The sequence below is a fragment of the Panthera tigris genome, chromosome E1 (genome assembly GCF_018350195.1).
Source record: "Panthera tigris isolate Pti1 chromosome E1, P.tigris_Pti1_mat1.1, whole genome shotgun sequence".
Classification (NCBI taxonomy): Eukaryota; Metazoa; Chordata; class Mammalia; order Carnivora; family Felidae; genus Panthera; species Panthera tigris.
In genome coordinates, this window is record NC_056673.1 from 4,831,177 (window position 1) to 4,896,857 (window position 65,681).

Genomic DNA, 65,681 nt, shown 5'->3' on the forward strand with positions numbered 1-65,681 from the left:
GGGCTCCCCAGTGCCCAGGAACGTCTTGAGCACAGAAGTGTTAAGCACAGTGTTGCCCTTGGAAGTCTCACAATCAACCTGGTGAAAGATGGCTTGTGTTGAAAGACAAACCACCTTCATCTGGAGCTTGTAAATTTGAGCTGGGGACACATTTGTCACATAGCAACCTTGAAATAAACAAGGTGGCTGCTCCCCCAGAAATAGGAGTTTTATTTGCTGAGGGGGTTGGATCAGATAATCTTTCTGGTCTGGTACAGCTCTAGTCCTCTGTGGCCTGTTCGCTGCCTTTTCAATACACCTGTGGTGAGGGATTTTCAATTCATCTCAGTGGTAGTATAACCCGAAGAGTTATCTTTCAGAGGGCAGTCAGGGAATTATGTATCAATAACTGGAAGTCACAAATCTGTTGGCCAAACAGTTCTACTTCTAGAAATTTAACTTGTATGCTAAGTTCCACAGGTGCACCAATGTATATACACACAAAATTCACCATAGCAATGTTTGTAAGGAAAAAAGTAGGATAAAAACCCTACATATCCATCAGTGGGAGACAAATGAATACATTATGATTACTCATTCAATGAAATACTAGTCAACATCTAAAAATATGAGATAAAGCTGTATGTGCTCATATATGTGTATTCTTATCTCCCTGAGGACATATATATTTGTCTTTTTTTTTTCCCCTCCAGCACTTAAAACAGTACCTGGAACATAATAGGTGCGAATAAATCTTTTAAGTGAGTAAAGATTCATGATGAATGAGTCTTAAAAGTGAGTTTAAAGATGCCTATTATAAATGTCCCCAAAGCAGTGTGTATTACCCAGGGCATTTCATAATTGGATCCTTGGCCATTCCCAGTTGCATTTGCAGGAGATATGAATATTTTGTACCACTCTGCCCTTAAAGGGTAGATAGTTTGTTTAGAAGTGATAAGGCTTTATCCCAAATCCAGGTGACATTCCTGGGTTATAGGGGTGGAGGTGGGGAAAACGCCACAAGCACTGTCCCCCAGTCAGAGCACTGCACAAACCAAGCTCATAGCTGCAGGCGGCTCCAACTGTGCTTGAAACCTGAATAGGAAAGAAATTGCCAGCTGCTCCATCTGAAAACATTTTCCGTGATTCCTTGTTAGTTTTTACCACAAACCCTGTAGCTCAGCAAAGTTTACTGCTTAAATGAGACGAAATATTTCAAAAGAATGTATGTTTGCAATGAGTGTGATGGAGTTAGACTTTTTCATATGAAGGAGTTTGAAGATATATACTTAGTGAGACGAGAGTAATTTTTAAAATGTTCTTTTCCTGAAATGATAATGTAAGAGACAAAAATCCTAACGTTAACCTAATGGTTACCGCCGTTTTGATAGGCTGGGATTTCAGTTCCCCTTAGCTATTTTATTTCTTTACCTCATGTTTGTTTGTTTGTTTGTGTGTTTTCCATTCTGTCCATTTCAGTAGAACACTTGGGGATGTGCTCTTAAAGGAACACGTCCTAGTCTTCGCATCCCCAGTCTTTTATAGAAGAGATCATAAAGCCTAATAAATATAACCACACCTGTTGGTTAGTGATACACGTTACAGAAAATAAAACTGCTGCTCGTTTTCCTTTTCGTGTTTACAAGATTATTTAAAGATTTGTTTCAAAAGAACTCTGCTGAAAATATGGAAACTCGACATCATCGTAAAAGTTGCTGAGATGCTGGGTGCTGGATTTACAACTCCACTCTCTCGGCACCCGCGTTTGTGGTAGATAAGCCAGGTCTTGGCAGCCTGTTTGTAGCCACTGAAACTTGTATGACTCTCGGACTGTCAGAAACTTCGTATAGCTTCTGATGGACAGCTATATGGCTTTCAGGACCATGGTATTACACGCAAGGAGTGGGGAGTTATGTCCTCCCTCCTCGAGAGCAGAGTGTCTACATCAATTACTTGGAATTCTTCTGCATGAGTAATTCACCTCTTCTCCCCCATTTATTCATTTAATTTTTTTTAACGTTTATTTATTTTTGAGACAGAGAGAGACAGAGCATGAACGGGGGAGGGGCAGAGAGAGAGGGAGACACAGAATCGGAAGCAGGCTCCAGGCTCTGAGCCATCAGCCCAGAACCCGACGTGGGGCTCGAGCTCACGGACTGTGAGATCGTGACCAGAGCCGAAGTCCGACGCTTAACCAACTGAGCCACCCAGGCGCCCCATCCCCCATTTATTCATTTAACCAACTATTGGTGTCAGTATGGATATTTATTTTATACTTTGAGTTATAATCCAATACTGCTTTATTTCCTTTTGTCTCAAATTGTTCCAGTTTTGGCCATTGGGAGCTGTTTCGATTGGCTCCTGTGTCCCTTTGACCTACTCCCATGTGTGTTTCTTGGGGGGGAGCAGTGGGGGGAGGTAGGATTTTGTTTGTTTTGGGTCAGCACTGCCTGGCACTATAAGATGCTCTGGGCTCATCTTCTATACTTCCCTCTCTAATCCTTCCTTCAGCTATTTCTTCAAGGAACTCTGCTTCCTTTTACTGGGGAATGGTATTAGAAACCAATATCTAGGCTTGAAGTGTGCTTGCTGCTAATGGGGTCATTACTTTTAGGCCTTTCCAGCTGACAGAGCAAAGAAACATAGGTGTGAATCCTAACCTGTGTATACGTACATAGCAACATATAACCATCTGTCTATTAAGCTAAACAGGAGTTAATCCTGGTGAACCTTGGTCTGTTCCACATGGATCATTCTAGCCTCCTTCCTTTGCTTATCTGTAAACTCCCACTCCCAAGAGTGAGGAACCTGGATCCCAACATTGGCCATGCGCTTAATTGTTCAATATCAGTGCATATGTATAGCAGCATCAGACTTACTACCCTATACCCCCACGGGAAACAACTTCATCAACTAGAGTACAGAGCATATGCTAGGCCTTTTGTTTTTAATGTTACAGACTCTATTCACCCCTAAAGTTATTAGGTCACCACCTCTTCTCCCTCCCCTCCCCCCTTCATCATTACTGTTTCATACCTTTGTAATATAGTTATATTCCCTTCTCATGGTCTGCATTCCTTATCGGGATCCCCTGGCCTCCATTTAGATTTTTTAAATCTAATCATTGGATTAAATTAATCATTTAGTTTTTTAAAATTTTCGTACATTAAAGTTCACCCTTTGCTCTATGGATTTTTACAAAGGCATAGTGTCATTTATCTAACCGTTGGAATATCATACAGAATGGTTTTACTGGCCTCAAAATCTGTGCGTTACCCATTCATGCTACCCCTTCTCTACAAATAAATTAGCCTAAAAACAGAACATCAGTCTCTAACTTCCTGACAATGACACCATTTAACTTTTTAAATAATAATTAATGGGGCGCCTCAGTCGGTTAAGTGTCTGACTCTTGATTTTTGGCTCAGGTCATGATCTCACAGTTGTGAGATGCAGCCCTGTGTGGGGCTCGGTGCCGGGCACGGAGTCTGCTTAAGATTCTGTCTCTCTCCCTCTCCCTCTGCCCCTCCCCTGCTTGCAATAAATGAATGAATGAATGAATGAATAAATAAATAAATGTTAGTATTGTGAAATATACCTACAAAACGGCATATCCAAGATGTATGTATGGTTTTAAAAAAATAGTAAAAATTTTCCTATCTTACAGTCATGATCTTTCAGAATGTAAAGGGACCTCATACAGTTCACACTGGGGCTACAGAGGCTTCCTGGCTGTCCAAGGTGATGCAGTGGCAGGGTCACTGGTTCTGGTAACTGGTTCTACTGATCCTTGATCTAGTGGACTTTTCATTGTTCAGTTATAAAATGCTACCATATCTTTAAAATCAAATACTTGATATTCATTTTGAACAAGGATCATCTTTTAAGTCAAACTAGATGCCTAATGATTGTTACCTCCATTCTCTATTACTTTTTGATTGATACAAACGTTATTTTTCTCTAGACCTTCAGTGGAGGAAAGGCCCAAAGATTTCTATCTCATTATATAATGAAGGAAGTGAGGGAATAGCAGTGATTTCTAAATACTAGATATTATGACCCTGTGGCTTTTAAAATAGGGACAGATTCTAACAAAGGGATACTTAGTATCCCTTACATCCTGGTGCTACTCAAAGTGGTCCACAGGCCAGCAGCATCCACATCACCTAGGAGCTTGTTAGAAATCCAGAATCACTGGTTCTGCCACAAGATGCTGAATCAGAATCTGCATTTACTGAGATTCCCAGGTCATTCATATGCGTACTTCCTAGTCCGGGCTCCAGGATGCATACATAGTTAAATGTTCACACAGCTCACATTTAGAACACAGAAAATCATTTTCCAAATTCTAGAGTCCCATAAGGAAGGAAAAATAGAGTTTTCTAGACTGTCTTTATCTCCTAACATACTATTTCTCATATACACACAATTAACGTATCCCTGAAAGCAAACAGTCAAGATATCTGTCTGTATACCCTTAACAACCTTTTATTTACCACAGGGAGCTGTCCTAAGCTAAATGCCTAAGAACAGGATCCGGTCCTGTCTCTCACCTCTGTAGGATCAGGAGGGATCAGTAGCCTATGAAATTGCAGATACCCCAAATGAGCTCAAGTCAACTTCATTCGGTGTCATTGTTAAATGACAGTTTTGAGACGCAGTGATAACATATGGAAATCTATTGAGTCAGCAATGCAAGTCTCAAAAATGAAATGCTGTAGTGTAACAAAGTATGGGTCTCAAATTAATCCCTATGTCTGGGTTTTTGATTGCCAGTTATATGTCAAACCCTGAGCTGTAAATTGCTAATTTGATGGATAATGGCCTGTCGGCAGATTGGCTTGAAGTAACAATTGAAATACATTTCAATATATTTTAAATATATTTTGAACAAGATGCCACAGCAGGATAAACAAACAGCTTTGATCTCCGTGTCCCGCACTGACAGGGTAATTCCTTGTGGTGGAAGTAAGCATCTCCATTGTGTGGTGTTTAGCAGCATCCTTGGCCTTTTCCCAATAGAGGCCAGTAGCATGTTCCCTCCCCTGAGATGTGATAATCAAAAATGCCCTGGGGTGCCTGGGGCTGAGTCGGCTAAGTGTCCAACTCTTGGTTTCCACTCAGGTCATGATCTCCTGGTTTGGGGGTTCGAGCCCCAAATGGGGCTCCCTGCTGCCTGTGCGGAGCCTGCTTGGGATTCTCTCTCTCCCTTTCTAAGTCCACCCCCGCCCCCTGTGCTCTCTCTCTTTCTCTCTCTCTCAAAATAAATAAATAAACTTTTAAAAAAAGTACCCTTAGACATTGCCAAATGTTGCCCTGAGGGGCAAAATAGCCCCCGGTTGAGAACCACTGTCCTATGCCAACATTCACACCCAGAAAAATGTGTGTTCCTTGGCAATATGCTGAGATCATAGCCACAGTGTATCAGACAATGAAGCTTCTGCACAGTGGCTGGAAATATCTAGAAGGTTGAATTTTGAGGATGAGGTCACTTAGTTAATAAGCTTGGTGTCTTCTAATGTCAGCAGTCTACCACTGACATTCAGTTACGGCTGATACAGCGGTTTCTTGCAGAAGGCCTGTGGTAGCTTCTCCTGCCTTTGGAATTAGGAAATCCTGTGAAATGCAGTCATGACCCAGGACAGAGCACTGTTTGGATACGCAGAGCAACCAGTTCTCGAGAACAAGAAGATGACTTTTTCAGAGTTTTACACTCATGGTGACTCCTTATTCTCCTTGACCATAGCCCTGGACTCCCAGGGACCCTTAAAGGATCGTCAGTTCAGGCTGCCATAACAAAATACCGTAGACAGGCAGAAAACAGAAATTTCTCACAGTGCTGGCAGCTGGGAAGTCCAAGATTAAGGCATTGGCAGGTTCAGTGTCTGGGGAGAGCCTGCTTCCTATGTCATAGACAGCCATCTTTTCGCCGTGCCCTCACGGTGGAAGAGGCAGGGAACCTCTGTGGGAGTTCTTCTGTAAGGACACTGATCTCATTTGCGAGGACTCCACCCTCATGACCTACTCACTATTCGAAGGCTCCTTCTCCAAATACCATCATGTTGTGGGTGGGTTTCAACATGAGAATCTCGGGAGACATACACGTTTTGTGTGTAGCAGGGAGAGAGAGTCAGAGAGCTAACTCCTCCCAGCTGTGTTTAAGCAAAGCCTTCCTATCACGGGCTCCAGGAAGAGGATTGTGTTCGATTAGATCCAGGCATCATTCTATAATGCTCCCGGCTCTAAGAGTTTACTTCCAATCCAAATGTCCTCTCCTCTACAGAGCTAGGGATGACTGAAAATAGCAACAGCCCCTAAAGCGACCTCTAGGAAGTTTGCCCTTCTTAAAACATGGCTCCCGTGGCCCTCAGAACTCAGGGGCATCAGCTCAGACACAGTTTCTCCCGTTGTCCTCTTACCGGCCCGGGCTTTTGCATGAGAGATAATGTCTAAGCTTCAAGTTTCTTTAAAGACACTAGTTGGATCACTAAGATCATCCCTCTAATCCCTTTGCTGCACCATAGACCCTTCCAGTCCTTCCGAGTTCACAGCTCCCCCCACTGTACTTCCCGGCTGCTGCTTCTGCTCCTGGCCCACCATCTGCCCAAGGGCAGTCCTGGTCTTCATCTGCCAGACTGCTCACCTGTTTCCATCTCAGTCCTACTCCTTCCCAAGCTCCCTGGGTGGAAGGAGACACTATGACCGCCACTGCCCTGTCCTCCCATCCTGATGGTGCAGCTATGGACACTGATGTCGTTGACCCCCTTTCCGGAGCTCTGCGCCTCAAGGGTGGGGGTGGGGCCTGCTCCTCACTGAATCTCTGCACCCCCACAGCACTTACCCATCTTACCCATCATGGCTTTCATCATTTGTGTGGAAATAGGGGGACACTGTATCTTCCAATGTCTGGGGTGTACAGTCGATCCTCGTTATTTAGAGGTTCCATATTTGCTAACTTGCCTAGTTGCTAAAATTGACTTGTAGCCCCCAAATCGGTCCTCGTGAACTTGGGTGGTCATCATGGACGTGCTCAACATATGATGAAACACTTGTGTTCCTGGCTGAGGGACAAGAAGGTGACACAACTGCCCTTTGTTTCAGCTCTCGTACTGTCAACAACGCCCTTTTCCTCCCATTAGCTGCCACTTTTTTTTTTTTTTTTTTTTTTTTTTTTTTTGCATTTTTGTGCCTTTCGTTGGTGATTTCATTGTTGCAAACCCAAGTGTGGTGCTAGCCATTGTTCAGTGTTCCAAAGTGCAAGAAGGCCAATGGTGTGCCTTACGGAGAAGACACTCGTGTTCCGTAAGTTTCGTTCAGGCAGGAGGTGTGCTTTTGGTGGGACATTCAACGCTAATGGACCAACAATATATATTAAATAAGGTGCTTTTAAACGGGATGACACATAACACAAGACTATGTGTTGATCCCCTGGTGCGATTGTTGTGACCAGAGGCTCACAGGAACTGAACCCTGTGTCTCCCCTAGTAGCAATCACTCAATATGCACTAATTTATAATTAATTATATATGATTACATATGCAGGTGCTCCCTTGAAGGGTCTACAAAAAGCCGATGACACTGCTCCAGAGAGCAAAACTAGGTGGCTGAGCGACGGGGTGGGAGGAGACTTTTTATGATACTGCCTTTTGTATTTTGTGCCATGCAAACATACCCATCAAAAAATTAAATGTAGTCATTTAAAAGCAAATCATAAAGTGAAAAAACACCATTTAGTGTTATTTCTCTTCAGTGTCAGGGAAACAAAGCAACTACTGCTAAACATCTGGTCTATCAGGTGACACTTGACTTGCTCCCTGATCTTTAATGTCCTACACCAGCTCCCCCATGCTCTCTCTGCCTTCTCAGCCCTGCTTCTCCCCACCCCTTCGTGAATGATTCGGGTATCCCTTCCTCATGAGAAACACTGCTATCCTCTATCCCTACAGTCTACTTTTCCATCAAAGTCCTGGAAAGGTTTCCTGACCACTTTTTCCTTTCTCTGTTGGAACTACTTACAGCTCACTGTCACTCAACATCCCCTCCTGATGTTGTCGGTTGGCTTTAAGTTTCAAGTCTCTCCAAACGCGTTACCAGTTCTTGAGGATGAGATGGGGGTCTTCCTCCCCTTTGAACTCCTTCAGTGCCTGGCATGTAACAGACAGTAATATTGATTGATTGATTGATTGATTGATTGTCCTTTATCATTCAGTACCAAAAGCATTTTTATTGAAGCCTTTATTTCTAAGTAAATTCCTATCCAGTTGTGTAAAACTGAAGCCTAGGTGATTATGCTTCAAGAGTAGCATGAGGATTTTGTTTGGAGCTCTGGGAATGACTTGTAACTATTCTACGAGATGGAAGTAGATTATTCCATCTATGAGCAGAGAATCTAGAAACCAGATTTTTATCTCAAATAAGTCACAAAGTGGGAAGGGGTCTGAACTTAGTTTTGCTGAGTTGTTATAGTGCTGACCACTGTCTCTGGCACCTAACGTAACTCACTGATCTACGAAAGCCTGTCAGGTAGCTATAATGAAGCCTGTTTCATCGATGAACAAATGGAAGCTTCGCTAGTAATCTAAGCATAATGTAGCTGAGAAACCAGAACTGAGCTAAGAACTCAGGTCTGAAAGTCTACCACACTGGCTTGCCCCCATACAGAACAAACAATAAGCATTTTGAACAGATAGGAGTGAAAGTACCATTTTGGCTGTAAATTCACAGTCTTGTGCCTTTGGGTAAAACACAGGGCAAGAACATTTGAGATGGTCCCAGGCAAGGCACTGGATAACTATGATATGTGCTCTAAGCGAGGAAATAGAATGAGGGACTTTGCCCTCCTTCAAAGTGCTGGTATCAGCCGGCAAAAGTTCTCAATCCTGGATGAACTACAATAGACACACCTGGGGACTTTAAAAAATACAAGTAAGAAAAAAATAAAATAAAAATATGAAGTACAGATAGGGAAGGCATTCTGACCTAATTATTTTGGGAGGGACTCAGGCCCCCGTTATTTCATAAAGCTCTCTCCAGAGGATTCCACTGTGCAGCCAGGATTGAGAACCACCGGGATGGAACAATAGAGAGGTGCAAGGACCAAGGCATTTCTCTAGTGTAGTGGCTTTAAAATCTGGTCCCCAGACCAGCAGCATTTGCATCACCTGGGACCATGTCAGAAATGCACTTTCACATTCAATCACTGAATCAGAAACTCTGGGGTGGGGGGTTGGGGGGCTGCAATTGTATTTTAGGTTTTAGAATCATTTTAGGATGATTCTGATGTGTGGTAACGTGTAAGAAGCCCAGCTCTTCAAGCAGGCAATTCACTGAAAAGGGAATACAGATAGTCAGTAAACATGTGGAAAAATGTCCAGGAAAATACAAATGACAATAACAAGGAAGTACACTTTTAGTCTTTCAGATTGGTAAAAATGTGAAGGATTGATAGTATGTAGTGTGGCAATCGGATACAGGAAACACATACTCTCAGATAGGACTAGTGGCGGGGAAACCAATGCAACATCTCCGGAGCAGAGTTTGGCAGATTAATTTAAAATTTTAAATAAGCTTATCTCATGACCAGGCCATTTCCTTTCTTAGCCTCTCTGCTACAGAAACCCTTGCCCCAGCGCATAAACACACGCATACGAAGATATTCATCGTGCTGTCATTGGCGATGAGGGGAAACTGGAAACAACCTAAATACTCACGGATAGACAGACGGCTAGATAACCTGAGAGCACAGCCTTCCTATGGGATACTAGGCAGCAGAGGAAAAAGGAAGATGTGGCTCTAAGTGTGGAACTCTCCCTGAGACAATGTGGCATGCAGAGGCAGGTTGCAGAAATAGATATAAAATATGGCACCATTTAAGCTAGGAAAATCACACCCAAGTGCTCTAAATGTTCTCCGTGAGTGCAAACTTATGAAAATGCATAGACCAGCTCTCACCTCTGTAGGGGACAACAGTAAGGGGAACAGATAGAATGCAGGTGTGAAAGAGACTTCAGACTTACCTATAATTTTTAAGTTTCTTGTAACGTTTATGTAATGACGTATTTCTTGAGCAATGAAAAACAATTTTTGAGAACACAAAAAACACCCATGGAAATTCTACTAACTTGATGATTCTTAATCACTTTTTGGTCATGACTTCTGGGAATTTGATGAAAATTCCACACACACACACACATACCCTCCCTCAGCCCCAAATTCCACAAAGGCATGAAACTTTTTGTTTAATTTCAGGGAGTTTCTAGATACCCTGATGCCTCTTAGGGCTTCTGGGTCCTGGGTCGAGAGTTGCTGGCCTGCCTGATCTTTGAGGATCCTGAACAGCTTTGCTTTTCCACCTTGGGTTCTATGACCCCGTCTTCACCGTATGTGTCCCGGAGGAGTCATAATGTCTGACAGCTATTTTTATGAGCGTCAGCAGCTCTTCTCCAGCAGATTAAATTTCCCCAGAAGGTAGATTTTCGCTGACATCTTAATACTTGGAAAGGAGCGGATGATCCTTGAGGAGTGAGTGAATATAGCATATGGTTTGCCGAGCCGCAAACAGAAGCTGATCTGTGTCAAGGAAGCTCCAAGTGTTATGCATTTGCTTTGAGACATCATCAGGTTCTTTTTTTAAGTTTTGCAGTGTCATTCTGCCTTCACATGCGCACGGACCCCTTTCCAGACCCTTTGGCTGTAAGAAGAGATTTTTTTTTCTTTTATGTTTTCAAAGAAGAAAGGGGGCAGGAAGACAGTATCTTTTCACTTGTAAAAATTTTAATCAGTTTCCCTTTTGCTATCCCCAAATGGTCTTATGAAATGAAGGCTTTTATGTGTCCTCTTTCAGTCTACTTTAAACCGTCTTGAAGGGCAAAGTTGGTCCTCATAAAAGTGAAGCTCCTTGGTAACCTACTTCTTACTAAGTTCCTGAGCTGCCGGTGGATTTATGGCCCTCAAGCACTGAGTCTCATCTTCAGTGTGCGTGAGTGCCTTCCATCCAGTCTCCCGGGGAAGCACTTTCAACCCTCTTACTGTGCCCACCTCAGTTCCTCGTTGCTTTTCACACCATGGCAGGTTTGGGAGAGCCCTGGAGAGGTTGGTTATGAATGGATCTATTTATCCTTCTTCTGGCTTCTCCTTGACTTGGTTACATTCTGAGTAGGAGACGAGAGGTCAGAGTACTGGATGGGATCAAACTGGTGCAGCCACTGTGGAAAACAGTATGGAGGCTCCTCAAAAAGGTTAAAAATAGAACTACCTTATGACCCAGCAATCACACTGCTGGGTATTTACCCAAAGGATACAAGAATACTAATTCTAAAGGGATACATGCACCCCAATGTTTATTGCAGCTTTATCTACAAGAGCCGAGATATGAAACAGCCCAAGTGTACATCAGCTGATGAATGGATGATGAAGTTGCAAATATAATGGAATATCATTCAGCCACAAAAAAAAAGAAGAAAATCTTATCATTTGCAGCAGGATGGATGGAGCTAGGGGGTATTATGCTGAGATAAGTCAGAGAAAGACAAATACCATATGATTTCACTCTTGTGGAATTTAAGAAATTAAAGAAGTAAAGGAAAAAAAATAGACGGACAAAGCAAGACACAGACTCTTAATTATAAGACAAAACTGATGGTTACCAGAGGGGAGGGGGTGGAGGGATGGGGATGAAGGGGTGCACTTGTGGATTTGAGAATAGGATGATGTATGGAAGTGTTGAATCACTAGGTTGTACACCTGAAACTCCTGTAACACTGTCTGTTGACTAACAGGAATTAAAATAAAAACTTGAAAGAAACACCGTATGGCATTTTCTAAGAAATGTGGATGGTCATACCTTCAAAACAACAACAAACTCTGGCCTTTATTCAGTAAGGATGAAAATGAGTATTCCTGAGTCCCTTCTCCTCTTGGAGAATATTTTCTGCCCTGGGCATTGAAGCCTGTCTGTGGGCCGGTCCAGCCTGCTTTTTCAGGCTCGCTGCTTGCTTCCGTGAACTCTTGGTTTCAGCCACTCTAAAGACCCCTTCCTGCTTCCAAGTCCTTTGCCCATGCCCTTCTGGCCCACCCTGTCATGGCCCCAGCCACATTCATATTTTCTTTGTTCATCATGATCTAGATTCCAGTATAAAATTTTCAGATAGCATTTGCTGATCAACGCAGTTGACCATACTCATTTTGCTTTGAGTGTTTACAAAACTTTATCTCTTCTACTCATAAGGTACTCCTCACCTTTACCTCAACAAATGTGGTTGAACACTCACTGTATTCTGGGTGCTCTTTGGGTTCTGGGGATACAAATGAGATTCTGTTCCCATGGAGCTATGTTCAAGTGTGTGAAATAGAATGAACAGGCACACAGATAAATGCACTAATTTCAGAGTGAAGAAAAGAAAGCAATGATATAATAAAGTGAACAAGAAAGATAACATTAGATAAGATGCTCAGGGAAGGTTTCTGTGAGGAGAAACCATTTGAGTTGAAATCTCTACGGTCAGAAAAAGAGCATTAGGCAGATGGAAAGGGCACATACAAAGGCCCTGAGGCAGGAAGGAGCTTGGCATGTGGGTGGCCATGGGTTTCCTTGAAATAAAGAGATTTTATAAGATGACTGTATTTCCTTTGCAGCATCTAGCCCATAATAAGGCAATCAGCTCCTAGACTGTTCTCTCCATGAAGGTGGATTCCATGTCTATCCCACTTCCCATGACTAGTAGCACAGTGACTGTCACATACTAGACATTCAAATTGATGAATGAATGAAGGATGAATGCTCATTGAGTAACTGATGCCTTCCATCTGGTCTGATAGAAACTTTGCAGCAGAGCCAGAATGGACAAAAGAACTCCTTCTTTTCCTAAATGTTAGTCCTTGCTTAGCCAGCTCTCTTCGAATCTCCCTTACTATTCACTCAATGAAGTCAGACAAGGCACTGAACTCCCTTTTCGGAGGAACACTGTACTCATGAGAGATCTCATATATGAAATGTTTGGAACTTTTGGAAGCTGCTCAATGAATTCAGGCAATTCCTACAGCATGGCTTAGCAGGTGGAAAGCCGGAAGTCACTGTATATTAAATTTTACTCAAGCAGCAGTAGGAGTGCAGTGTGACCAGTCCCTGCCCTTACTGCTGTAGGATTCCAAAGCTGGCACCGCTTTTAAGCTTTCGGAATGTGGATAAAGCATTCCATCATGTTAGCAGGACACTATTTTACCTTCCCCGCTGCTGAGCTGATTGTTGTAGTAATCCCAGGGCACCCGTCTGGCCCTTCTCTTGCATTCTCTCATGGAGAAGGCTGTGCTACAGTCATTCAAAAGTGATCCCTAGTGGAGTGGTGTCTTTAGCGAATCGAGGAGCCTGTCCATTCACAGTAGAAGCAATAATGTAGTAAGATCAGTTTTCAGGAGCATCAAGTCCAGTAAAGAATGTAATCAAGAGCTCTGTTAAAATAATGAACTTGCATTCAATAATGAACCTTCACACAGCACTAGTTGAAACCAGACTCACTGCGGCTTTCGGTGGAAGTAGAAGCAGCATAAATGACTGTGAACATCTTTGAAATGGCTGAGAATAATTTACTCTTTCAGTGTCCTACCTCTGTCCAGTATTCCTAGTTAGGATTACAAAATGGTAGAGACAGTGGCTATTGGCTCAGATGGGGAAGTGGATGAGACACTTTGATGCCCTTCCTCCCGTGAAGCTAAGAGACACCCCAGTTCACTCCATCAAGGGGTCCATTTTTTCCCCAAACAACAAAAAGCAAGTGCTTTCGCAGTGATATTTCCTAGAAAGAATTCTCAGCCCACACCTATTTCCAAACCCACTCTGCTGCTATTACCACTGCTGACGGCAGTCCGGACCTGAGCACAGGTGCAGAGAACACCCATATGCTAACAATCTCTCGTGTGACTCCTGAGCCAAGCTGACCTCATAGCTAAGCTTTAGTGTTGCATAGCAAGATGAGAACCTGGGCTGAGTATTTCTTTTTTTTTCTTCTTTTTTAGAAATTTTATTTTTTTTAATTGGCATCCAAGTTAGTTAGTGCAACAATGATTTCAGGAGTAGATTCCTTAATGCCCCTTCCCCATTTAGCCCATCCCCCCTCCCACAATCCCTCCAGTCACCCTCTGCTTTTCTCCATATTTAAGAGTCTCTTATTTTTGCCCCTCTCCCTGTTTTTATATTATTTTTGCTTCCCTTCCCTTGTGTTCATCTTTTCTGTGTCTTAAAGTCCTCATATGAGTGAAGTCATATGATATTTGTCTTTTTCTGACTAATTTCACTTAGCATAATACCCTCCGGTTCCATCCACGTAGTTGCAAATGGCAAGATTTGCTTCTTTTAGATTGACAAGGAATACTCCATTGTATATATAGACCACATCTTCTTTATCCACTCATCCATCAATGGATATTTGGACTCTTTCCATACTTTGGCTATTGTTGACAGTGCTGCTATAAACATTGGGGTGCATGTGCCCCTTTGAAAGAGAACACCTGTATCCCTTGGATAAATACCTAGTAGTGCAATTGCTGGGTCGTAGGGTATTTCTATTTTTAATTTTTTGAGGAACCTCCATACTGTTTTCCAGAGTGGCCACACCAGTTTGCATTCCCACCAGCAGTGCAAAAGAGAGTCTCTTTCTCTGCATCCTTGCCAACATCTGTTGTTGCCTGAGTTGTTAATGCTAGCCATTCTGACAGGTGTGAGGTGGTATCTCACTGTGGTTTTGATTCGTATTTCCCTGATGATGAGTGAAGTTGAGCATTTTTTCATGTGTCAGTTGGCCATCTGGATGTCTTCTTTGGAGAGGCGTCTATTCATGTCTTTTGCCCATTTCTTCACTGGAGTATTTGTTTTTTGGGTGTTGAGTTTGATAATGGACTGAATATTTCTTAGCACACTACCTAGTTGTTTTCACCACTCAACTTAAAATGTCAAGTTCAACAGTGACCCGGTGTAGTGGCCAGAGTTTACTATCGTGTATGTAATAATAATGTGTAGCTGATGAGGGTGGGAAGAAGAGACAGAGGATGAAGTGGTAGTGTCCATACTCCTGGTTTAGCCCCCTTTTGACCACTTCACAGTTACTCTCTGAGAGAGCAATGCCTGTGATGCAGTTTGAGCTTAGACACCGACAAATGTTAGTGCTGGTGCTAATCATTTGACTGGCTGATTAATTGATTGATTGAATTAATTAAGTTGGGGACCAGTTCGGCAGCTGTACTCCCTAAGTATTTCCTGCTGCACCGTTATATCTCCAAAGCATTGTCCAGCCTGCAACATTAGAGGGCCTCACTAGAAGGCAACCAATATGGCCTGGTGTAAGCACACTCGTGGTCTCTCTGACTGATGTTGAACCCAGGTTGGAATGAACTGGAAAGTCCTTCTGAACAGCATGGGGGCACATCATGAAGGATTATTATTTGCCACACAGTTACAATAAAACTTGTTTTCTAACTGGTGTCTACTTATTTCCAGAAGAAGCAATTTCCCTTCTTTCTGGGGAGTTCTCAAGGATGCTTGACTCTTAGAACTCAATAGATGAGGAAAATCTTGACTCGTTCTCAGGAAAAATCTTCCCATTAGATCCTTATGTGTCATCAAATAAGCCCAGTTTTCAGAACATACTTTCCATCTTGGACCACTTTTCATAAAAAGAAAATTTACAAAAGAAAAAAACCAAAACCCCACATTTACAACTAGGAGGCTATCAGCCGAGACTGAGGGTCTGCTCAGTGGACTGACACTGCTTCTGATTTAGCTTCTGCCTTCAATTCTTTGGTGATCTGGGTAATATGACTTCGACTCAATAACTGTGAGCCTCGGCATGCAAATGGAAAAAAAAAGCGGTTTCCAAAGTCCTAATTGTGTTTTCCAATTACACTAGCTTTCTCCACCCAGTTTAACTCACTTGATGCATTCACTTACACTACAGGTATTTCAGAGACCCAGCTGACTCACTCTAAGAGACACCCAGCATGCCTTTGGCCCATTACTAGTACTAAGTCACTATAAAGATGAGGAAGACAAGGCAGGAGATGAACAGCTTTTGCCTTTTGCACAGAGTCTAGTGGAAAAGACAGTGACGCACACCGATGGTGAAGAGCCATCTGTGGGAAGCTGGATTTGAGGGTGACACAACGTGGAGAGCACAGTGGGGAGAGGACAAGGAGTTCTTGCAAGACCAGGAATTTGTTTTCGCTGAGGAGGGGACACCACTGGCATTCGCTGTTGAAAGGAGGCTTTGCCAGACAGAGAATAGAGGAAGCGCATTCCCAGCGGGTGGAACCACATTAGCAGCACACCCCACATGGAGACGTAGGGGAGCCTGATACGTCTGAGAAAAGTAACTGTCCAGGCAGCTACTGTCTAAGGTGTGGCAGGGCACACACGAACACAGAAGAACCTGGAGAGCCCTGTAGCGGTGAAACACAACGGGGCTTCAGTCAGTTCAGGTCCGGGCACCATGAATCAGCTGCAACCACTAACAAAACCCAAAGGGCTCCTTGGTTCATGCTGTGATATTACTGAGGCCCAAGGAGCAGGACTTAGGAGGCAAGAGTGTGTGCTCTGTTGTGCAACAGACTTGAGTATGTTTCTTGGCCACAGATCTTGCTGTAATTGTGGGTTTGGAAAATTATTAGCTCCTCCTAAACCTCAGCCATATTACCAGTAAAATAGGGCTAGGAGTAGTCCATCCTTCTTAACTATGAACATGAGGAACAAGTGAGAGAATGTACATGACTGGCCGGTACACAGGAGGTGCTCAACAAATGTTGGCCGGTACACAGGAGGTGCTCAACAAATGTTGGCCGGTACACAGGAGGTGCTCAACAAATGTTGGCTCATATCCAGGAGGTGCTCAACAAATTCTGAGTTCATAATAACACGATTCATAATATCCGGCGAATAACATATGATTGATAATGACGTTTCCTTGGTCAGGGTCAGTAGAGAAGCCCAGGGTCAGGTAGATCAAGTGAGGTCAGATAACCCCATCACTCGGTTTCTGAGAACAGCCCTGGTGGGATTTACAGCTTGGGCCCCATGTCTCAGCCAGATTTATAGTGTGGGGAAGACATGCCCAGCAGGCTCATCTGTCCTCAGATTTCTTACCCCCATCCCCCCTGCCAGGGATCAAGGAGAGGGAGCCCAAGCCTTGGATTATGAAGACATTCTTGCAGCTCCCTGTGTAAAATGATAATGCCAAAGGTTCCTGGCCCCAAGCACAGGAATATGTCCCCCATCCAAGGCTCCTTGTCCCCACATGATTACTAGGTGCCTGCTGATATTAGACCCTAGGGACTATCTGTAAAGTCCTTGTTTCTTTCCCCTTTTGTCTTTTGTGTGTTTAACAGCTGCCTTGTACAGGTGGATACAGGGTGTGTTTCTACTTCCTGGGAGTGGTTGTTGCCTTGAAAAGAGATTTTTTTTACTAGACTTGATTTTTTAAGAGCAGTATTAGGTTCACAGCAACACTGAACAGAAAGTAATAGAGCTTCCATATTCCCTGCCTCCCTGCCCAGCCACCCACACCCTCCCCAAACATCAGCACCCCCAGAGAAATGGCACATCTATTACATTCGATGAACCTATGTGGACACGTCATCTTAACCCCAATTCCATAATTTACATGAGCGTTCAGTCTTGGTGCTGTACCTTCTGTGGGAGTTGTTAACTTTTTATGCCAGCAACGTTTAAGATTGCGTTGAACTACAAAAACAAACAAACAAACAAACAAAAAAGTAAGAAAGGCATGAAGAAAGGAAGGAGAGGAGACAAAGGGCCATCTGCTCACCCAGACAAGTCTCATCCCCAATCTCTGAAGCTCTTAGTAAAGGTTAGTGATAGTTCTTGCCTAAAATGTCCATATTCTTCTCCTGTTTCTGGACTCTGCTTCTACTGTCCTGCACCTGTCTCTGGGCCTTCCTCTTCCTGTGGAGATAACTCCTGCCTTTGAGGCTTTTCCTTGCAGCCTTTCCCCCACACACACATATTTTCCAGGGCTACATGATGGGCCCCTCCAAACTGTGATAGGGGAAAGTGTTTTGAACTAGATGTCTCAGAAAGGGACGGGGGCAATTCTGGAGAGATTTCTTTCAGCCCCTAAGACAACTTATTTTAACTGCTCTGGCAAAGTTCTTGTAAGGAAATCTAAGTCAGCATCTTGCTCTGACAGGTGAATATGCTTGTGTGAAGTTGGCTGCTCCGGGAGCCCTGGGCAGTGCTGAGACGTCCTTCCAAACAGGGACCCAAACAGCTGAAGGGCTCCAGTTACCCAAGAGGTGAGTGATGTGGACACTTTGCCAGTTGTAGACAGGAAAGGAGTGGGGCGAGGGAGGTGCTGGAGGGAAGGACAGAGGAGAAAGGAAGGACAAGGTTGTGGGGGGAGTGAAGCAGGACACAGTGGGCCACAGTCAAGCAGCCTGGGGGGAGGGAGCAGAGTCCTGTCGCTGACCATACCCCTTGCCATACTTTGGGGGACAGGGATGCCTCCCACCTTGAACCTCAGGGTGTGATCAGTGATTTACCAACCCCGAATACACCCTGCCTGAGGTGGAAACCATTCCGGGTGACTCCCGGGGTCGTGAATGTCCTCTCGTGGCGAGTGACTGTGGCAAACGAAGTTAGCTGCCAGCAAGCTGGCAAATGGAGTCTGTCCTAAACCTTCGATTCAGGATTTGCATGTGTGTGAAGTTTTTTTTTCAAACAGAAAATTAAAATGCACACCCATTTAAATGTTTTCATTTTACCTTGTTTTTGTTCATTTGCATGTCCTGTATTTTTCTAAAATACGGATGAGTTGTGCTGGCGATGATAAAGATAAATTATTTCCAGCTGTAAAAATTGAATCAGTTTGAAAAAAAATTACAAAACAATTTTTTTTTTTTTTTTTTTTTTTTTAGTTTTACAGAAGATAGGATAAAGGGATACATATTGTTGGCCTTGTTTAACTTGTGGGATGGAGGTGGAACTGGAACAAGAGGTGGGGGTAGGGGCTTGTCAGCCTTAAACTGTCTCTATATTGCTTACATCATTCAAATGAGTGTATGTTCCTTTTGCCATTTTTTAAGGAAATTCAGGAAAGAAAGGAAAATTAAAAAAATTTTTTTTTGCCATGTGTTTTTCAAAAGCAAATCTGTTTCATTAAGTGAAACTTTTAATTCACTTTTTGAAATTGTACAAAATGTTGTGAATTGAATGTTATTTTCTTCACTCTTTAGCAGATCCTTTCTGCCAATTTTACATGTTTCAGCCCACCTGGCAAAAGTTTTGCATTTGTCCCTCAATATGGACCACACGGGCCTTTCTGTCACAAGCAACTGTTTCCACCAAATGGATTCAACATGCGCCTTTAATTCAGAGCTTCGGTAGTCAAATGACATTTTTTCAACTATGAAGTTTTGTTTGAGCTGACAAAAAAAGTCTGGGAAATCATTTAACAAATATCCATGACTCACCGTCTTGGTTTAACGAATGTCATTTTCCCATACTTGCTTTAGATCTTTAAAAACCATTGCAATTTAATAATAATAATAATAATAATAATAATAATAATAATAATAAACATACTAGGTATTTATCTCCTGCCTTTATTCCAGTAGTAAATGTGTCCCTGAAGCTGGTATGCATCTTACTGTCCAGTGTTTTATACTTTCATTTTGTGGGTGCATCCATAAACGATATGCACCATTATTTTATATTTTACCATACTAAACCAAAGTAGTATGGTGCTGTCTATGTAATTAATTTTTGCTATTTTCATCAACTTTTTTTCTTGAGGTTTATCCAGATTGATACATGTAGCCCCAGTTCGTCTGTACACATCTCGTTGTATAGCTCATCTGCAATTTTTTTATCCATTCTCTTACTCATAGACATGCAAGACATCTCTGGGTTTTCCCCATTATAATAACGGCTGCATTGAACATCTTTGTCTCTGTGGTCTTGTGCACTTGAACCGGAGCCCATCCTAGGGATGGTCCTTGCAGGGAAACCACTGGGTCACTGAAACATCTTCTAACATTCAAGAGCCCATCCTAGGGATGGTCCTTGCAGGGAAACCACTGGGTCACTGAAACATCTTCTAACATTCAAGAGAGAGGGAGACACACACCCAAAGTCTCGGTCTTCTTCAGGAAGCAGGTTTAGTAAGGACTCTGGGTCATTTCATCGCCCCCAAGGGTGAATTCCCCACTTCTTTTCATTACTTTTCTCTCACATTGGAAACCTGGGAGCCTTCCTCCTTAGAATCCAGGTTGCAGAGAATTTGTTGGTCTGAACTCAAAGAACTAACTCATCCTGAAGCAGAACTCATGAAAGTTGTTATTTTTTTCCTTTCTTTTCTGTTTCTATTGCATGGTGATTCAGAACATGTTAAATAAAATATCAAGGCCAATGAGCTTATTCAAGAAAGAAAATGTCTTGTTAACTGGGATGGTAAATTCAAGACCCTGAATGGCTATGAGCTGGACTGAAGGATGTCCCTGGGCTGTTACTTGACAGAATGCTGGAATGGTATTTTTCCCCTCCTTCTAGATCAATTTCAGCGTGTTCCCATCAGCAAATTCCCAGGTGATGGATAGGCAGCTTCATTTTAAGAGTCTGTTGGTCACAGTGGTGACCTGTGGCCTTTCCAGGAGAGGTAAAATAAATCCTCCTGATGTTGCCCCCTCCTGCCTCATGCCAGCCTTGTCATAAATCAGTCCTCCCAACCTGAGTGCTTCTCAGGACTGACAGACCCTGTGAGGATCAGATGATGCCTGTGCTGCCTGGTACCTGTGGTCACCTGAAGCTTCCTCAGCCCCACATGTGAGCACCTGCTCCAAAGGTGTGCAACATGTGCCCCAGACCTTCCCAAGCTTCCCGCTGCCGTCAGGAGGACCCCCCAGCCCTTTGGGTTCCAAAGTGTGCCACATGCACCAGGCATGATACGCATTGTGAACTAAGGTGGCCTGCCGCTAAATCTGTTGCATTTTAACGGTTAATTTTTAGGAGTATTTCACAAATTGTATTGCATTGAAGTTCAATCATTAAGTCATTGGTTGTAAAGAAAAATATTAAAAACATGAAGATGCATGTGTCTATGGCAAACATTATGAAGGTATTGTGCAAATGACTACATTGAGGAGACATTGCCTGAGCCAAAACATAGTCTGGCTCAGTGTGCGAGAAGTCACAGCTCATCTGAGCATTACACCTAGTGAGTGTTGCTTTGGGTACATCTCTTCAGTTCAGTTGAGTCTGAGCTTACCCACCTGGAAAATACAAGGGTTGGAGTAGGTCAGTGGTTCTCGGCCCTGCCCTCACCTTTGAATCACCTGGAAAAAATTTTAAAATACTGATGCCTGTCATTCTCTGCAGACCAACTCCATGATCATCTCCGGGGTTCGGCCAAACATCGATATTTTTTTTTAATGTTTGTTTGTTTATTTGTTTATTTATTTATTTTTTGAGAGAGAGAGAACATGTGCACATGTGAGCAGGGGAGGGGCAGAGAGAGAGGGAGAGAGAATTCCAAGCAGTCTTTATGCTGCCAGTGCAGAGCCCAATGTGGGCCTTAATCTCACGAACCATGAGATCACAACCTGAGCCGAAATCAAGAGTCAGACACCCAGTCAACTGAGCCACCCAGACTCCCCCAGACATCAGTAGATTTTAAAAGCTTCTTCAGGTAATTACATACAGGCAGGATTGAGAACCAGTGGATATAATGATATCTGAACTTCCTAGGATAAACTAATTTTCTGGCCCCTTGGGTAGACTATAAAATACTGTTTCAGTAACAGTGGGGGAGGGTCATCACCCTCTTCAGGCTTGGCCATAACCAGTGTGATATTTAACCACTGGGCAAGCCCGGTCAGCACAGGTCTATAATCCTCCTGAGGGCAGGGACTATGTCCTTTATGTGGATCTTACCTGTTGGTACCATGGTGCATGGTATTAGAGTAGGTGCTTAATAAATGTTGGATGAACATGTTTTATTAGGATATGTAGGATTAATCATCAGAAATTTGTAACCAAACTCACAAGAGACTGGTTTTTATGCCTAATTTCCAGGTTATTTGTTCCTAAAAGGAGCTCTCAGGGTTCAGGAAGTGGAACCAGTCTTTGTCCCAATGCAGTCTCTTCCTGGCGAAGGGGATCCAAAGGTTACTTGGAGAGCACAGAGCAGAAGTTGGATCTTCTTATGTGCTATTGTTATCAAGTTCTGGTGATCGGATGGCCCGGTCTCCATTTCTTCAAGGCTATTTTAACGTACAGGGTCAGGATCAATCATGCAGAGCCAGATGATGAATGACAGATGCTCATCGTCCCACTTTCCCTTTTCAAATATTCATGCAGACCACCACCCTGCCGTGCACACTCGTTACCACAACAGTTTCTTAAGTGCTGGACAGGTTCACGTGGAGTTTGGCTGCTTGTTAATGACATACTCAAGGCAGGCACTTTAATCTCGGTAAGGTCACTCCAAAGCACTCTGCAAGATGGGTTACTTCTGGAAAGCTGTCCTGTAGACAGCTAATCCCATCCTTCTTGAGGGCTTGACTTACAGAGACGGCATCTGCTGACCTTTCTTTTTGGGAGCCACCTTATTTTGAGGGCAGTAGCGTTTGTCCACCGTCTACAGTTACCACAACTAAAAATACTTGGGAGGGTGAAGAAACTTCAAGGGGACTTTGCAGCCAGGACTGTATTCCTTGTATTTTGCTACCATATTTCAAGGCGGTAGCCTTTTTATTGTACTGAGCTGCATGTTACCTGCTAGACCAGTGTTTTGTGTCATGGTTGATTAGAAGCAGATCTTTATGCTGAGCCTTGTGATTATGTTGCCTTTTCCCTGCGAACGCACCCAACAGCCACGTTGCCTGTGATTTTCCTGATGGCACTATGACCACTTAGCCTCAGCATACAGAATTAGCCACCTTCCCCATGCATCATGCCAACGCTTCACTTTTCTCCGGCCCGTGTGAACTTCCATCCTTCTGTGGCAGCCATAATCCCCTACGTGCCACCACCATCTCCGGGTCCGGTGGTCTAATCGGAGCGCTCCCACGGAGACCTAAGACCAGAGGAACAGAGGCGTGCTGGTGTCGTGTGTGTGCTGGTGTTTGTCTAAGGAAAAGCATGGAGTGTGCCGCTGTGGTTCCACGCTGAACGGTGGGTATGTTCCTCCACCTCTGCCCGCCTTCAATGCCAGTGAGCTGTGTGAGTGCCACCCAGCGTCACTCAGCTGCCAACAGTCCGAGTCCACGCGTGCATCTGCTAGGCTCCAGCACTTGCCGCCCTGCTTTCCAGTGTGCTCGAATCAAGGGAGGTCCTTCTTCCGTATAGAAATGTTAGAGGAACGCTGAGGACTTGCTCTTATATAAGGAAACTCGTCCTTAAAGTTAATGTACATTTTCCCTCCATTTCGCCTAATTGCACCAGGGGAGGTATATGTATGTCCTTGCACATCGATACAACATTTATGGAAGGACATACAAGAAACTGGAAGCAGTGATTATTTTAGGGAATGTGACTTGATGAACTGGGGTAGGAAAGAGGCCTTAATTTTTTTAATTTAAGAACCTTTTGTGCTGTTTTAGACCACTTCCTCGTCCATTAAATAAGAGATTCTATCTGAAGGATCAGATGGTCTTCTGAGCCCCTTCTCTGAGAGTCTGTAATTCTCTTGAATGGAGGGGTACATTTTGTATTTCTTTCTCTAACCTTTTTAATGGAATTCAACTCTGCTGATTATTTTAGAAACACCTCCTTTTCCCACCATTGCCGGAGAATGAAATTTTCCATGCTGTGAATTCTCTAGGTAAATGAGTCTAATCCCTTTACACTGCTGAACTTTGGAATAACTTCTGATGGAATATCTATAAATCGTATGACATACCTTCCCATCTTCCCTGTTTCTCTGCAGCTATACTGAGGTACATATAGTTCACATATCACAACATTCACCTATCCAAAGTTCAGAGGCATTTAGTATATCCACAGGGATGTACAAACATCACCATGCTCTAATATTAGAACATTTCAACACCCCCAAAAGAAACTCCATCCCATTAATCTGTCACTCCCACTAAACTATTTATGTCCTTATGGATTTGCCTATTCTGGATATTTCACACAGATGGAATCATCTCACATGTGGTCTTTGGTTTCTATCCTCTTAAACAGAGTAAATAGTATTTTACCATTTCTTGATAGTATAAGCTTATTATCATTGACACGGTGCTCACGAGAACCTCAAGACTACGGAGGCAGGGAGGCTGTTGGCCTCTTGATTCCATGGCCCATTACCATGCAGGGGACTCGGTCAGCTCTCTGCTGCCCAGGCCATCAGGCAACCTCTGGAATACCTTGTCTTATGACCTTGGACTCTCATTTTAACAATCATTTCCTTTCTGATTGCCCCACTTTTGCAAATTAGTTCTCCATTAGTGCATAACTGGATCCGACCGGAGGTCCACATGTCTTGTCTTGACCTAGGCTCATAATGTAACTCAACTGTAAACCTCTTTGATGCATTTCTCCTCCTGGAGTGATTAAAAAAGCTGAAACCTTCCCTTCTCTTGTTGCTATCTTGAGCATCTCGTATCATTCAGTCAGCTAAATTCCATCTTGGAGATAAATCCCGCACAAGTATTTTATGATCTCTCTGGTTTAAGCAGCGCTAAACCCTTTGATTCCTTATATCCTTCCTCTCCCCTTTCTTAAAATAGTCTGTAGTTTGTGTCAAGGATTTCATTGACTTCCCTTTCTCTAAAATTGTATAATTGTGAAAGAACAGGTTCCCTTATTTCCCTCGAAGAGCATGCATAATCAAAACATTCTCGAATGCAAACCTCCAGGTAGGGTGGGGCCGGGCAGCCCCTAAATCGGCAGGGCAAGTGTTTGCCAAGTCTAAGAGCATTTGAATGTTTGGCTCAGAGAGAGGCTATTTGACATCTGAACTATCCTAAAAAGCAGAGTCTCTGCAAGTACTCCCTTTACCTTTTGGTAGGAATGGAGCAAAGTGGGGAAGAGCCACGGGCCTGGGTCCGACTCTCACAGGGGCTGTTTGCGGTTTGAGTCCATCTGGCAGGGAGGGGATTGTCCCATTTTGAATTTAGCTGGAGAAGCATGGCAGGGTCTAACCAGGAGTGTGTCGTGGGAATTTGAGATTCCAGGGCTTCTCTCATGCTCAGTATCAGGATAAGCCCAGAAGTATGGGGCACCCATTGCCGAGAGCGGCTCTGAGACGTGAATCTGGAGACCCGAGAAAATTCAGTCTGTGTCGGGGAAACCACCCCTTGTTGGCCTGCCTTGGGCGGAGAAGGGTGGTGAGTAGCAAAGTGCCTGGCGCACAGCAGACTCTAGTAACTCCCCACCAAGTGACCAGATCTCACGTGTTGAGTCTGAGCAGTTGGTAGGAACTGACACCAGATGCTGAGGAAGATCTTCACACCGTAGGCTTGGCGGGAGATGCCGTGACTTAGGCTCGATCTGCCGCAGGTGCAGGGGAGTGACTGGAGAGAAGCAGAATGTAGGGCGAGTCACCGTGGGAGGTGAGAACAGAGTCTGAGCTTGAAGACGTGGAGGTGGCCCTAACTTGGAGCTGGGCACCAGAGAAGAGTTTGGGTACATCCAGCTCTGGATGACCTGGTACCAGGGGGCTCGCTGAGCTCAGATCCTGGCAGACTAGCAGACAGGATACGCTCGCCCCAGGGGAGGTAGCCAGAATCCCGGCGGCCGCCAAGGCCGCTGTGCCCTGGGCCCGCATTGGCCCCACCAGGAAGCAACTCTCCATACGTGGCCCAGCACTGCCCTCTGGTGGCCAAGCCCATGAGCTGCTCACTGGCTTAGAAGGATTCCCGGGGGAGCCTCGTTTGTTTACAGCTTCCTAGCAGATGCCCTCAGCATTTGGGCTTTGGGGCTAATTTAACTAATCTACGTGAACCCACTCCTGCTGTGATATGAGTACAATAAGCAGGGAGAAGAAATGTACTCCGCGCCTCTGGTTCCAGACAATTCAGTTAGCCTTTAAAAACTACCATTAGTAACACCGCATGGGACCGGCATTGTGCTCGGCCCTTTACTCGCGTCCTAGAACTAATCTCCAGGAGAGGTGCTGTGATTACTCACGTTACAGAGGAAACATCAGGCTCAGAGAGCAAGTTGCACTCCTGCTGCAAGACTGGGACGTTTGCCCCCGGTGCACTCTACCTGTTAACCGCGGTATCCTGCCCCCGCCCCCACCCGGGACAGTGGGAATGACGGGAATGGAGGGGGCAGGGGCGCTTGTATTTTATCTTCTGTTTTACAAATATATTTTAATGATGCGTATTGGGAGACGTGGTTTTATAGGAATAGGGTCGCTCTTTTTTTGACCCCCTGAAGAGTCAGGAGAGCAGCTTTATTCTGTCTGTTCCTCTGCGCGCGCAGACCCAGGGCCAGCAGAGCGCATTTCTCAAGGCCGATTTCCGCCCCAGGTCGAAGCTTTTTGCTAGCCACTAGGGGCTGCCCCACCGGGGAAAATGGAAAGTGGTGGCACGTGGACGTGCGGCATCTTTGGAAGAGCTTAGACTGGAGGTCGCTGGGAAGTCTGTACAGGAGAACCATTGCTGGGTGGAAGATGTGTTCTAAGTCCTCTGTTCCCCAGTCTGTGACGCTACCAGCGGACGGCAGTGCCCGCTCTCGCCTGCAGGTGGCAGCCACGGCTCGGTTTCGTGCCTGGGATCCCACCGTTGACCTGGGGTCTCAGTTCTCTATCCACCTGAGGGGACTTAACAGACTGCCCGTGGCCGAGGGGAGGGGGAAGGAGTGCACCCCCAGAGATCCTGACTTCTCTGGTCTTGGGTGTGGCCCGGGCCTTGGGATTTTTAGAGCTCCCAAGTGCTTGTAGAGGGAGTGGCTGACGCTGGCATTTCTGTTGGCTTAGTGGACAGCCTGTTTCGCTTTCTTTTCTTTCACGGAACCCTGCAGGGGGAACCCGGGGATGCCCCTCCCCACCTCCGTCCCCCACCCCCACCCCCAGCGCTGTAAAGATCACCGGCTCACTTGGGGAGAGGAAAGAAAAAGGGCCCTCCCAAAACGAGAGGGAAAGAAGAAACAAGAGCCCACCCGGGGCACTTGAAGCAGTGGTAGGCAGTCGATTCCCTCGGGAAACAAATTAAACGAAGCCATGCAGGGCGGCAGAGGAATATTCTAGAAGGCAGGGTGATACACTGGGATGCTGTTCATAACAGCAGAAACAGCTGTTTCCACAGGCCTGTGACACTGGGGCACAAACCACGTTGCTGTGGCGGGCTGGGAGCCGGGTGAGGCCAAGTGAAGCACTTGGTAATTATGAGAACTAATGATGTTTCAATGTGATTTTTTTTCAATCAAAATCAATGCAAAAGAACCCATGATGAACATTTTATTTTTTATTAAAAATTTTTTTCAATGTTTGTTTATTTTTGAAACAGAGGGAGACACAGCAGGAGCGGGGGAGGGGCAGAGAGAGAGGGAGACACAGAATCTGAAGCAGGCTCCACGCTCTGAGCTGTCGGCACAGAGCCTGATGCCGGGCTTGAACTCAGGAGCTGTGAGATCATGATCGCAGACCGTGAGATCATGACCTGAGCCAAGTCTGACGCTCAACCGACTGCGCCACTGAGGCGCGCCCCAAATATTGACAGTTTAAATTAAGGCTGGACGGGTATCTGTGTGTCCTCCTTTTGCCTCGGCTTTGATATGCAGCACAGCCCTGCTCTGGACGTCTCCAGAAAAATCCAGGCAAAGGACAGAGGGGCGTCTTCTCCCCTCTGTTGCCCGCACTTCGCCAGAGCCACCCTCTGCTGAGTGGCATCCACAGAACGTGGGGACAGGGGCGGCTGGCAGAGCAGTGCTGCCACCTAGTGGAGCCTCTAGGTGTGAAAGGAGATGCCCAGCAGCCATCCCGGGGCAGCTTGTCCCGCACCTCACCTGGTAGACACTACCTGGGGCCTTGTTGGGGGGGCGGGGGGGCTGAGGCAGGGCAGCAGGGCCTGTGTGCACAGGTGGGCCAGGAGATAGGGAAGTGTGAGGTAGTGTCGCTGGGACTCCGGTAGTTCCTGCAGGCTGGGTACGCCCGCCCGGGGCAGAAAGTTCCCGTGACACAGTCAGCAGGGCCAGAGCCAGTGGGGTAACCTCGAAGCAGTCACTTACCCTCACTGTTTAGCTAAGGACGTGGAAGAGGGGGCTGCCTACGACCATGAAAGAACTGGAAGCAAAGTTCAGACCAGAACTCAGATGTGCTCACCGCTGGGTCGGTGTCTGGAGTGACTAAACTCTGCATGTGTGTACGTGCATATGTGCATGTGTGTGCATTGTGTGTGCATGTGCATACGCGCATACGTGTGTGTGCATTGTATGTGTGCGCATGTGAGCACACGTGCATACCTGTGTGCATGCACGTGTGCACACATGCGTGTGTGTACATGCGTGTGCATACGTGTGTGTGTGTAAATTTGAAAACGCAGGGTGTTGGGGTAGGAACTGGAGTACAAAGGTAAGTGAAGCAGTAAGTCACAGATCCCACTTAGGATCCAGGGAATAAAAACATGTCCCCAGAAATGTGTACGAAGGATCAGGGGGTGACCATCAGTGGATGTGGGGGACAGAGAGAACTCCAGATGTGTTAGGATTTCAACAGATGGAGGTGACCGGGCGGGAGGAGGAAGGGCGGCCGTACCCGCAGGCGTGCGGAATGTCGGGTGGGTGTCAGTCTGGGACCTGTGTGCTCAGCTCATAGGCAGAGGGGGCCCTTGATGATGCCTGGGCAGAGCAGTGACAGCTCAGAGCTGTGTTTCCAACAGGCTTGACTAAGGAGGACCATGCCGTCTGAGCCGGTGTGAACGGACCGGTCTGTGACATTGGTCGCCTCGAACCCTAATCACTTTTTGGCCAAATGGCTTGTGACCCACGTGTAGCTCAGATCCCCACGTCTTCAAATCACTAACTGCTGAAGTCCAAAAAGTGGTTTCAGTCAACCCGTGGAAGGCAGGAGGAGACTGTCAAATTTGCTTCTTCCTTTTGCTGTGGAGCAATGATTGATGGTCAAACCATCTTTATCTCCGGAGCTCAGAGTGATTTAAAACACAGAAGTATTAGTAGTTCCTTACAGAAATGGCTAGACACACACACACACACACACACACACACAAAGCCTGTGTGTGTCTTCAGCCCCGAATTTCAAGCAGTGGATCAGAGGCAGTGGATTGCTCAGAGCTGCGAGGGAGAAAGGTGGGCGCGACCCGGACCCGGTGGGCGCTGAACCGTGTGCCCAGCAACGGGCCCCTCAGGCCTCAGAAGCGGCCCAGAGATCACAGTGCGGAATTTGAATCCCCGCCTGGGGGGCTGTCTGGGGTCCCTCATGGCTGACAGGACTGACTCCCGCTTGAGGGCAACCCAGCTGGTGTCACCACTCCGAGCTCTCCCCAAGGAGGCTCAGACGAAGGGGGAAGAGACAGGCGGCAGGAGACTCTCTATTTAAGGCTCCCTCCGAGCGCCAACAACCTGCTAAGGTCACAGCTGAGCTGCACTTCCCACGGGAAATGGCCTTCTTGTGCCCTGTCCCACGGAGCCTCTCGGAAGGTGACAACGTGGCCCACGGGGCTGTGCCCTTTTGGCCGCGGGGAGATTATTTTTGGCTGCAGGTTTTATCAGGTACCTTTACTTATTGATCGCTCCTGACACCAAAGACCCTGTGAGGGTCCGGATTTACTGTAAGGACTGAAAGCAAGTCACTTACAAGGTAAAAAGTCGTGTCCTTTTAACTTTCGGACAAGTGGTCACCGTGTCTGAAGGGTCACTGTCTGTGCTGCGTCCCCAGGCGGTGGCGGGAAGGAGCCTGGTAGAGGATGTGGGGAGAGTGCCTAACGCTGCATCTGGCAGCCGAGGTCAGGGTCTCCTGTAAGGCTGCCCTTGTCATTCCTTCATCAGCACGGCCAGGCCTCGGCCTGGCGGGGGGGGGGGGGGGGGTGGGGGGGGGTGGGGGGGGTGGGGGGGTGGGGAGGGTTGCTGGTAGGCAGAGGGGCGCTGACTTCTCTCTGCCTCCTGACTGGACGGGCTGTGCATGTGAGGAGAGCATGTACTCCACCCTCTGCAGCCCAGGGAGGGGCTCACATCCCAAACCCGCCCTCCTCCCAGAGACCTGCAGGCCTTTCCGCGGTGCAGGTGGAGATGTGACCGGCTCAGACGGCCATAAGCTGGTGGGCGCAACTGGGAACACAAAACAGGAGGAGATCTTAAGTTTCTAGCTTGAGGAGACTTCTCAGAAAAGCTGGCTTTTGCCCCTGCAGTGGTACCGAGATGCCCTCAAAACGGGCGCTCACGGGGTATGCCTTGTTCTTCAGGCCTTCACACCCGTTGCCCATGGGACAGACCCCAGGCCCAAAATAGGTGCAGCTGCTACGGAGGCTCATCTCACCCAGAGCTGAGGCCGAGCCGTATTTGGAAACGTATGTCCCCCCACCCCCGTCCTTCCCCGCCCTCCCCACTCTGAGCTTTGAGGCCTCAAGACCTGGGTCCTCCCTCCCTGTCCTGCTCTAGCTTTCTTGGGGACCTCTTCTCCCATTCCCTGTGCCTGGGCCCCTAGTAAGCAGCGGGTAAATGACAGATGAGTGAAGGAGCATCGAAAGAAACACAGGCCTGAATCTTCTAGCAGCCAAGCTTGGGGGAGGCTCTGGCCCTGGGGCTCACGAGCTGCCAGCCTCCAGCCTTGACACCTCACCCCCACGGGCCTCCTCTCCGACACTTGATTCTCCCTTCAGGCTCCTGAGCTGGTGTGAATTGCAAACACCCATTGTTTCAGAAAGCCAAGAAAATCAAGTTGGGGGTTAGGACGGCTCACAGATTTGTAGAGACCCCTGCTGGGGTATTATTGTGTCTTTGCTCCCGATCCTAGGAGGCAGTCAGTACAGAGAGAACAAAGAAGACCACAGGGTTTTCCCCAAGGGCACACAATCTCCACCACTGTACTTTTCTTGCCGGAATTCCGTCTGGCCTAAAGCACTGAGCCCCTGCTGTTCACAGAGCACCTCGATCACTGCTAAAGGGATTGACTTTCTTATGCTCTTAAAAAAGCGTGTCACCCTGTCACCTTCCTCCATTTCCCATTACCTCTGTGTTTTGTTTTTCATCATTATTACTTGAGTGCTTGTGTTTCCCTTACTGTCCTGGAGGTCCGAGGTTCTGGCTTACTTTGATTTTTTATGCTTGAGTCACTGGGTACCCCTGTGTTGATGATAACTGTCCCCTTTTTTTTTTTTCCTTCCAATCTAAGCTGCCCTTTCTCTCAGCAAGCTGGTGTCAGGTTTCTTGATGAAGGTGGTCTAAGAGTGTGTATCACCTGCTCCCCTAAATCTCCTCAGGGCTCCTGAGCGAGGGTCATGTGTACTTTGATAAAAGGCTGAGAAGGCCCACAAAGGCCCGGGTGGTGGGGGCTCCCAGCTCCTCACTGCCATGGAAAGCCCGAAACATCTTAGCTAAAAATAATCAGTGCCCTGAGGGCCTGCCTCCGGACGCATGAGAGCCTCGGGAATGTCTCGGCATTGCTCAGGGTAAACCAGATCACTGCTCAGCTCCAGCAGGCGGCCTCAGAACCTCTGCACCTCAGCTGTTTTTCACAGTGGGATTATTGGTAGGGGCAGAAATAGAGCTCCGTGTCCTGGTGGCCTCCTCACCCCACATTCCTAGGCACACTTTGCTTTATTAAAGCTCTCAGCTGTCACCGTGATCCAAGCGTGGAGAAAGGAGAGACAGCCCTCAACAGCTGTTGGCGGGCTGCAAACCAGCCAGTTTGCCCCCATAAGGACATGTTACTCTTATTAGAAGCTGTGTCCCTCTTATGTCCTTAAGAAGGGGGCCATCTGCCAATCATAAATCAAGATCTCGTCTGTTCCAAATACAGAAGAAGTTGACCATCTTAGTCGGCAATCCCTTTATAGCTGACGAATTTTTTTTTTAATCGTGTGCTCCAGCATGTATTTCTTGTGTAATTAAAAATCATAAAAGGTAATAAAAAATAGGAATCTGCTAAGAGACTTGAGGCTCCATAAAGAATCCAGAAAGTCAGAGGTTTCTGGACAGCATAAGAATCACAGGGAGAGGAAATAAATAACTTCCATGCTCAAACCTCAGGGGAAAAAAAATAAAAGAGAAAAGGGAGGCTGTTTAGAAAAAGGAAAAGTAATCTGAAGTGGCCCTTAATTTGGAGGTAGTGGGGTCCTACCTAAAGAAGTTAGCCAGAAGCGGAGGGACCCTGCACCCTCTTTTGTCATCCTGTTTTGGGGCTCACGTGCAGCAGAACCAGTGGGTACTGCAAATGGGCGAAAGATCACCCACGTTCCTACCAAACGGTCATCTGGCCCCAAGGAAGGAAGACTGTCTGAAGAAGGGGTGGGCTGAGTGGGTGGGCAAGAGAGGGTTGCGGTGGAATCCCTGGAGGAAATCAACACAGAGAGTCAGTAGTTAGAAAAAAATTCACACTCTGGGTTTTGTCAGCCCCGTCCTAACACGCCTGTGCCGATGCCCCCATCTCCCCAGTGTTTCTCAAGTCGGTTTTGCCTGCTGCTCTTTGCGTTTTGGGGTCTAGAGAGATTCCCAGCTCTGCCATTTTGACCTTGAGCAACTTATTCTATTTCAGTGTTCCACGGAAGACGGGAGGCAGTGTGTGCTGGGAGCCCACAGTAAGGGTTCAATAAATAGTGCCTGAGATCATCATCCTCCCCTGCGCTCCCAGGCAAGGCTTCCTCTCTCCTGCTGTGTGGCCTGCTGAGTCCCTATTTGGAAGGAGATCCTGGTTTCATTTCCCCTCTGCAATAACAAGGCCTGTATTTTCTGCAATCATGACATTATGACTTACGTTCCCTTGTTTTACGGAGCAAATGCACTGGCAAAGTTGTTCGTAACAGGGACTCTTAGGAAATTTGCTTTTCCGTTTTACCCTTCACAAAATTAAAGCCTACTAGAGATAGTCATGGATCTCTTCCAGAACCAACTGTTCATCACCTTCTCCTTTGTGGGAAATACGGTGCTTTGCTGATAAGAGGACATATGGGGTCCTACAGCCCCAGAGGTTTTGAAATTTGTGGCCCCAGTTCTGTGTAGAATGCACCGGGGCCTTGTCTATCAATTTGTGAAGTCTGAAGTTCTACAGAATAAGTTTACTTCAAAGATGGCCCTCCCTTCATTCCTTCCCTTTCTCCCTCCCTCTTTTCCTTCCCTCCTTCCTCCCTTCCTTCATTCCTTCCTTCTCTCTTCCTTTCTTGTATTTTAGTATGTATTTTTTCAAAGACTATTTCAGAAAACATAATCATAACATCACATTATACCTTGAAAATGAACAAGAACCCCATGGCACTATCAAATATCCAGTCAATATTCACATTTCACCAATGGGGAGGCGTGTGTGTGTGTGTGTGTGTGTGTGTGTGTGTGTGTGTGTGTGTTGTGTGTATGTCCCTCACAAGGCCGTGCTGAGCACTCGGTGGACGGGTCTGTTAAATATCTTTTAATCTATAGTTCTCCCTCCGTTTCTTTTATGTATTTTTCCTCGTAATTTATTGATTGAGAAAACTGGATTTTTTTTTCAGTTGAGTTCCCCACATCCCGGAGTTTATTGGATCTCGGGTCCCTGTCGCCTACTGTGCGCTTCCATCAGGAGGTGCATAATGTAATGTCCGGTTGTCTGTGTTTTTGCGACACCGGTAGCCACAGTCCATAAGGGGCTCATGATCCATATCACAATTGTGACGTTCCAGTTTTTGCGACTTCTGTATTTACCCGTTTGACAACGAGAGACTGTCTGCTTCCCGGGGCACCCACCTCCCATGGAAGGCCACCTGTAAGCAGTCCTTATCACTTCTGAGTGGCTCTGAGCCACCGCCAGCCTTTTGGGCCAGCCTCAGGCCTGGGTCCCCATGGGACCTGTTCCCACCGTGACTTCCTCCCAGCAGCCGCCGCCCCAGAGAGCCATGTCACTTTGTAGTCTCAGTGTTCCCAGAAAGTACTGAAAGCAAGTCAAAGAGACACGGTCTTTGAGACAAAATTCTCTGAAACCACTGACACGTGAAGTCTGACATTGATATTGGCCTTCTTTCTAGTGACGGATCGAGGAGGTGCTAAACTCCATGCTGGGTGCTGAAGGGAACTCCCCGCTGGGCCTTTGATGCCCGCGGAGTCTCTCCTCTTCTAGAATTGGACAGAGAAGGGAACTTGGCAACTCTTTCTGATAAGTTTCATTATGACAAGAAACAGATGATTCCGGGTTGGAAGGAGCTATTGCCAGCAGCAGCTCAGCCAGAGAGTTATAGTGACTTCCTGCCATTTTCCTCTCTCTTAAGGCAAAGGCAGGTTCACCCTGGGTAAAGGGTAAGATTTTCCGTTGTGAGGCTTTGAAATAGTGCAGACAGAGCCAGGGACTCAGTGGTAGATTCAGACTGAGCTCTTGGACAGGCCCAACACCAGCTCCTTCATTTGTGTGTCCCCGATAGTTGGCACAGTGCTTTGCTAGACTCCAGGGGGCCTTCCTGGTAGGCTGTAGACAGGGGACTCTGCCCCTTGCCCTGTAACCCTATTCAACAAGAGACAGGATTTTCCCCGACCTGAACCTTTGTGTCTCCCTCATGTCATATTGAGGGGCAACTCTTTTAACAAACTCCCCCATTTTGCTCCCCCTGCCAAAGCAGTGGTTAATCTAGGAGTATCTTTTCCTTATGATCCAATCTCATATTTAAAAGCAGTCTTGGGGCACCTGGGTGGCTCAGTTGGTTAAGCGGCCGACTTCTGCTCAGGTCACGATGTCGCGATTTGTGGGTTCGAGCCCCACGTGGGGCTCTGTGCTGACAGCTCAGAGCCTGGAGCCTGCTTCCGATTCTGGGGTCTCCCCGCCCCCTCTGCATCTCCCCTGCTTGTACTCTCTCTCTCTTTCTCTCTCTCCCTCAAAAATAAACATTAAAAAAATTTTTTTAATAGATAGATAAATAAATAAATAAATTAATTAATTATTTTAAAAAAGCAATCTTCCTCTGTTCCCAAATACACACACCAGAGGAGTTTGTCAAGCCATCTGCCTACGGAGATTTCAACATTAGGTATAGAAATCCCCAAGCAATGAACCATTTCCACACAGGGAAGAGAAAACAAACACAACGCTACAGCCTTAAGTTGAAAAGGAAGCAAAGTTTAATGCATGAGAAGAAGCAGCCACATGGGAATTAACTGTAATGGCCAGGAACCATGAAAATACACATTTTGCGTATTTTCTGCCCTGTTCCAGAAGAGAGCTGCTCACTCTTCACTCTCATGGACCACCATCTGGAAAGAGAGTGGGCACTTTGAGTTGCGTCAGACGGCAGAGACACATTTCCTCCTGACCCCTCTCCCCACAAGCGCCAGGGAGTTGCTTGCTTGGGTTTTTCAGGAGGACACAGGATAGTTTTTGGACCTCAGGAGAATACACGACTGCATCCATGGAGGCAGTCACCCCATAGCCTGAGAAACTGGCCCCCAGGGAACAAGCCCCATCCTCAGGGACCTGGTACCCCTGGTTATTTGCCTACAGGTGCAGTGAATGAAGACCAGCACCAGCAGAGGGCGTCTGAAAGATCTCAGCAGGAAAACGCTCCTTCCTTTTCAGGATGGTGTTTTAGTGCAAACTTGTGTTCCAGTGAGACTCTTCTTAGCTAAATGACTTCAAGCAGACCCCTTGCTTTCCTGTGCCTGAGACTGACCAGTTCTAAAGTAAAGGCTCCTCCAAGGTTGCTTCCTGCTCCAAAGTGTCTGCATCACTGTGGGTTCTTCCCAGGTGCCCCGGAGCCACAACCCTCGCCTACACCTGCCGCTCTCCGTCTAGTGCCCATGGGGACCACTCACCCTGCTGGAGGTGAAGTCGCGGGTCTTGGCGCGAAGCTTGTTGACTTGAGATTCTGCAATATCAGCACGTTCCTCCGCCTCCTCGAGCTCGTGCTGAGCTTTGCGGAATTTGGTGAGATGCGCATTGGCCTGTTCATCCTAAAACCAAAGAGCCCAGGCAGGGAAGGTGAGCGCGCGCCTGTCTCAGAGCTCCCTGCGAGGGACAGGCCAGGCTGCTGTTGGAAAATCACAGTGTGTGTCTGACTTACAGCCTCCTCGGCCTGCCTCTTGTAGGATTTGACTTTCACTTGAAGTTTATCCACCAGATCCTGCAACCTCAGCACGTTCTTCCTGTCCTCTTCACTCTAGAAGCAAGGACACAGCGTGCGGCCAGAGGAGGGGGCAGAGTTGCACGAGGTCTGGCCACTTTCTCTGGGGCACTGGGTTGCTTCCTGTATTCTGGAGCGGGAACCCAGGGCGGTGTCTGCGCTTTGCAGAGAAAACGCTTTGCGGAAATGCTTTCTTTCACTTACCTGGTAGGTTAACTCTTTGACCCGCCGCTCATATTTCCTCAGGCCCTTGACGGACTCTGTGTTCTTCTTCTGCTCCCCTTCGAGCTCAAACTCCAGCTCCCGGATCTGCAGAAACGGGTGGGAAGTTAGTCTGGGGCTGGAGAAGGAGCGGTTGAGGCCAGAGAGAGGCTCAACCAGGGCTTCCTCCCACAGGTACCCGCGTCTCCAGTTTCTGGATCTGCTTCTTCCCGCCCTTCAGGGCCAGCTGCTCAGCCTCGTCCAGACGGTGCTGAAGGTCCTTCACCGTCTGCTCCAGGTTCTTCTTCATCCGCTCCAGGTGGGCGCTGGTGTCCTGCTCCTTCTTCAGCTCCTCGGCCATCATGGCCGCCTGCAATTGCATCACAGCACGAACCCACCAAGATGCATACAGAGGTCAGGTGCCCTGGAGCTACCCAAGGACCAGAGTCGTGCTAGAGAAAAAGGACGAGGGACAAGGCGGTCCCTGAGTCCACTCTTCCACAATGGAGCACGAGAAGAGCTACACCAAGTACAGAAAGTAACCCGACTAACACAACCTCCGGGGACTGGATGGAAAATGGGCTCTTCCCTTTGTGACGCTGGCCTCCCTGGGACCTTCCTCACCGCCCCAGGAAATTCTTTGCTTCATTATCACCAGCGTGTGTCTTCAAAGGAATCTGAGACCTGCAGAAGACCGGGTCGGCACCCACAGTGCAGGTTTGGGGATAGTGAGCCGAAGGGAAGGTGGGTCGGGAATGGAGGCGTGGGCGAGCAGAAGGGCTGCGGTGGTCCCCACAAGCATCAGGTGGCACTATGAGAGCTGTGTCTGGTGGGGACAAGCCCGCTCAGGCCCAGGCGGCTTCAGGCCAGGCCAGGTGACATTTGGTGAGATAGTGACATCTCAGAGTTTCATTTTCATGTCTGCAACAAGTGAGATGTTGAAGGAGAGAACAGCATACCTGTCTGTGGGCCTTAGAAATAGACTGTAATCCTTTCCAGTCTTTTTTTTTTTTTTTCTTTTCTTTGCCCCATTATTTATCACATTGGCCTTTTAAATGTGCGGAGGGGATGTGCTGAGTCGATGGAGGGGAGGCAGATTGCAATTTGGGAGCAGAATGCACCCCACGTGTTCCCCCCGGAGAGGCCCCCAGCTGTCTGGTGGGAACTATCTCAGGCTTGGGAGAAGGAGGGGCTTTAATGAAACGCAGATTTGGCCACCACACAGGGACAGCACGGGAGAGCCTTACGTCTGTGATGGCCTTCTTGGCCTTCTCTTCCGCATTCCTGGCGTCCCTGCTGGCATCTTCAACCTCGCTCTGGAGCTGCGTGAGGTCCGTCTCCAGCTTCTTCTTGGTGTGGATGAGGCTGGTGTTCTAGGGCGGGGAGGAGGGCCGTGTCACCCGGCGCGGGTCAGGCCCGGGTCTCTTCCCCTCCACCGGCCCGCCCGCCCCTCACCTGGGTGTGAAGCAGCTGCACCCTCTCGTTGGCGTCCAGGAGCTCCTGCTCAGCCAGCTTCCGAGCCCTCTCCGTCTGCTCCAGGGTCGCCCGCAGCTCCTCGACCTCAGCCTGCAGCAGGTTGGCCCTGCGCTCCACCATGGCCAGCTGCTCCTTCAGGTCCTCCTGGCCCCGGAGCGCGTCGTCCAGGTGCAGCTGGGTGTCCTAGGCGGAGAGTAAAGGAAAGGTCTAGTTGGCGTCGAGGCATGAGGGCCACGCGTCTAGTCGACGTCTTTGAGCGCTTGCGGACGGGAGAGGCTTTCCCGCCAACGAGCCGTCCCAAACCTTCAGCTGCCCCTGGACGCTGCGGAGGTGCTTGAGGGTCTCCGCAGCCTGGCGGTTGGCGTGGCTCAGCTGGACCTCGATTTCATTCAGGTCCCCCTCCATCTTCTTCTTGATCCTGATGGCCTCGTTCCTGCTGCGCACTTCGGCGTCCAGGGCGCTCTGCATGGTCTCCACCGTCCTCTGGTAGTTTCTCTTCAGCTGCTCAATCTCTTCGTCTTTCTCGGCGATCTTTCTGTCGATTTCTGATTTCACCTGTGTCAGTTCAAGCTGGATTCGGAGGATTTTGGCCTCTTCATGCTCAAGGGCAGCCTTGGGAGAAGAAAAACACAGGAAACAGTGCCCGTGAAGGAACAGAGCCTGCTACATCACCCTTTGTGGGGGCATTTCATAACCGTAACTCAACAGCATTCAAAACTATCTTTTAAAAAATTCCCTTTTTAAAGAGCTGGTGAATGGATGAAAAAGATGTGGTTTCTATATACAATGTAATACTACTTGGCGATGAGAAAGAATGAAACCTTGCCGTTTGCAACAACGTGGATGGAACTGGAGGGTATTATGCTGAGTGAAATAAGTCAGTCAGACAAGGACAGATATCGAATGTTTTCATGCATATGTGGATCTTGAGAAACTTAACAGAAGTCCATGGGGGAAGGGAGGGGGAAAATAGTTACAGACAGAGAGGGAGGGAGGCAGACCCTAAGAGACTCTTAAATACAGAGAACAAACTGGGCGTTGATGGGAGGGTGGGGGAGAGGGGAAAGTGGGTGATGGGCATTGAGGAGGGCACTCATTGAGATGAACACTGGGTGTTGTATGTAAGTGATGAACCACAGGAATCTACCCTCAAAACCAAAAGCACATGGTATGTTAGCCAATTTGACCATAAATTATATTAAAAATAAATTTAAAAATAAATTAAAAATTTCCTTTTTAACTTCAGTGCAGAAATCATATCTGTTTCACTGCCGTTTGTTTTTTATTATCTGATCAAACAGTAATAGCATTTAAATCAGCCTATCCCTTAGGAGCATAAAGCGCCTTATGGATGCTTTAAATTCATCTAAGATTCTGCAAGATCTCACTTTTAGACCTATCTTAATGTAATGATTTTTCCCCAATAAATCCAAGATAGTCCACAGGGGTTGTTTCATGCCGGCAGACAGGAAAGGAGCCGGCATCAGGAAGGTGGCTTGGCAGAGATGGGAAGGGTGACACGGGGCGAGGCCAGCGGGCATCCCTGGTGGGAGCTGTCCCCACGGCTGCCTGCCCGGTGTCTGCTCACCTCCGCTTCCTCAAGAGCCAGCTGGATGTCTGCCTTTTCCAGTTCGATCTGCTTCCTTGATTTCTCCAGTTCGTGGATGGTCTTCCCATTTTCAGCGATTTGCTCCGTGAGATCTGCTATCTCCTCTGCAAAGAAATCAGTTTGGGTTTGCACGTGAGCGCCTCCCCACAAGCACCTGCGGGAGGCCCTGTAACCAGCCCGTCCTGGTTCTAAGGTGGCTGTTTCCCAGAGACAAGACAGCGGACAGACAGACAAGAGCTCCTCAGTCACCCCAGCGGGTGACGAGCACCCTCTGGACATGCTCAGAAGGACGCGCGAGCAGGGATTTGCGTCCCGAAGCCATGCCCGCCCCGGTGACAGCACCAAGGCAGACGGCAGGCTGTCTAGAGCTGCTTACGCTCCAAATTCTTGTTCTCTCGCCTCACGGTTTCCAGTTGATCCAAGGCTTCCTCATAGGCATTTTTCAGTTTGAAGAGCTCGGTGCTCAAGGACCGGGACTCCTTCAGAGATGCCTCCAGCTCTGTCTGGCTCTCCTCGCACTTGGTTTTCCATTCGGCTAGCACCTGGAACGCAGGCATGGAAGGGGTCCCCTTCCTCAGCTCTTCTCCAAGCCCCGAACTAAACAGAAGCGTGCAGGTAGCTAAGCCTAAAAGTGCGGCTTCACTCAATACCATCTCTTGCCTTAGTTCCTTGTTCCTGATTATCTGACTGATGGAGATTTCCTCCCACAAATATACCCGAGATCAGTAACATATCAGCAACGGTTGCCATGTCTAAAAAGCCCATGGATCCTTTGAGAAGGAATTCTCTGCCCTTTTCTTAATATGAGAATGGCCCTGAACTTCTAAAGATTTCCTTAAAACTTCGGTTCAAGTCAACCTTCGTGTCCTACTAAAAGAGAGGCTTCCAGAGAGCCTCCCGAAGGGACCCGAGTTAGATTCCCTTGTGTCAGCCCCCCCAGACACACCAGCAGTGTGGGGAGCGGAGACGTATGGAACGGAACAACACTGTAGCAACTGGTTTGTCTCCCCCGACAATGCTCGAGAGGGGCCTCCACCCCCAACCCATGCCCGTTTCATTTTACACAGGGGGAAAAGCCAGCCCGGTGAAGTTCAGGACTTGCCCAAGGTCGCGCTGCCGGTCGGGCCGATCAGGACTGGGACCCAGCCTCCTCCTCCCAGGACTGCAAGGGAGTCCCCAGCACCAAGCGTGCAGCTTGCATGGCGCTGACCCCACACCTTGTCAAAGTTCCTCTGCTTCTTGTCCAGAGCGGCGGCCATGGAGTTGGCCCTTTCAACGTCGACCATCAGGTCCTCGACCTCTCCCTGCAGCCTCTGCTTGGTCTTCTCCAAGGAGGCGCACTTAGCATTCACTGCCTCAACCTGTTCCTCAGAGTCTTGAAGGCGCTGAGCAAGTTTTTTCCTTAAAGAATACGAAAGAGAAGCAGATGCTATTTAAATCTCAATCCTCCTGAACAGCACTATTCATCAAGTCGGAAGCACTCATCTGTGTGACTGAAACAGCCGCCTGTTTTCATAAGCCCGGGAGAATTTCCTGTCTGCTAAAGCACAGTGATCAGTAACCTGCCTTGTGTCTAACCAAGATCAAGGTTGTTTGTCTTCATGAAATGTGCTGCTGCCAGGTCCCTCCAATGGCACACGCAGTGCCACGTTAAAAGATGTTAAGAGAGGTGAGGGAAGGGGCGCCTGGGTAGCTCAGTCGGTTGAGCGTCTGACTTCGGCTCAGCTCATGATCTCGCGGGCTGGGAGTTCGAGCCCCGCGACGGGCTCCGTGCTGACAGCTCGGAGCCTGGAGCCTGCTTCGGATTCTGTGTCTCCCTCCCTCTCTCTCTCTGCCCCTCCCCTGCTTGCATTCTGTTTCTCTCTCTCTCTAAAATAAATAAACATACAAAAGAAAAAAGAGGTGAGGGAACACCTAGTAATGCAACAAAACCATTCCCAAGTACATAGTTCAAAAGTCAGTGCCCTCTGTCAGTATCATTTGAGAGTTCTCATTCCTCTAAAGGCAAATGGAGTTGCGTACTTGGCCTCCTCCAGCTCCTCTGTGCGCTGGATGGCGTCCGTCTCGTATTTGGTCCTCCACTGGGCCACCTCGCTGTTGGCCTTGGACAGCGCCCTCTGCAGCTCGGCCTTGCCCTCCTGCTCCTCCTCGTACTGTTCCCGCAGCAGGTCACAGTCGTGGCGGGAGGACTGCAGGGCGTGGGCCAGCGCGTTCTTGGCCTTGCAAGAGTCAAGGAAGAGGAGAGCCCCCGGTGGATTAGCATTTTGGTGTCTTGCACCGTGACCCTGCTACCATCGCCTCCTGAGTCAAGTTGCTGTGTTTTCCCACAGGTGGTAATGGAAGAGGAGATCAAGGAAGCACTCCCTTGGATTTCCTACCTTACTTTCTTCCTCTAACTGCCTCTTGAGCTCCTCTATTTGCTGGGTAAATGCTTGCTTGCTCCTGGAAAGTTGGGACACTATGCTTTCCTTTTCTTCCAGTTGACGACTCAGCTCACCTGTGTCCAGCAGGAGATATTTTCATTGTATTCACTTTTTCATTCATTCATTCATTTATTCATTCATTCATTCATTCATTCATTCATTCATTCATCAAGTTCCTGCTATGTGTAAGGCACTGTGCTAACATCTGGGGAGAGACTAAATGAGCAGGTGTGGTCCTTTCTTGGGGGAGAAGAGAGGTGTCCATGAAAAGGAAACCAAAGACACAACTGATAAGATATTGTTTTAAACTCCTAGAAGCTTGGAGTGACTTTTGCCAATAAAACCCATTGAGAACGATTGTAAATTTAAACATTACCACCTAGGGGCACCTGTGTGGCTCAGTCAGTTAAGCATCCAACTTCGGCTCCAGTCATGATCTCACAGTTCTTGGGTTCAAGCCCCACATCGGGCTCTGTGCTGACAGCAGAGTCTGGAGCCTGCTTAGAATTCTGTGTCTCCCTCTCTCTCTGCCCGCCCCCCCCCCTCCGCCCCAACTTGCACTCTCTCCCTCTCTCTCTCCCAAAGATAAATAAAACATTTAAAAAAAACAACCATTACCACCTAAAAATGCCCATCAGACCTTCCAGTGGCTGGTGTTTCCAGCTGTTTATTGGTTTGCCATGAAAGAGAACTAATGCTTTCTTAGGACTTTACAGCTAGTAATTTGAGGTTAGACTCTTGGGTAAAGGTGGTAGGTTGAGGTTTCTATGCTTCTGCGGAGGGAAGAGGGGAGAGTTGGGGGGGGGGTGGGTGGAGAGGCCTTATGACTCCAGAGGTGAATTCCCAAGAAATTCCCAAGGTTATTATAGAAAGTGGCAACTAAGCCTCTCTTCTTCCCTGTGTTGGTCGTGGCTGCTAGCAAAGGGTTGACTGATTCACTGGGATGATGGGCTGGAGGAGCAGGGCTGGGGGCAGGGCACATTTCCTAGGTGAAAGCCCCAGATAATGTTTCCCTGTATTTCCACTACTACCCAGCAGGAGCCTATCCAAACCGGCCGTGTTTCTTGATCTATTGTCTGAAACACTTGACTCCATACCACATATCTGAATTCGTGCGAGGCAAGATATGGAAGAGCCAAGAGCCTTATTTCTAGTCCTGTTTCTGACATTTAGATCCTTCTTGATGCAAGGTATTATTGGTGTTGAAAGAGCTTGAACCAGGTGATGTTCTGGATCCCTTCTCATTCTGGTCTGCTTTTCTTCACCCCTGTTTTTACTGAACACTCAATGGTGCCCCCCCTTCGTGATATTTTGAATGATCCCTTTTTTGTTATTCTAATGGCTTTTCTCTGATAATATGCTTTCCTAGAGGTTCTCCCCACACAGTGCTGCCCTTTCCTGTCGACCAGTCGCCCCCCACCATAGGCGACCAGAAGGCGTGGCCCCTCCCATCCCATCGCTCACCAGCCTCCGTCTGCAGACGGGACTTCTGTGTGGCCAGCTCGCTCATGCTCCTTTGAATTTCCTCGTTCTTGCCCCTGGCCTCGCTTAACTGATCCTCCAGAGTTCGGCATATTTTATCTAGATTGGCCTAAAGGATTGAGAAGGGGGAGAGAACCAAGTCCGTATTCAGACCACAAAGACCCAGAGGCGGCTCTCCGCAAAAGCACTGGGCCCGTCCTGCCAGAGCACCTTCGATTTAGACACGCTCTCCACATTGCTGGCCAGGTCGTCGATCTCCATCTTCAACTCGCTCTTCTCCTTCTCCAGCTTCTGCTTGACCCTCTGTAGGTTGTCTATCTGCTCCCCCAGCTCGGCCACGCTGTCCGCGTGCTTCTTCCTCAGGGTGGCCGCCGTGGCTTCGTGCTGCAGGGTGGCCTCCTCCAGGTCCCTGCGCATCTTCTGGAACTCGGCCTCCCGCTTCTTGTTCAGCTCGATCTGGGTGGAGGTGACGCCTCCCGCCTCCTCCAGCCTCTCGCTCAGCTCCTCCAGTTCCCGGGCGTAGTCGCTGCGCTGCTTCTCTGTCTTTGCACGGGTTGCCCGCTCTGCCTCAATCTCTTCTTCCAGTTCCTCAATCCGAGCCTGTGGAGGGCAGCCATTCACCCATGGGCAGTCGGTCCCTAGAGTGACTCACCCTGCATGTCAAGCATGGGCTAGTTTCCATTCTCATTAGATAAACCAAAGTTTAAGCTTCTCCTATAGGAGGAAATGTTGCTCATTTCCTTTAATACAAGTTTTTCCTGCCCCAGCGTGGTCATTACCTCTGCAGTGACCAACCCAGGATATTGTCCCTTCAACTACATGTTGACCCCAAACACCTTTGTTATGTATTTTATTTTAAACTATGGAAAAATTGCTCATCGCTGCTGGGTCAGCCTAGCAGAAAGGCAACCAATGAGGCGGGCATTCCTGTGGTCCTGCCCACCTGCTCACAATGGCTTACAGCAGGCGGCACCCAGCCTACGGTGGGCGACCTTCATGTGAAAGAAAAGTCCAGGATTCCTCCTACCTGTAGCTCTTTGATCTTCTTCTGAAACTGGAGGCCCAGAGTCTGCTCATCTTCCATTTTGCTCTGCAGCTGACTGTATTCGAAATCCTTCCTGTGGAGGGAAATGTGGAATGCGTGAAGACAGAACAGCCAGAGGCTTGGAAGACTGAAAGCAGTGGTTTTAGGACCTACTTCTTGAGCCTTTCATCCAGCTGCTGCTTATCACTCTCCAGATCTAATATGGACTCTTGGGCAAGCTTCAAGTCTCCCTCCAGCTTCCTTTTGTTCCTTTCCAGATCTACACGGAGCTTCTTTTCTTGTTCTAGGGAGCTTTCCAGCTGAAAAGGACACCATATCCTTTTGAAAACAAATGCTCTGCACCAGAGGATTTGGGGGGTTCTTCCAACCCTGAAGTTCTGGGACTCCCAATTAGTACTATTTCCTTACATCATCGACTTGCTGCTCCAATTTGCTCTTGATTTTGCTCAGAGAGTTGACTTTGTCCTCTTCGGCTTGGAGGTCATCCAGGGTCTGCTGGTGGGCCTCTTGGAGGGCCTTCTTCTCCCTGGTCAGCTTTGCAATGGTTTCATCCAACCCAGCAAGTTCTTCAGTAAGGTTTTTAACCTAAGAAGAGGCCACAAGCAATTAGAAGAAGAAATGAAGTCTGGTTCGCAAGGACTACACGAAGATGGAAAGACCCACGGAGAGAGAGTACCTTGTTCTCTGTGGCATGCTTCTCCTTTTCAACCTTGGCCAGGGTCAGCTCAAGGTCATCGATGTCTTTCTTGAGCTCTGAACACTCGTCCTCCAGTTTCCTCTTCTTGGCCGTCAGCTCGGCGTTGATCTCCTCCTCATCCTCAGCTCTCTCAGTCACCTCCTTGATCTTGGCCTCCAGCTGGAATTTGGCTTTGATCAGCTGGTCACACCTTTCCTCTGCATCCAACAAGTTTTCACTTTCCTTAAAAAAAAAAAAAAAAAAAAAAAAGAATCATGACTTCCTTTGATGAGATAAGGTTTGTGACATTTCCAGCACCTTGGTATACATGAAGTCCTTTATGAAGCACCCCAACTAAAAATCAAAAATCCCACCCCAAGTCCAGTTTTTCTAAATAATCAAATCTACAAGAAAAGTTAAAAAAAAAAAATTCTAGACACGCACAGCTTGCACTTGGAGCTGTAGGTCATTCTTCTCTTGTACTAGAGTCACCAATTTTTCCTCCAGTTCCTTCCTCTTCGCCTCTGACTTGGCGAGTTCGTCTTTGGTTTTCTGAAACTCCTCCTTCATGGTGGCCATCTCCTTCTCGGTCTCTGCGCTCTTGAGGAGGGGCTTGATCTTGAAGAAGAGTTTCATCCAGGGCCAGTGCTTGACGTTCATGAAGGCGCGGACGTTGTACTGGATACAGAAGATGGACTCCCTGAAAAGAAAACATCGATTATTTCCAGGAGAGAGCCCCCCCGCCCACCGCTGCCTTCCCCATAGGGCTCATGCTTGAACAGAGACCCTCCTCGACCTTCTCTGCACCATCTTCTGGAATTCCACACGCATGAGAAACCCCCTGCACACCGCTTGTGTCCGGGTGATCAGTTTGGCCAGGCGGTCATCCCGCATTTCTTCCAGCGTTCCCAGCAAGCCAGCCTTGAAGAACACCTTCCGGGGGAGAAGGATGATATGAGTCTGTGTGCTGGAGAAGTCTAAAAGGGACTATGGGCCAGCATCTGTCAGAACCGAGGCATTACCTTGGTATGCCCAAATTTGTACTGAGTGTGGTCAATATCGATGGATGCCAGAAGCTTCTCACAAGCCTTCTTGCTGTCGATGAATTGTCCCTCAGGGATTGCGCTGGCATTCAGCACTCGGTATCTGCCATTGTAGATACAGGGACAATCATAGACCATCAGCAAAGACGTAAACCTTGGAGACCAGCTAGTTTGGGCCTCTCTCCTAATAGGCAAGAAGGCCAAGGTCCAAAGAGGGAAAGAAACTCGCACACAGTCACACTGCTGGGTGATGGCCTTTAATCCAAGCCTCCTGATTCTCAGGGAAGGTTTTTTTCTGCCATATTGGATATCAGACAAGCTCTTGAGAAAACATGGAAGAAAGAAGTGCATACATACTTGGCCAGGAGGTACGTCAATCATTTTACCTGAAACTCTGTACCTGCTCTGTTGAAACGGGCCTTTTCATACCAGTATTTCTCCCTCTCAAATCCCAGCATCTACACACCTCAGCAAGAAGCGTATATGACATTTTATCACACACCTTTGCTTAAAATCTCCATACAGAATCCTATTTGGGAATCCCTTCCTGCAAATGCGGATGCCCTCCAGGACACCATTACACCGCAGCTGGTGCAGGACAAGGCTGTGTTCCATGGCCCCTGAGAAGAGAGGTGAGAAACATCAGCTTCACGCAGGATCTCCTGGAAACTGGGCACCATTTACAGCACCAGCAGGTGTCTTACCTGGAGTTTTGGTTTCATTGGGAATTATACAGCGCACAAAGTGAGGATGAGTCGTTCTTAAATTTGACATCAACTTGTTGAGGTTTTCCTAAAAGAAAAAGACTACATTTGACAGGCTGCTGTAGGCTTTTACAGAGACAGAGATATATCGTAATGAAAAATGAGGCATCTATTTTGAACTTACCATGAATTGTAAAGGACGAAATCTTTTAACTCTTTCTTTGAATACCCCAATGGCTAGAGGTGCAGGCAAGTAACCGATAACAATAGCCTTTTGCTTCACAGTGAGCTGGAGACTAACCATGAACAAAATGCTCTCTAAAATCAATTCCAGAAATGCGTCTGGCTCCACAGGGAGCTTGGGATGCTATTGCCTGTGTCCTTTTGGCAACTTGGAAGGTTTGTGCTGAGGACTCACCCCCTAGGCCATCTAGCCCAACTCCTTGCTGTACAAAGTGATAATGAAATTCTGGACCCACATTTGTTACACCTCATTTACATATTTGTATATTTATATAATTATTATATTATTATAGGTTCATATTTTATCAAACTGCCACTCAGCTCCCCGAGTAACAGCAATCAGATTGAGACCACATTACTATTCTTGAATAAACCAAGGTTGTCTCCATTGCTCATTTTGCAATCGCTTAAACCAACTGCAAGCAAATAAACTTGTATTTTTCTTACCCTGAAGAGGGCAGACACAGTTTGGAAAGAAGAACCCTTCTTCTTGGCAACTTTCTTCTTTCCACTGTCAGCTGAAAGACATAAAAGATGGCGCACACTCTTATCAGATCTACAGGGATCTTTTGGGCCTGTGAACTGAGGCACAGGAGACAGCACGGACACAAGGCGCTCTGTGGAGTCTCTTACCATCTGCCGTAGCAAAGGTGGCGTAGAGGTGTGCCAGGAGCCTGTTGGAGGACTTCTGGTATAAGCCGACCACGGTCTCGTTCAGCGGGTCCTTGTTCTTCTCCAGCCAGCCCGAGACACTGTAGTCCACAGTGCCTGCATAGTGGATCAGCGAGAAGTGCGCCTCAGCCCTGCCCTTGACCACCTTGGGCTTCTGGAAGTTGCTGGACTTGCCCAGGTGCTGGTCGTACAGCTTGTTCTTGAAAGAGGTGTCTGTGGCCTTGGGGAACATGCACTCCTCCTCCAGGATGGAGAAGATGCCCATAGGCTGGATTAAAGCAAAGCAAAATGTGTGTGAGGTACACGTGAGCTGCAGCAGTGAGCCGCAGAGTAGACAAGACGAGGTTACTGAGTGGACAGATCAGGACACCTTCTCGATGAGCTCAATGCAGGCAGCCAGGTCCATCCCGAAGTCGATGAACGTCCACTCGATGCCCTCCTTCTTGTACTCCTCCTGCTCCAGCACGAACATGTGGTGGTTGAAGAACTGTTGCAGCTTCTCGTTGGTGAAGTTGATGCACAGCTGCTCCAGGCTGTTGTACTGATGCCAAAATACAGAGTTCACATGCAAAGTTAGACGTCGAAAACCAAAGACCCATCAGCCTCCCTCTTCACTGCCTCAGGCTCTGCTAACTCATTCACTCCCCCCCCCCCACCCCCAACACGGGCATGTTCTTCAGGGTCTAGCCCAGATCACATCTCCTCCTTGGAGACTTCTCTTAACTTCCAGCTAGAAGGTGTTTCTCTGTCCCCCGAGTCCCCATGGTCGGGATCTCTCCTGTGCACCAAGCACGGTCTGCTTATTTTGTAGTTACTCTTAGGTGCACAGTACATACCTTCTGTTTTCCTCTACAAACTACAAGCTCATCTTTCATTCGCCAGCATGCCTTGTGTCTCTTGTAGACACAAAATATATGCTCTCACGGATGGCTATATGAGAACCTAGAACAGCAGGGTATTTATGTGAAAATCCCGTGACTGGCTTATCAACTTCTCTATGTGGCTGGCTCTTCCTATGCCAATAATTGCATTTGAGTTCTTTCTTTTATCCACTTCACAATGTCTTTTATAAAATTCCACTTACCACGCATCTCCTCCTCTCTTGAAATTATACAGCCCCCCACCCCACAAAGTACTTCTCTTCTACCTGATCCACCCTACGGTGCCCTACAGGGTGTGCTGCTCTGACAGGTTGCTCACCTCAACCTGTTCCCTCTAGGATCATCATGACCAGTCCCTCCACACACAGCCATGTGAAGACATGAGCACTGGGAACACAAACCTCAAAGATCTCAAAGCCCGCAATGTCCAAAACACCAATGAAGTGTTGTCTTGGCAGCTTTGTGTCCAGTTGTTGGTTGATGCGAGTGACCATCCACAAGAACAGCTTTTCATAAACTGATTTGGAAAGGGCATTCACAGCATGGTGGACCTGTTAGAGGAAAGGTCACTGGGGTTGGAAGGTGATGGCCGTCGGGTGCCTGTGTCTCTCCCAGCCTCTAAGCAGCCACTTACCTGATCCACGGTTTGACCTTTGGTAACATACTCATTCCCAACTTTCACTCTGGGGAAGCACAAAGCCTTCAGGAGGTCCGAAGAGTTCAGGCCCATCAGATAGGCTGTTTTGTCGGCCACTGCCAGGAAAAGAAAGACAGAGGGACACCCGTCAGGCTTGGCAAAGTAGAGGAACCACTCTGAAAATCATCCAGATGTTTCAAAGCTTGGTGAAGGTTGTCTTGTTTTATGTTCCATATCTTTATATTTTTAAAAAAACGTTTATTTATTTTTGAGAGACAGAGCATGAGTGGGGGAGGGGCAGAGAGAGAAAGACACGCACACAGAATCCGAGCAGGCTCCAGGCTCTGAGCTGTCAGCACAGAGCCCAATATGGGGCTCAAACCCACATACTATGAGATCATGACCTGAGCCAAAGTCGGATGCTCAAACAACTGAGCCACCCAGGCGCCCATGTTCCATATCTTTAAACTGCTGGTATGTGGCCAACGGAAGCCAAGTCACTCAGAGGATATGATAGCTTTTATGAAAAGGTAGGACTGGGTTCCGGAAAGCCCCGGTCATGTCTCATTGCCTCGGAAACAAGCCCATTCCAGTGATTCAGCAAATGGGGATGGTAACACTAGGCATCAGAGCCCCAGAGAGGTCCACCTCTCCAGGTGGAAGAAGGATTAATTGCTTTCAAACGAGGCACCAAATGATCTCCACGGACCCCCCCCCCCCCCCCCCCCCCCCCGCCAGCTCGGGCTTATGTCCTGTTGTGGTGATTTTGTACCTTCGGTGCCGTCAGGCTCTGCCTGCTCTTCCCGCTGCTTTTGCTTGAACTTCATGTTCCCATAGTGCATCACGGCACCCGTCAGCTTGTAGAGTCCAGACTTCTCTTCTGGGGTGAAGCCCAGGATGTCGATGGCGCTCTGGCATTCAAAGAACAGCATGTTAGTCCGCGGACCCTCGTGATGGAGGAGGGGCACCCCGCACGTATTGCCTCTGTTTTACTTACGTCGGTAGCCAACAGCTCCTCTGCGTCATCAATGCTGGCCACCAGGATTTCACCCTGGCTGATGAATGGGTAGTCATAAGGGTTGGTTGTAATAAGGAGCAGCTCTGAAATGACAGATTCAAAATCAAGAGGTCCCCCAGGTGCAAAGAAAACATCCACCCAGTGGATTTGATCTCCTGGATTCTGGGCTGAGGTTCTCACTGCTAGAGCCCAAATTGAGCTTAGAGTTAGAAATCTCTTCAACAGCTTCCCACTACTCAGGCTGTGGCTGACCATTTAAAGTCCAGGGAAGACTTTGCAGCCTGCCCAGGCAATGTAGATTAGGAGCCCGAGAGAGCATTAGAGTTCTCTTGCCTTGCACATGAATGGTGCATATCAGTGTAGGTTGGGAAAATTTAATACAGAAAACTGGCTTAGTGGGGGTCAGGAGAGGAGCCCCCATGGAGGGGAAGCACAGGTGGTTTTCCAAACCCCTTGAAAGGCTGCAGCGTGTTTCCAGGCTTGGGACCAGAAGGCGGGCCAAGTACAGCCAATGAGCAAAGACCCTGCTCACCTAAGCCTCTGTTGGGTGTGGAACAAGGGGCCAGGTGAAAATCCTGTCCTGGTGCCTCGAGGTATTTGGGGAGAGGTTGGGTCCTACGTCAGGACACTAGGGGGCGCGGAAGGACAATTAAATGCCTAGTTGTTGAGAAGGTGTTTTTGGAACCAGTGCTAAATCCAGTCATGGTTTCATCTTGTTCCTGTCCACTGGATTCTGGTTTTTTGTTTTTTGTTTTTTTCCAAATTGACACATCACTGTCAAAATAGCCTCATCTATTCCTAAAACAAACTTCTTCCGTTGGCTACCTAGTCCCCTATATACAGGTGCAACTTTCCTTGGTCAGGTGACGCCAGAGCCCAGACGCCTCACCTATGAGCTCAGGCTTCTTGTTTGAAAGAATCTGATAGAAGATGTGGTAGCTTCTCTCAGCCTTCAGCTGGAAGGTCACTCTTGATTTTTCCAGCAGATCTATGAACACAAACATGGCACTGTTTTCCAAACCGGCCCCACCACCCCGAGCCGCCATCCTGTCCGTAATCTACTTACAAGTTTCAATATCTGCAGAGGCCAGCTTCCCGGTGGTTCCAAAATGGATTCGGATGAACTTGCCCTATGGGAGGTGGGGCGAGGAAGAGACACCAATGTCTAAGCGGTTGCAAATGTTCCCGCTAGTCTCTTGGGCAGTGTGAACAGGAGCTTTATTTCCCTACCTAAAATTAAGTATGTCTCCTTCTCCCTTCTCTGTCCATTTTGAGGGCCCCCTTTCTTCCATGCCCTTTGCTCCACATTTCCTCCAAACGGCCCCCACCCCATCCAGTCATAAGGTAACAGAGTGATTTTTTTTTTCAAGATGCAAATCAAACCATATCACTTCCCTGCTTACAGAATCCCTCAGTAGCTTCCTGAATAAAATCCAACCCCCTTCTTGTGGCCTCCACATGACCAGACCTCTGTCTTCCTCTTCCCCCACCTCTTGGGACCTACCTCCTGCCCACCTTGCTGCCACCATGAGAACTCTCTCGGGTCCCTTGACTACATAAGGTCTCCCCCCGCCCCAGAGTGTGCTTGCTTTTCCCTTTGTCCTTCCTCATCCTGCAGATCTTGGGGTTCATGGGCCAGTACCCCCACCCCCGATCCCTTTTCTACCATTCCTGTCTTAAGGAGATCCTGCCCCCAGTCACTCCATCACACACCCCATTTGTGGAGCTTTTCATGAAGGCATCATTATCTAAAATGGTCTGGTTGCTGTGTTCCATTCCATCGTTGCCTGTCTCCCCCCCCCCCCCCCACACACAGCCTGTTGCCTCCGAGAGGACAGGAAGATTGCCCGTCCTGAGGGCCCCAGAGAAAACCCCAGCTGAACTGAACTCAGACTCACAAAGCGAGATGAGTTGTCGTTCCTCACGGTTTTGGCATTCCCAAAAGCCTCCAGCAACGGGTTGGCGCTGATGATTTGGTCTTCCAGTGTCCCCTAATGCAAGGAATCGCGGGGAGGAAGAAGCCGCGAGGGACGGGGGAACCACTCCCTGGCCCTGTCACTCCCACCCACCCTTGCTGTCCAGGGCAGAGCCCACCCCTCCTTGACTTTTCCAGTTCAAGTACCGACAAATCCTCAACATGGCCCACTTCACACCCTCTTGCTGTTTTGTAATACAGTGAAACCTTGGGTTGCCAGTAACTTGTTTTGTGAGTGTTCTGAAAGACAAGCAAACACTTCTAATAAATTTTAACTTGATAAATGAGCAGTGTCTTGCAATACAAGTAGTACATGATGCTCAATGTCACATGATCCCAACTGAGCCAATGGTTCTCGAAACTCACTTTGATAACATGAGTGCTTTGGATTACAAGCCTGTTTCTCCAACGAACTCTGCTCGCAAACCAAGGTTTTACCGTCCTTGGGTACACTTGGGTGTCTTGATGTAAAATTCCCATAATGCTTCATTCAGTCCCTCGGTTCTTCAGTTAGTTGGGTCATCTGCATTCATTTTGTACTATTGTCATCTGTTTGTTTGGAAAAGCACGTGTGGCTACAGTTTTCCTAAACTGGTGCATGTGATTCTGCCATAAAAAGAAAAAGCTCTCCTGGCACCTGGGTGGCTCAGTCAGTTAAACCTACTTTGGCTCAGGTCATGATCTCTCGGTCTGTGAGTTCGCGGTCTGTGAATTCGAGCCCCGTGTCGGGCTCTGTGCTGACAGCTCAGAGCCTGGAGCCTGCTTTGGATTCTGTGTCTCCCTCTCTCTCTGTCCTCCCCCACTTGTGCTCTCTCTCTCTCTCAAAAAGAAATAAACCTTTAAAAGATCAATAAAGAAAAAAAGAAAAAAAGAAAAAGCTCTCTGGGCTGCTCCCCAAATGACCTTCCTTAGTTAAGCCTTACATCCCTGTTTCGTAGGAAATCACAGGATCTGGTCGTGTAAGCTTGACCCCACACTGGGTTGTCTGCAGTCACGGGCTCTCTGAGGACTTCAAGTCTGAGCCTGCCCTCCTTGCCTTGAAGAGAGGGGAGTGTGGCCTCCTCACACCCCTCGCTGTGAGGCTGAGACCATGGTCACAAGCAGAAGCAGGGCAAACCCCTCCCCTTCCCTATACCTTCATCTTGGAGTCCTTCTTCTTGGCCAGGTCTCCAGTAGCCGCAATTGTTGCAAAGTACTGGATGACCCTTTTGGTGTTCACAGTCTTCCCTGCCCCGGATTCTCCGCTATTTGTTGTGACCCAAAGAGAGAGAGAGAAAGAAACACGTCCTGTAGGTATAAACTGCCTCCCCAAGATGTCACACAGAGGCCTGGACGTACCCCTGAGCCACAGCGGACACACACCTACTAGACCAATGTGAGAAACTACTCAGAAAGGCAGAGGCCCCAGGGAAGCCTCATCACTTCTGAGCTGCCCCAGCGGCGGGCGATCCCAGTTTCCTGAGACCTTGCACATACCCTCTTGCCCATCACCATCTCCATCTTTTTATCACAGACTCTGCTTTAGGTACTTTCTATTTAAAACAAATTTGTTTAGGCTTCTTTACTTATTTTGAGAGAGACAGAATGTGCAGGGAAGGGACATAGGGAGAGGGAGAGAGAGAATCCCAAGCAGGCTCTGCACTGTCAGTGCAGAGCCCGATGCAGGGCTCGAACCCATGAACCGTGAGATCATGACCTGAGCTGAAATCAAGAGTCAGACACTTAACCGACTGAGCCATCCAGGAGCCCCCTTTCTAATCCACAGAGCAAACAGCACCTTTGCCTCCTGCATTGGAGACAAAGAGCCACAGCTATGACACTTACGTGATCAGAATGGACTGGTTTTCACGGTCTGCAGGAGGAGAAAATAAAATAGAGTTGATGGCGGCAGAAAGAACTTCCCCATTTTGTCAGGCGGTCCAGGTTCACTACGCCAGTCCTCTTGCCTGTAGCATTCTGTGTGGTCCCAGGGGTGGCTCCAAGAGCCTCCTCTTTGACAGTAAGACTCAGAGGGTAAGGCTCTGCTTCAAACCAGCCAGTGACTTCTCATCTAACCAGGCCGGACCACATGACATTGGCAATCTTTATTTTCACCCCGTAGACATGTCGGTTTCATAGGCTTTACGCAATGCTTGCATTCAACCCAAACTCTCTAGCAGGGCCCCTGCAAGGCCCTAAAAGATCTGGACCCTTTCAGCCTAAGTCCCTCTACCCTCCTCTCTTCGTGCTGGAGGGTACAGGCTGGCCCTCCATTCCAGCGCCACCCCCACACCCCCCTCTGGAGACGCACCTGTCAGCATGAACTGATAGGCGTTGTCGGAGATGGAGAAGATGTGGGGCGGGGCCTCCTGGCGCTTCTTGCCTCGGTAGCCCTCCACCACCTCGGGGTTGTACACCGGCAGCCACTTGTAGGGGTTGACGGTGACGCAGAAGAGGCCCGAGTAGGTCTGTGGGAGTGTAAAAACGGGGTGTATGTGTGTGTGTGTGTGTGTGCGCGTGAAAGCCTTTGCTTTTATTATTATCTCACTTTCCTTACGCTAAACTTGTACAGGAGAGATTGATTTCTCTTCAGCAATGGGGCAGATGACTGAGAGAGGGGAGCCGCTGGCCCTCCGGCAAATGACCCTGCCCAGACCTGGAGCTCAGCCTGGCTTTCCTGCCCCTGCCTTCCCTCCCTGCTTCCAGCCTCTCTTCCCAGTCCCCTCTTCCTCTGTCACCTGCTGTCTGTCTCTAACCCCTTCCCTCATCCTCTCCTCCCATTTTGTTGGACAGCTGAGTCAAACACTAGGCTTTCTGATGCTGTTACCCACACAAATGTCCCCACCTGCCCCCACCCCCCACCCCCCAGCCTCTCTTCCCAGTCCCCTCTTCCTCTGTCACCTGCTGTCTGTCTCTAACCCCTTCCCTCATCCTCTCCTCCCTCTTTTGTTGGACAGCTGAGTCAAACACTAGGCTTTCTGATGCTGTTACCCACACAAATGTCCCCACCTGCCCCCACCCCCCAGCACCATCAGATGCCCCAGGAAGTGTGGGCACTCACATAGATCATCCAGGAGGTGTACCGGTCCTTGAGGTTGTACAGCACGGCTGGCTCGTTCAGGTGCGTCAGCATGGCCATGTCCTCGATCCGGTCGAACTTGGGGGGGTTCATTGCATACACGTCCTCGGGTTTGACCACCAGGGTCTGCGTGGGAAGAGGTACAAGGACTACCTGGGGTCCGCTGTGTGTGTTTCCCCCTGCAGGTATCTGTCTGGATCCCACAAAGAGCCTGGATCCCAAGGGGCAAGCCCTGGGGAAAAGGCCCCTCTGACAGCGGGAGAAGATGGGGCAGTGACAGCACGTGATTGTTTCTGTCACTCAGGGATTGTGCCTTTTGCTCTCTGCAATGGTCCCATCTCTGGGCAAGGCTGGCGGGCGGGCAACCTGCCTTCTCCTGGCCTCAAGCAGGGATCTACTTAAACCACCCCATGCAACTAGCCCTCCTTGGGACGGGTCCAGACCATCTTGGTTATGTCTGGCTTTCCCCTTCCCTGCTGCCTCGCAGACCCACTCTCAGCTTCGCCACCTGCCACATCCCAAGAGCCACCCTCCCGGAGCCCCGGTGCATGGTGGCATCGAAGGGCAATTCTCACTGCCTGTTTTCTTCACCCTGACCCACTGACACTATTTCTTCTTCTCTTTCAGATTTTCTTGTTCTTCTTTTAATTTTCTTTTAAACTTTTCTCGGAACATTTCCAGATTCTTCTGGTCTCGATTCCAGAAAGTAGTGAAGTCCAGAATTTCTCCAAGCACCCCCACAATGTTCTGGGCCAGAATGTAATAGGCCACATAGAGGGAGGCTGCCTTTTCACATGGCGCCTGTGTGGTCCACTAGGACCCCCTACCCGTTTCCCATACTTCATACTTTCCGTGCTTCCTCAGATGGCTACCACTAGAAGGAAATAGGGAAACCCAGGCTACCAAGCAAGAGTGTTTTACTAAAGGAGATCTTCTCACAGTTGGACTCCCAACCCCACACCCCTGCGTTGCCCCTAGACTGCTGTGAACATCAGCAAAGGCTCCTGAACGCGAATCGCTTTAACCAGCCACAACCGGGATCTTCGCCCACCCTGCAGCCTGAGGCCAGCGTTACTAGGCTTTCTCCGAGGACACCAGGGAAGCCGTGTGGGCGCGGGCAGGGGCACAGACGCTGGGACCCCAGGGACGGACAGAGGGCCCAGCGGCCTGTAGGGGGCGTGCGCAAGGCTTACCCGGTTGTCTTCGGTTTCCACCGTGACCTTCCCATCCTGAGTACTCTTAATTCTCCCCTTGGCGTATTCCTCCTTTGAGTCGACCACAAAGCAGTAGGTTTTGGCATCAAAGGGCTGGTTCTGAGCCTCGATCCTCTCCTTTTCCGACTTCCGGAGGAAAGGAGCGGCGATGCCGAACACTTCCATCTCAGTGTCACTACTCATGGTGTCACTGGAAGGCGGACCAGCAGGTGAGCCCTGGTGGGGACCCCACCCCGTTCCAGGCTCGAGTCCCTGCGGCTCTACCTGAGCCGCCCTTCACTCCCCGGGGCTCCACCCACGGAACCCCAGGGCTGCGAAAATCAAATGTGCACATATTTGCCCGGTGGGTTCTCTGCACAAAATGCACAGAGCACAGGAAATCCAGGCTCCTGACTAGTTGAGGCTTGGATGGGAAGGGGCCCCAGGGCCGAGTGCAGCTCTCTGCACCTCACTTTCCTCTTCTGCAAAGCCCAGGTGGTGCCGAGGGAAACTTGACAAATAAACGCCATTCTTCAAAGGCAGGGTGCTAAGTGGCAGATCGCTAAGGAATTTGGGGGCCGTTTGGATTCAAGGTGCTCTCTCCTCACACAAGGAAGCCTCTGCTTCCTTCGGTTGCTAAGACTACAAGTGGCGTCAGATGCCAGCATCCTTCTGGAAGTTTCCTCTCCAGCCTAAGTTGTGCTTGTCTGAGCCCTCTTGGCTCTGAGCCCTCAAGGCCACTGGGAGGCAGGAGAAACTGGTAACCTTGAATTACCTGGAGCCTTCCAACCGCAGAGGGACTGGACCTTTCTTACCTGGAGAGTCACACCCACAGGAAGGCAGCAGGAAGCAGCAGCCGTGGAAAACCTGACCTGCAATAAATACGCAAAAGGCAAAGTCAGGGCACGTGGGAGCATCCGGTTCAGCTTAGAAACGGCTCTCTGTGGGATAACTAAGTAAGACTAACAGACAAATGACTTAGGAAGGGCCTTGGCCCAGAGGCAGCTGGAGGAGCAGGTGGGACGTGACCCACAAGCAAGCCATTAAGGCAGTAAAAACCCAGGCTGCCCCCAAATCTGGCTGCTATCAGCAGGGCCTGCCATTCAGAACTGGGCAGGAAGGTCGTAATCCCTGTTAGGAAGCTTCTGGTTCCCGCAGGGGCAGGTCTCCTAGACTTCGATGAGCAGAGAAGATTCCCTGACATTGGCTCCCGGCCGCACAGCCGGCGTGGGCTTGAGGGGACAGGGCACCGGACAGACACACAGCCCAGGTGGGCCAGGTGAAGGCAGGGAAGGCGCTGCGTCCCGCCGGCCGTCTGCACGGATCAGAGACGCCAGGGGAGTACAGCGAGCCATGACGGACAGGCCACGGTCCACGGCGTGTGCAGCGGGTTCCTGCCCAAGAGGGCGCTCGACGACGAGGTCAAGGGGAGAGAGCGGAGGTGGAAGGAGGGCCTGAAGGCCCCCTGCTTCGGTGGCTTGCTGGAGGCAGAGGCGGATGGCCACTTGGCCCAGAGAGATCCGGCTCCACATCTAACTGATTTCTTACCAAAGCCAGGCAGGGCCCGCACCAGCGCCCAGCCACTCGGAGTCGGTGTCCCCCGGGGACGCAGAGTTGAAAAGGGCCCCCAAGAGGGGCGCTGTGACTTACCTCCGCCCGGGGAGAGAGGGAGCTACAGAGGGGCTGCTGCCTCCTGGGCTTTTATAGGCCCCCCGCCAAGCCCACGGCTCAGCCCTTCTCTATATTTGGAAAGAGAGTGACCGACACCACAGGCCGAGAACCAGCTCCTTCCTCACGTTTTTTTTGGTCGTTGCCAAGGGACAGGTATATATAGAAATGAGCGGGATCCGTCACCATTTTCCAGCTGTGGAGGTTGGAAGTTTGAGATGCCTTTCTCTGAGCTTGGGGCTGGCACGGCCTCACCCGTGGGGATGTAAGTGGCCGTCTGGCTGCAGAGGGCCCGGTCCACAGGCGGCTGGCGCTTGGCGGTCAGGGCGAGCCGGGCCCTGAGGCCAGAGTGCAGCCCATCCCACCGCGTGGCAAAGGGGACGAAAACTTAAATCCTCTGGGAATTGTGAGCAAGACTTTTGTCACAACACAGGGCTGGGACAAGGCTGTGCGACGGTAGAGTTTGTGCCGGGAACAATACCAACAACAACACCCATAATAGTAACTCCTCTGTCACCTCCCCCCTGCTGCTTTCACCGTGTAACTTTCTGCCTTATTAGGATCATTTTTAACTTAATCCTTTTTGAAACCCCAGTAGGACCACCAAGTACATGAATTCCAGGGAGCTATTCTGGCCCCAGTATTCTCAGCAACAGCTGCTTAAGGACCCGCTGTTATTAAGATATATTACTAATCGGGGAGGACCAGCTGCTGGCCTGGGTGGGGAGCATGGGGGAGCAGTGGGGCCTGCAGAGAGGGGGGGTGCAGGGGGCTGTCTGACACATGCGGGTGTTTCCAAATTGAGATTGGAAAAATAAAACCTCGGGACAAGAGTAAGGGTGTATTTGGGGCACCTGGACGGCTCAGTTGGTTGAGCGTCCGACTCTTGACTTCGGCTCAGGTCCTGATCTCATGGTTTGTGAGTTTGAGCCCCACGTCGGGCTCTGTGCTGACAGTAAGAAGCCTTCTTGGGATTCTCTCTCTGACCGTCCCCCCCCCCACCTCAAAATAAATAAACTTTAAAAGAAAAAAAGAGTAAGGGTATATTTGAAACTTTCACCCATTCTCCTTCTATTTTTGTTTGTTTGTTCCTTCACCCCACCCACATTTTTCCCCCCCTGGCCAAACCCTTGGGAGGGTGGCCAGGTGGGCATCCTGTGGTTAATTGTAGCCAGAACTGGGTGTTCCCACTTGAGAACAGGAACTGCCACCTAACGACCCTCCCATCCTGAGCCCAGACAAGAGGCTGTGCAGAGAGGCATGCAGTAGGGAAGGGGGAGCTGGGCCACAGTCCCTGTGATGAAGGGACAATAATTAAACACCCACTGTATGCTGGTCCCTGTATGGGTCACATCAGGAAGATTCAGAGGAAATGGCAAATGCAGGCTTACGCTGAGTGGTTTCTATTCTACATGAGTCGTTGTTTTCAAGATTTGGGCAATTTCAGATCATAGCAATACATTTGAAAATGGCTGCCACACCAGAGAGCTGCTAACCCCCCTGCCTGCTGCACCAGCCAGCTGGGACGGCTGGGTTTCACTGCCCCTTCTCCTCCAGTTTGGACTGGGACCCCCGTCCCTAGAGCCCCACTTCCTCCGGGGAGAGAACATTGGCCTCCCAGTCTCTGGGCATGCCCCGAAGGTCTGTGGTCTCCTTGGGGCTCGTCCTGCCTATTCGGTGACACCCTTTGATATCTGCTGGGCATCTCGGGAGGCCGGATTAGGATTAGGACCATCCCCTGTGAAACCAGGGATGTTAGGAAGCTTGGGGGTGCTGAGCACCTGTGACAGGGGCCTGGCGCCTCTGGGTGGTGGGCGGGCAGGGTGGGCCATGCTATTCCTTCTCAAGCACCCACGGTGCCTGGGAGGGACTTCTTGGGACTTCAGGGTTTCCTTTTTGTAGCCACCCATGTACTCATCTCTCTGTCCGACCATGTCCGTACCCACCTCTGGAAACCGAGGGGCCATGTTCTGTGCAGGATTCCTTCGAGTGCCCATCACGTGGCCAAGCTCAGCACCCGCTCTGAAATGTCAGTGGCCGCCAACCCTAGCTTTTCCAGAATCACCCAGCCTTTCTCCCTTCTCCCCATCACGTTTGTGGTCATAGGATCTGAAGCGTCAGCTGAAAGACTGGACAGGCCATTTGCTAAACAAGCCCCTGTGCATGTGAGGACATGGAATGAGGGGGTGGGGGGCTTGCCCAAGGCCATAAGGAAGAGGACTCGAGTCCAGGATGGACTCAGCTCTCCAGGAGGAGCTCCCAGGAAGGCAGAACTGACAGCACAGAAAACAGTGCCAGTGCAGAAAACAGGTTAAAAATTAGACATTAGAGAGGCACCCGGGTGGCTCAGTTGGTTGAGCGTCTGACTTGATTTTGGCTCAGGTCATGGTCCCAGCCTGTGCTAGGCATGGAGCCTGCTTGGGATTCTCTCTCTCTCCCTCTGCCCCTCTCTCCCACTTGTGCTCTTTCTCTAAAAATAAATAAAATGAAAATAAAATCTGTTTAAATAAAAAAAATTATGAAAAACTCTAGACATTAAGAATTAAAAGATCTGGCACTCTGGAAAAGCGTCTTTAGGAGAGGGAAGAGTCACGTGTGTGCATATGTGACGTCGGCAGGCTACGGTCGTAACAGGTCACCTTGTAAAGTGCAGGCCTTGGGCCTCACTTCTCTGAGCCTCTGTGTCCTCATCCGTAAAATGGGGATGAGGCAGCTGCCTCACAGACTACGTGTGTCCATTCAGTAGGATCTCAAACTATCAGACAGGCCGTGCCATGTGTTGGCACATGGTAGACGTTTACACTCTCCCCTGTATCTGAAGGCTTCCAAGTAGTTAGTACAGCAAGGCTGGTTTTCTTGAGGACCCTGAGTAGATCATATTGAACATTTGTTTATTGAGATGAGGGGGAAAAGGACATATATAATATGAATATTCTCTTGAAAGATGTCCATCCAAAGAGAGAAATCTTAAAGGGGAGAACCTCTCCCCGCATGAAGGGAACGGCTTTCAGGGGCTAAGCTAATGGTCTGCAGGCATGGAGTCTCTCCTCTGATCGGGGAAGGGGGGAATCAGATGACTCATTAGTATATTATTAGCCGGCTTTTTGGGAACAGGAGGAACCCTTGTTCCTTCAGCACTCACTCGGCTAGAGCTAATCCCCTCAGCCAGGGCAGAGAGCCACATTTATTCCTGGATGAGTTAGAAACCAAGTGCATTGTGTCTCAAGAATGCTTGGGAGGCAGTAATGAGGGCGGCTGGACTCCCCTTCCCCGAGCCTGGCCGTCTCCTCCCGAGCCCTTGTCTTCTGCTGCTGTTTGATGCCCGCCGTGCAAGGGGACCCGGGGCTCTAGCTTCACGGTGCAGTGCCGTCGAGGCCACTCTCTGCCAGAGCATGAAGTCAGCGTTTAGAGCAGATGCCTCCTAGATCAAGTGCTTTCTCCGTGTCCCGCTGTGGTGGGGATTAGGTGTCATTTCAAGCAAGGCACTCGGTCATGCTGAGCCAAGGCCGGTCCTGGCACTTGGAGGGAAGGATGGGGGTCCTGAGCCCATGCCCAGAGCCCCAGGTTGAAATTCAAGTGGGGGAGCGGGGGGCCCATAACTATTCTTAAATCTAATTCGGCCAACACCCACTCTTCCTAGCTTTCTGGTAGGAAAATCTCCAAATGTACAGCTAAGTTCAAAGCCTCGTAAATGAACACCCGGGACTATAATGCTGCTGGGTTTGAAGCCAAATCCGCGCTCCGAACTGCCTCACTGTGCACGTGGGAGGAGTTCAGGGACATGGATGGTTGGGGAGTTAGGACCTGAGCCAGGAGGAGGTTGTGAAGTGAACCAGAGCAAACTGCTTGAAAAGGTCAAACCTGAATCTATAAGTGAAGGGCGGGAGGTGTTAAAATGTGAGCAGATCAGGAGATAACTCCCACCCCGGAAAGCATAAGGAAAGAACCCACAGAGCACAGAGATGAGCAAGCAAGCCAGCCAGGGCAGGATTGGAAGTGGCCCGGCCGGCCAAGAGGGGATGATGAGCCCCATACCTGCTGTGCTGCTGTCACAAGCGTGCTCTAGATTCAGGTGATTGATGGGCCCTTGTGGTTGGGAGCACAGAGCATGACTGAAGCCGGGAAGAATGTCTTGAGCTGATGGGGAGAAGACGGGCATTCCAGCGGAAGGCACAGGCATGGCCCAGGGCCTTGCCAGGGGATTTGGGGATAGGAATAGAGAGTAATGCAGGGGTCAGAACAATGCCGTAGAGAGGGAAGCAAGTCAACTGGGCCACGGGCTGCATGTCAGGCATGGAAGGCAAAATTCAAAGACCACCGAGAGCTTACCGATGGGATGCCAGGGAGAAAAAGTGGTGGCTGGTTTGGGCAGCGGCAGTTGGTGAAGATTTAAGGCATAGCCTTTAAATCGAAGGATAACACTGAATTTTTTCACTTTAAATTGTGGTTTTCAAGTTGAGCCGTACCTTAGAGTCACCTGGGGAGCTGTTAAAAAAAAAAAAAAAAAAGAAAAACAAAACCTTGCCATAAGCAATTGGAAAACCTGACCTCATATTGCAGAAAAGGCTCCGTGGCAAAAGAGAAAAGAAAACGCTAACGCGTAAACTTAATGCGATATGCGCCAAAGCCTCACCATAGTAGTGAAAGACACACAAATGGATTTTCCTTGCTACCGGATAGGATGATGCAACATCACAAAGATGCCGATTATGGCCAAGTTATTATAGAAGTTCATTGCCATCCCAATAAAAATAGCAACATTTTTTTCTTTTCTGGAGCAGGATAGTTAATTCTAGATTCCTTATATGCACAGTAGAGAAAACCCTGAGAAAAGAAGCCACAGGCAGGACATTCCCCCAGAAACCAAAACATACACCATAAAGTCTACATATTGAAAAGTGTCATTCTGGGGTGCCTGGGCGGCTCAGCCGGTTAAACGTCTGACTCTTGATTTGGGCTCAGGTCATAATCTAACCGTTCGTGAGTTCAAGCCCCATATCAGGCTCTGTGTTGGCAGTGGGGAACCTCTTGGGATTCTCTCTCTCTCTCTCTCTCTCTCTCTTTCTCTCTCTGTCTCTCTGCCCCTCTCCCACTCACACTGTCTCTGTCTCTCTGAAAATAAATAAACTTAAAAAAAAAAGAAAGAAAGAAAAAGAAAAGTGTCTTCCTGTGGTGTTTGGGTGGCTCAGCTGGTTAAGCATCTGACTCTTGATTTCGGCTCAGGTCATGATGGTGCGGTTCGTGGGTTTGAGCCCCATAGCAGGCTCTGTCTGTACCTACATTGTGGAGCCTGCTTGGGATTCTGTCTCCCTCTCTTTCTCCCCCTCCCTTGCTCATGCTCTCTCTCTTTCAAAATAAATAAAAATAAACTAAAAAAAAAAAATAGAAAACTGTTTCCTGGTGCCTGAAGAGGCAGACAGACCACAGAAACATAGTAGAAAGGCCAGAGAAAGGTCCACATATATATGAAAATGTGGTTTAGGATGAAGGCGACATTTCAAGTCAGTGGAGCAAAGACAGAGTCTCTCTAATGAGCGTTGGAGGGACAACTGGATGGCCATTTGGGAAAAGATAAATTTGGATCCATACCCCATAGCACACACCAGATAAAATAACAAATGTATCAGATCCACATGTAAAGAAATGAAGCAAGCACTAAGAAAACATGAGTGGAATCCTTTATACTCTGGGAATGGGGAAGGCCTACCACGCCTTAGAATTCAGAGCGGTAAAATAGAAAAAAAAAAAACAAACCAACAACCAGAAATTCAGCATCATAATAATTAAAACTTCACAAGTCAAAGAGCATCTGGGTGGCTCAGTCAGTTGAGTGTCTAACTCTTGATCTAAGCTCAGGTCTTGATCTTATGGTCGTAAGTTTAAGCCCCACATTGGGCTCCATGCTGGGCATGGGGCCTTCTTGAAAAAAACCAAAAAAACAAAACACCTCACAAGTCAAAAGACAAAAAGTTAGCAGAGTCAAAAGACAAATGACAAATAAACAATAAAAAAAAAAAAAAAGGAAAAATAGGGGCGCCTGGGTGGCTCAGTCGGTTCAGTATCCGACTTTGGCTTAGGTTTTGACCTCACAGTTCATGGGTTCAAGTCCAATGTCGGGCTCTGTGCTGACAGCTCGTGCTCTCTCTCTCTCTCTCTCAATAATGAACATTTTTTTTAAAAGGAGAAAGTGACAAACTGTAAGAAAATATTTGCAATTTAAATGGCAAAGGGCTATAACCTCCTTAATATATCAAAAATTTCTTCAAGTTGAGAAGAAAAACAAAACCCTCAGAAACAAATAACAAACAAACAAGGGGACAATGCACAGAGAAAGATACACAGGTGGCATTTAAAGATAGGAAAAAAACGCCCATCCTTATTTTAAGAGAAGCCTATATTGAAATTTCACTTTCTCGTCAGTGGGAGTGGAGAAAATCCAAATGCTGGACAACAGAGTCTCTTGAGGAGCTGTGATAAAACACGCACTCTCATGCTTTTCTGGAGGGTGAAAAAGCGTGCACTTGCTATGGAGGAGAATTTTTACACATTCACTGCATTGAATATGCAGTTTCTCTTTGGCCCAGCAGAACCACAGCTAAGAATCCACCCCGAAGATAGGAGTCCACAAATAGCAAACCATCGTAAGCATCAGATTATTTATTGTGAACTGTTGATAACAGTAAAAGATTGAAAGTAGACCAAGGATTTATCTATGGGATGCTTATCGAGGAGGATGATTCAGCATCACAAAGATGCTGATTACGCAAAAAAAAAAAAAAAAAAAAAAAAAAGAGGATCCACCAGGAACCAATAAAAATGGCTACTTTTGAGGGGGAATAGGGTCATGAGAGCTTTGCCTTCTAATGTGGTTTTTGACTCTTGAACCATGTCAGTGGTTTATGTATTCAGAAAAAATATTTTTTTTAAAAAGGAAGGAAAAAAAAAAAACCATTCCCAAAATTGAACACGAACAAAACGAATAAACCTAAAGTGTATCAAATTCATAACATACCCACACACAGAAAAGACTTCATTCCTGTCAATTCTGAAAAATACTCTGGATATTCTTAGGGAGATGTGTTCAAAGCATAAAAACAACCAACAGGCTTCTCCATAGGTTTATTGCAAGTTGTAACACCGGGTTAGAATATGGAACAATTTAGATGTTTTTGGATAATGCAAATAACAAAATTTTCATAAAAAACAAGCATTGCATGGGGAACCAAGATTTCACTCTCTATGAGAAAAACGGCACAAGTGTAAAATAAAAAGAAGGCGAGAAGAACCCAGGAATGTTCATTTGAATTGGAGCTGTTAGTTTGAATCAGTTGGAGTGTCTGGTAGAGTACTGACTGCGTTTGAATATCAACAGATTGTATAGGAGATAGTCAGTGAGTCCTGAAGTAAGACAAGACCAGGTTGAGGAGTGAGGGGATTCTTCCTCCCAGAAGAATGCCACTAGCAGACCAGACAGAATGAGAAAATGAGCAGTATCATTTTGCT

At 48.2% G+C, this 65,681-nt stretch overlaps 1 protein-coding gene across 1 annotated transcript; it reads right to left on the reverse strand.

Moving 5' to 3' along the window:
• Nucleotides 1-35,074: 35,074 nt before the first annotated feature.
• Nucleotides 35,075-56,714, reverse strand: LOC102966943 (myosin-3). Its single transcript, XM_007085945.3, has 39 exons — nucleotides 56,511-56,714; nucleotides 55,300-55,443; nucleotides 54,550-54,706; nucleotides 54,084-54,111; nucleotides 53,395-53,503; nucleotides 52,183-52,275; nucleotides 51,351-51,414; nucleotides 51,174-51,272; nucleotides 50,264-50,367; nucleotides 50,039-50,177; nucleotides 49,264-49,382; nucleotides 49,031-49,180; nucleotides 48,119-48,289; nucleotides 47,710-48,016; nucleotides 47,524-47,594; nucleotides 46,834-46,921; nucleotides 46,632-46,749; nucleotides 46,109-46,232; nucleotides 45,883-46,019; nucleotides 45,531-45,786; nucleotides 45,087-45,329; nucleotides 44,819-44,995; nucleotides 44,564-44,709; nucleotides 44,393-44,483; nucleotides 43,576-43,965; nucleotides 43,348-43,474; nucleotides 41,839-41,957; nucleotides 41,483-41,679; nucleotides 40,678-40,861; nucleotides 39,837-40,002; nucleotides 39,440-39,564; nucleotides 38,155-38,463; nucleotides 37,831-38,034; nucleotides 37,623-37,748; nucleotides 36,575-36,745; nucleotides 36,379-36,483; nucleotides 36,115-36,210; nucleotides 35,867-36,004; nucleotides 35,075-35,308 (listed from the first exon to the last, which is right to left on the reverse strand). Exons 1-39 carry the CDS (start codon nucleotides 56,712-56,714, stop codon nucleotides 35,282-35,284), a joined length of 5,823 nt encoding a protein of 1,940 aa, XP_007086007.2. The 3' UTR covers nucleotides 35,075-35,281.
• Between the last annotated feature and the right edge of the window lie 8,967 nt (nucleotides 56,715-65,681).

Coding starts and splice junctions, on each gene's coding strand:
- LOC102966943 (XM_007085945.3), bottom strand. CDS start 56,714: ATGAGTAGTGACACTGAGATGGAAGTGTTCGGCATCGCCGCTCCTTTC. Junction 40,862..41,482: donor GAGGAGCTGGAGGAGGCCAA/GTACGCAACTCC, acceptor GTATTCTTTAAG/GAAAAAACTTGCTCAGCGCC. Junction 39,565..39,836: donor AGAGAACAAGAATTTGGAGC/GTAAGCAGCTCT, acceptor ATTTCTTTGCAG/AGGAGATAGCAGATCTCACG.